The 72089-nt window shown below is 33.9% G+C and overlaps 2 protein-coding genes and 2 pseudogenes across 2 annotated transcripts; 2 read left to right on the top strand and 2 right to left on the bottom strand.

The window, feature by feature from the left end:
* Positions 1-20892: 20892 nt before the first annotated feature.
* Positions 20893-21916, top strand: LOC114420508 (annotated as a pseudogene).
* Positions 21917-24802: 2886 nt separating this feature from the next.
* Positions 24803-28046, bottom strand: LOC114419159 (splicing factor U2af small subunit B-like). The gene is made up of 3 exons (XM_028384805.1): positions 26585-28046; positions 25237-25334; positions 24803-25096 (listed from the first exon to the last, which is right to left on the bottom strand). The coding sequence occupies exon 1, from the start codon at positions 27766-27768 to the stop codon at positions 26953-26955; it is 816 nt and encodes a 271-aa protein (XP_028240606.1). The 5' UTR covers positions 27769-28046; the 3' UTR covers positions 24803-25096; positions 25237-25334; positions 26585-26952.
* A 1162-nt stretch (positions 28047-29208) lies between these two features.
* Positions 29209-41776, top strand: LOC114419158 (annotated as a pseudogene).
* Positions 41777-50068: 8292 nt separating this feature from the next.
* Positions 50069-54587, bottom strand: LOC114419157 (mitotic spindle checkpoint protein BUBR1-like). The gene is made up of 11 exons (XM_028384804.1): positions 54280-54587; positions 54056-54115; positions 53270-53414; positions 53031-53188; positions 52541-52622; positions 52388-52451; positions 52254-52308; positions 51661-51820; positions 51440-51522; positions 50606-50683; positions 50069-50520 (listed from the first exon to the last, which is right to left on the bottom strand). The coding sequence occupies exons 1-11, from the start codon at positions 54483-54485 to the stop codon at positions 50457-50459; spliced, it is 1155 nt and encodes a 384-aa protein (XP_028240605.1). The 5' UTR covers positions 54486-54587; the 3' UTR covers positions 50069-50456.
* Positions 54588-72089: the final 17502 nt, after the last annotated feature.

The raw sequence follows: 72089 nt of genomic DNA, 5'->3' as shown, positions 1-72089 counted from the left end.
TCACCCTGTGAACTCCCCCAAATTTGGGGCAAATTTGCTTTGAACCATAATATCCTTTTATTAATGATGCTCTCCTACAACCTAAGACAAGGCAGAAGGAGATAAATTGTACAAGCTCAAGGTTCAATCAAACGATCATACTTCCAGTTCAAAATGGGAGCAAAGGATATGTCATTCATTCACAAGGTAAGCTTTTTAGATAAGTGGCTCATTCAATCAAAACATGCCCTTCATCCTCTTCAAACTCATGCATTCATTCCATATTTAGAGATTCATGCAAAAACCATTACTTAATGCTAGTCGTTCTCCCACAATTAAAGATCACACTCTCACCAGGTTATGGCTAATGAGTACATTCACAATCAAACTGTCAAACTGACTAACATTTTTAGTCATGATCCTAATCCATATTCTTTCTCTTCTAATCACTGCACACTCATTCAAAACATATGATTTACGCATTCCAATTCACTCAAATCACGCAATTGATCACTTCAAACCAATCAGCAAACACTGAATTTCAAAACCAAGCATCAAACCACTGGATAATATAAGTGCATTGTTCAATCAAGCTCTATACAAGCTATCAACCAAAATAAAAACTATAAAGTGAAATTTAAAGACTGAAACATAAACATAAATCTAAATTATAAAATGTACTAAACACGAGATAATATTAAAATTGTTCAAAAAGCAGGGAAATAAAAATCCTATCAGTGATCCTGGTCCTGTGGTAGTGGTGGGTCCTGATCCATGGCCTCCTCGTTCAAGTCCAGTGCAGGAGTGCCAACTGGAGATTCTTGTTGAGTACCCTCTGTGGTCACTGGATCATCCTCAAAAATAAATGGCTCAGGTGGAATGGGAGTGGCTTCAGAAGAGTCATCCTCCTGGTCTGGTTGAGGTTCCTGGGCTGTGGAGGCCTCACCCCCTCCCAAAGGAGAAGGTTGGGCTCCTAGCTAGGCAACCTTCTGCAGAAACTCCTCCACGCTCATAACTGGTCACTGCTGGACCACATCCTGCAAGCTCTGCATAATCCGGAGTTGGCCTTGGTGCAGACTCTACAACATAGACATGAAAGGCTCTGAGCTCTGAGCGGAGAGACCTGGAAGAACTGGGGCTACTAGAGCTTAAGGGAGAATAGAAGTAGGGGAAGCAGGGGCAGCTGAAGGAGATAGGGCCTCAGATCTTCTAGCCCTGTATTTTTGGGTCCTTGGAAAAGTGACCGAAGTGTCATCCAGGTTCCAGCAATTCTTCTTAATATAAGCCAAATTAATGGCTGAGCTGAGTGACCGGCTGAGTGACTCATAAGTGAGAGAATCTGAGGTGACTCCTTGGGCCTTGCACAAGGCAGTGATGAGGGCTGGGAATCCAAGCCTCAAGGAGTTGGACTGAGCAATGAGTGAGATCTGTTTATATATAAGTGCTTCTATGTTCATGTCCATCTTCATTACTAGCCCATAAACTAACCTAGCCCTGTCAAGATTAAGATCAGAGGTATGTGAAGTCGGGGCTAGGTTAGAATAAGATAAAACACTCTAGGTCTGTGCCAGAGTTGTAAGATCCTTCCTCAAGAAGAAGCTCACCACCATAGGAAGCCATGGATAAGATCTTGGAGGTAGGAGAAGAACAATGGAGGGAGAAGGAGAGAGGGAGCACGAATTTTGTGCCTCCAAAGAGGTCTAAACTTTGAAGTGTAATTCTCAAATGATCAAAGTTGAAAAAAATGCACACACATGACCTCTATTTATAGCCTAAGTGTCACACAAAATTGGAGGGAAATTTGAATTTCTATTCAAATTTCACTTGGATTTGAAATTGAATTTGTGGAGCCAAAATTTCACTAATTATGATTAGTGAATTTTAGTTATGGTTCAGCCCACTAATCCAAGACCAAGTCCAAGATTCTCCACTAAGTGTGCTTAGGTGTCATGAGGCATGTAAAGCATGAAGGACATGTACAAAGTGTGACTATATGATGTGACAATGGGGTGTAGCAAGCAAATGCTCACCTCCACCTCTAAAATTTAATTGGATTGGGCTTCTCCCAATTCAATTAAATTTATTTTCCAACACACATCAAATATTCACTTAATGCATGTGAAATTACAAAACTATCCCTAATACAAAAAAACTAGTCTAGGTGCCCTAAAATACAAGGGTTGAAAAATCCTACATTTCTAGGGTACCCTACCTACATTATGGAGCCCTAAATACAAGGCCCAAAAATAATGAAACCTTAATCTAATATGTACAAAGATAAGTGGGCTCATACTTAGCCCATGGGTTCGAAATCTACCCTAAGGCTCATGAGAACCTTAAGGCTTTCTCTTGCATCTCTGGCCCAATCTATTTGGAATCTTCTATCCAATGTCCTTGCGGGGTAGGATTGCATCATTCCCTCCCCCTTGAAAAGGATTTGACCTCAAATCCCATTATTCTTGAAACTCTGGGCTTTTTTCCTCAACACCAGTAAAAGAACAAAAACATATATATTAGTGGTGTTTGGTATGTTGAAGTAAGGTAAGGTCTGAAAATCCATTTCCTGGGCATCTTCCCATGAAGGAACATGGTTCCTCACCAACTCAATGAGTGGTGCTACAAGTATAGAAAAATATGGGACTAACCTTTTGTAAAAGTTTGTTAAGTCATGGAAGCCCCTAATTTTCCTTATACTTGGTGGAGTGGGCCACTCAGGAATGACCTTTATTCTCTTAGGGTTCATGGGAACCCCTTGATCACTGTTTAAAAAATTAAGAAAAGTAGTGCAATAAAACATACATTTTCTGTATTTTCATGTTGATTATTCCTACCAAAAAGTATAACAAACCTAAGGTGTCCCATATGAGTACCTAAGTTTGTATTGAAACTAAAAATAAGAACAATCCTACCTAATGAGTCCCTATGTACACAAATCATGAAGATGTTGAGTGCACGAGTGATTTTACAAAAGAGGGTTGTACCACTCAAAACATTCATCATGCCACCTATTTTAGGGATTTGGTGCCTAATAATACCTATTTTTTGGCACCAACAAAGCACAAGGATTTAAGCTCTTGCGAACCAAACCCTGATCCAACAACTCCTTTACTTAAGGAATAAACTCAAGCCCAAGAGGTGTGGCAATGCTAACAAGTGTCTTTTTACAAAGGAGAAAATATGGAGGTTGTCTAAGAGGGGAAATTTCTTTAATATTTGTCTTTATTTCAAAATGTCTTTCCTTCTAAGCTAACCTCTTGGAGGAGACACTTACCTCCTTACATTCCTCCTTAACCATTAAATGTTATCCTTCTTCTTGGGGGTAGATTTCTTCACTAGATTCTTCCCCTTTTGCTTCTTCACTTTCACTAGAGGAAGGTGAAGTAGTAGCCTTATCTTGGCTACTATAAATGTCTCGGCTCCTCATTATCATGGTTTTCTTGGTGGGGCATTGAGAAGTAATGTGTCCCCTTCAAGACATTTAAAGCACTTTATAGAGCTAGTCTTTTCTTGCATACTAGCCTTAGGGGGTTGCTTTTCTATTGTCTTCCCCTTATCATCTTTGGGCTTAGAAGGTGCTGCCCGTAAGATGCCTAGACCTTGGTCTTTCTTTGGATAAGAATGAGAGCCATAAGATTTTAAAGTAGACTTTCTTTTAAGTTTTTGCTCTACCCTTATTTTCCAATCTAAGTAAGCCTTTACATTGTCCTTCCCATGGAAGTATGGGAGGTTAATGTTATCCTCTTGAGTCTTTCTTTCATTTTCTCTCCTATGGGAGTGAAGTCTAAGATGTGACCTATGCCTTCCTTCATAATAGTCATGAAGTTCTTCACTTAGGCTCTTTCAAGAGTTATGACTACTATAGGAGGCATGTTTTTCTCTTTTCATTTCTTTCATTATATTTCTTCTTTCTTCCTCTCTTATTTTCTCTCTTTCATCTTGACTTATTTCTTCCACTCTTTTTTTTCCTTTTTCTTTTCTCTCTTGTTTTTCTTTCCACAACTTAAGGGATCTCAACTCATCTAATATCTTATACAAGGGATCCTTAGGAATAGAACCCTCACCATTAACACTAAATGAAGAATGAAGACTCATGTTGGTTCCTAAGTTGTGGTTCTTTCTTGTTATGGGTTTGAAAACAAAAGGTAAGAGAAACTATGGTTGAAACTAGCCAAAATTAACACTAAAAAAGGTGTGAAAGATAAGGTATAAACTAATTGGTAAAAGGCAAGCTATCTAGGCGGTTTGACAATGGATGGTAAAGGAAAAAAGCTATGAAAGTAAGCAAGAAATTAAAGTGCAAGAAATGCAAAGTAGACGGATCCTAAGAGTGTTTGGATGATCTCATTTAAGGTTCCCAACAAAACACTCACTATCCTAAGGGAAAATTGCCTAAAATTATTACACACAAATGAAAGTAGGGTGACCTATTGGAGGCTCCCAACTTACTTCCAATGAAAGGTCTTTTTGTTACAAAATTTGAAAGCAAAGCAAATTGCCAATTACAAAATTATGAAAAAGAAAGTCCTCAATTGTGGTGGCTATTCTCTCTTTGGTGTTTCACTCAATTTGGAGTGCTTCTTAGTCCAATAGCTCTTAAGGTGGTTGGCCCCTTGCTTCTTGACTCAAATTCTTCAAGGGATGACACCAATCCTCCTTTCCAATTCCCTATATGGCAACTCACAAATAAGGAAACAAGGAGACAAGCAATAACCAAAGACCAAAAAATAAAATGAAATCTAAACCAATAGGGTTTTAACAAGACAAATTTTCAAGGATTATTCAACAATTAAAGAAATGAAAAGCACATAAAAGCAAGCTAGGACTCAAAGACAAACTTAGAATGGCTCTAAAGTAGATTTAAAAAAACTAAAAAAAGACTCAAGAAACCTCTAGTTTTGGCACTTGTTTTCACAATAATTTTCAATTGAAATTTCAGAACCAAGATTGGTATAAAATAGGCACCAATTATAGAACATATTTCAAGCCAAAACAACAAACACACTCTCCTTTCACTTTTTTTTTCATGGACACTGATTTTTCTTCCAACTTGTGAGATTTTTATTATTTTTTCCATTTATCCAAATAACTTGGTTATTTTTTTATAATTTTGGTCCAGATGTCTAGAAAATTTAGTAAACATTTCAGCTCAAAATTCTTAGCAACCAATTCTCAGTAATTTTTACAAGTTCGTATGTTCAAGCTGCCAGCACGAGCAATTTCAACCTAGAAATTAAGAGTAGTGTTTATGTTGCTTAAGGCTTGGATAATTACAATTTGTGTTTGCTTATGCTCAAATGTCTTGAATAACACAATTCAAGAGAGCTTAAGACTTATTTAATTCACAAATCCAGCCAAAACTCAGCACCACAACTCAACTTCATCATAGGTATCATGTAGGAAACTTAGAACACAAAATAAAAGTTCAACAACAAAACTACTTCTAGGAATTGATTTAGAACATGTTATGAACTAAATAGCATGCATGAATTAGACTCAAAATTCAAAAGATAGGCTAAGAATTACAAGAATACATGAACAAATGTATCCAGAATTCAATCAATAAAATAAAAATTCACCACAAACTTATAACATAATGTGACAATTATTATGACTAAACATAACTCTAAGACAACATGGATTAAGTGATTTACACTTAGATTTTTGTGTTTTTTTTTCTAATCAATATTTTGGAAGAAATTTTAGATCTAAAGGCTCAGCACAAGAAGATTATGACTGAAAAATGATAGAATCTAAAATCAACACAAAAACATGATTCAAGAGTAGATCTATAAAATTTGAACCATAGAAATGCAAGAACAAGTGTAGATCTAAGATTTAATTTGTTTATTTTTTTTAATCTACTCTAAACAGCACCAAACAACAAGACAATGGAGGATATACATGGAGAATAAGATGAAGAACAAGGAATTAAAGTGAATTGACCAAAAAGATAGAGGAAGCAAAAGAACATCACCTAGATGAAGATGCTCTGATACCACATGATGTAGCTCAATTGGAGCTTGTAGGCCTTGGATATTCTTCATCAGTGGAGTCCTTTGCTTCATAAATTTTAATGGCAGTGGAATGGAGAAGAAGAAGAGTTGAGAGGAGATGCAACTTCAAGGAGAAGATGAGTCAAGAAGAAGCTCACCACCATAGGAAGCCATGGATAAGAGCTTGGAGGTAGGAGAAGAAGAATGGAGGGAGAAGGAGAGAGGGAGCACGAAATTTCTGCCTTCAAAGAGGTCTGAACCTTGAAGTTTAATTCTCAAATGATAAAAGTTGAAAAAAATGCACACACATGACCTCTATTTATAGCCTAAGTGTCACACAAAATTGGAGGGAAATTTGAATTTCTATTCAAATTTCACTTGAATTTGAAATTGAATTTGTGGAGCCAAAATTTCACTAATTATGATTAGTGAATTTTGGTTATGGTTTAGCCCACTAATCCAAGACCAAGTCCAAGATTCTCCACTAAGTGTGCTTAGGTGTCATGAGGCATGTAAAGCATGAAGGACATGTACAAAGTGTGACTATATGATGTGACAATGGGGTGTAGCAAGCAAATGCTCACCTCCCCCTCTAAAATTTAATTGGATTGGGCTTCTTCCAATTCAATTAAATTTATTTTCCAACACACATCAAATATTCACTTAATTCATGTGAAATTACAAAACTACCCCTAATACAAAAAACTAGTCTAGGTGCCCTAAAATACAAGGGCTGAAAAATCCTACATTTCTAGGGTACCCTACCTACATTATGGAGCCCTAAATACAAGGCCCAAAAATAATGAAACCTTAATCTAATATGTACAAAGATAAGTGGGCTCATACTTAGCCCATGGGTCTGAAATCTACCCTAAGGCTCATGAGAACCCTAGGGCCTTCACTTGCATCTCTGGTCCAATCTACTTGGAGTTTTCTATCCAATGCCCTTGCGGGGTAGGATTGCATCACCAAGCATCCCTTGATACAAATCTAGATGAGTCATAACTGGCCTGGGACAATGAAGTTGTGGCTTTTGTCTTACGGGGATCCATCTGCAACACAAAAGAATCAAAACACAAGATTAGACAGGAAATTATTCAATGTGAAAAGCAGAAAATAAAACTAAAAATTAGTCTGGGCGCTTAGCGCAAGAGACTCTCTTAGCACCCCTTAGGAAAAACTACTAATGCGCTAAGCACAATAGCCACGCGCTTAGCACGGCAAGGCGTGACTACTCTACTGAACAACACTCCAATTCCAACAAATAGAAAAAACAGTGAGATAATTCCGCTTAGTGTGACAGGGCATGCTTAATGCACAACAAAACACAAAAATTTCTAAGTGTCTAAGAACACATTACTCGCTTAGCACATAGACGCGCTTAGCGAGTTCATAAGCAATTGAACTTTCAACCAAAGAAGATGAATGTGCTTAGCGGGATAGAGCCTTGCTTAGCTAGTTCATCTGGAAATCCAAATGTTCAACAAAAACGATGAACTCGCTTAGCGCAGCAGTGCGCTTAGCGCGCTCATCGCGATTTCCAGAAAAACAGGGGTTTTCTTAACTCCTTAATTAGGCCCTTATTAGGCCATCTAACCCTAATCAAAACAAGCACATTGTATCCACAAGAAAACCCTAACTCTACTCTAACTAACAACTAAGCTAAAAGCATTAATCAACACAACAATCTAAACCTAAACAGTAACTAAGTCAACTAACCTAAAATTTAAAACTTTTAAGAAAATAAAGACAAGGTTGAAACACTTACTTGAATTGCTGAGATTGAGTGTGCAAAGGAAGCAAAAACTGCAGGCAATTTGGAAATGAAAGCAAGGTGTGTTGGATCAAGTGGCCTCAGAATAATTAAGAAGGGGGGTTGAATTAATTATTCCTAAACCTTTACTAATTAAAAATTTACTCTTCTAAGGCTTTTACTTATTTTGTTAAGAGAATAAGGAGTAGAAGAGAAACTTAACCAAAAGTAAAAGCGGAAATTAAAATGCACAGCAGAAAGTAAAAGAGTAGGGAAGAAGGAGACAAACACACAAGAGTTTTTATACTGGTTCGACAACAACCTGTGCCTACATCCAGTCCCCAAGCGACCTGCGGTCCTTGAGATTTCTTTCAACCTTGTAAAAATCCTTTTACAAGCAAAGATCCACAAGGGATGTACCCTCCCTTGTTCTCTTTGAACCTAGTGGATGTACCCTCCACTAGAACTGATCCACTAGAGATGTACCCTCTCTTGTTCTCAGTCAAAACCAAGTAGATGTACCCTATACTTGTACCACAAAGGATGTACCCTCCAATGTGTTAAGACAAAGATCTCAGGCGGTTAAACCTTTGATACTTTGTGAATGGGGATACAAAAGAATTCTCAGGTGGTTAGTCCTTTGAACACTTTTGTATAAGGGAAAGGGAAGAATCAAAAGAATTCTCAGACTGTGTCGTTTTGAATTCTTTGACAAGGAAGAAGGGAGACACAAAAAGAATTCAGGCGGTTAGACCTTGGCAAATTCTTTTTGGCAAAGGGAGAAGAGATGAAAAGAATGAATAGCACAAGTTTTCAAGGTTTAGAAAACCAGAAAACTTTGGAAAGCTTTTGGCACAAAGAAGAAGAAGAAGTTCAAAGAGATTCAAGGCTTGTAAAGGATTGTAATAGATTGATTGGATTGTTAGAAAGATTGATTGAAAATGCAAAACAAAGCCTTGCTTTTATAGACTCTTCATGTCTGGTCAAGAGAACCATTTAGAAGAGTTATGACTTTTAGAAAAACTTAAAACCAATTTGAAAAAGTCAAAAACCATTTGAAGAGTTACATCTTTTGATTTATTCAGAAACAATCACTGGTAATCGATTACCAAATCAGTGTAATTGATTACACAAAGCTTTTATGTGAAAGGATGTGACTCTTCACATTTAAATTTGAATTTCAACGTTCAAAGGCACTGGTAATCGATTACCAAAACATTATAATCGATTACAACTTTTTGAAATCAATTGGAGCGTTGTAAATTCATTTGAAAACTTTTTCAAAAACATTTTGCTACTGGTAATCGATTACAACAATCTGGTAATCGATTACCAGAGAGTAAAAACTCTTTGGTAAACATGTTTTGTGAAAAATCCATGTGCTACTCAATTTATGAAAAATCCTTTTCATACTTATCTTGATTAAGTCTTCTCTTGATTCTTGAATCTTGAGTCTTGAATCTTGATCTTGATTCTTGGAAGCTTGAACCTTGAATCTTGATTCTTGATTCTTGAAATCAACTTTCCTCTTGAATCTTGAAGTGTTCTTCACCTTTCCTCTTGAATCTTGAAGTATTGTTCTTGATTCTATCTTAAACATCTTGAACTTATTCTTTGATTGACCTTTGAGCTTTTTGTCATCACCTTTGTCATCATCTTTGTTATCATCTTTGTTATCATCAAAACATCTTTGAATCAATCTTGATTCATCATGAAGCTTTGCTTCTACAAGGTGCAGAAAAATGTAGGGAAAGAGGAGATGCTGAAGAGAGTGGGGTGGTAACTGCCAAAGGCAGTTACACCTCTTTACATTCTGCAAATTTCGATCCTCTCGCTTATCGTGTAGACTCGTTAAGCGAGCCCAAAGTGACGTTTGAGTTTTTAAACATGCGCGCTTAGCGAATCTGCTCGCTAAGCCCAATTCAAAAATTGAAATTCCGGAGAAGTTTTTGGGCTTAACGCGAAGATACGCGCTTAGTGGGTTCTGCAGATCTGATTGGCCAATAACTCGCGCTTAGTGAATAAATTGCTTCTTAAATGCAGAGAGTGGGTCTCGCTAAGCGAGGTGTCTCGCTTAGTGCAATTCTCATAAATGCAATTCCATAAAGGTTTGCGCGCTTAGCGTGCAGCTGCGCTTAGCCCAATTCGAAAGAATTGAAATCCAGAGAAGTTTTTAGGCTTAGCACGGAGCACGCACTTAGCGAGATGACTAGCACCAATGATCAGGGGTTAAGGTGCTTAGCGCAAGCACAGCTCGCTTAGCGCCTGTAGAGAATTTCGCTTAGCACAAGGGCTGCTCTTAGCGAATGGACTTCTGAAAATTTGCTAAGTTAAATTTTCAGTACATAGCTCAAGAAAGCTTTTGAAACCCCTTTTTTCAATGCAATGCATGCTGAAATATATTCCCACAATCAAAGTTAAATGTTCAACTAATGCAAATGAAAACAAGAAAAGAATAAAATAAGCTGGGTTGCCTCCCAGGAAGCGCTCTTTTAATGTCACTAGCTTGACGCAAAAGTCTTTGTCAGCCCGGATCAATCTTGGTTCTCTCCTTCAAAACCTTCTTTTCGCTCTCCTTCACCTCTAGACAAACATTCTGGTCCAGCAATGTCCTTTCTTCATCAAATAGCTCAAAGCTAATCTTTTGGTCTTCAATACCCATTTCTAGCTTCTTCTTTCCCATGTCTACTACACAACTTGCAATAGCCATAAATGGACATCCCAAAATTAAGGGAATATTTGTATCTTCCTCTATGTCCATTACCTCAAAGTCAGCAGGAAAGATAAAGTGTTTGACCCAAACCAAAACATCCTCTATTACTCCATAGGGTCTGGTGATGGAGAGATCTACCAACTGTAAAGTCATCCTAGTCGGCATTATCTCCAACTCTCCAAGACTCCGGCACATGGAAAGTGACATCAAATTAATACTGGCTCCCAAATCAATAAGAGCTTTGGCAACAGAAACTTCACCTATAGAACAAGGTATAGCGACGCTGCCTGGATCCTTATGTTTTGGTGGAAGGATGAGTTGAATTACGGCACTACAATTCCCTTCCACAACTATGGCATCACTATGGATGTACTTGTTCTTCCGAGTTAGCATATCTTTCAGAAATTTAGCATAGAGTGGCATCTGCTGTAGAGCTTCTCCAAAGGGCATGGTAATTTCTAGCTTCTTGAAAATATCCAGAAATCTAGCTAGATGTCTTTCTTTGTCCTTCCTAGAAGGTACCAAGGGATATGGTACTTTTCTCCCTTCTTTCTCTCTAGCACACTCACTCTTGCTCTTTTTCTTCTCTTCTTTTCTTTCTTTTTATTTTTCTTTTTTCTCATTTTTTTCATTTTCTTTTTCTCTCTCTCTTTCTTTTTCTTTTTCTTTTTCATTTTTATCATTTTTTTCATTTTCTTTTTCCTTCTCTTTTTCTTTTCCTTTTTCTTTTTCTTTTTCATTTTTATCATTTTCTTTTTCTTTCTCTCTTTTTCTTTTTCTTTCTTTTCCTTCTCACTTATTTCTTTTTCACTCACTATTATTGGTATCTCCTTCTGTTGATCATCTTCTACTTCCACTTCTTCCTCAGTCTCACTCAAAGGTTCTACCATTGGGTCAATTTCTGGTTTAGTCACCAGCAGTTGTTTTTTTTTTTCACCTATCCTCTTCTCACCTTCATTCATGCTCACCATTTTGCTTCTAGTTATAACAACCTTGCATTCCTCCTTCAGATTCTTCTCTGTGTTGGCTCCAAAGCTGCTTGACGGTCGGTCTGCCAGTTGCTTTGCCAATTGTCCCACTTGGACTTCTAGATTCTTGATGGCTAACTTTGTGCTCTTTTGATTGGACATGGATACTTGCATGAACTGAGCAAGAGTCTCTTCCAGTTTCGTCGTTCTGTCATAGAGACTAGGCCCTTGTTGTGGTGGCCTGTTAGATGACCCACCTTGGTCTTTATTGAACTTATTACTAGTGTGAGTTCTCCACTGTCCCTATTGCTGATTATATTGTTGGCCATGTTGAAATCTAGAATACCCACCTGCATTAAAGTTTGGTCTTGGCTGGTTCCCCATGTAGTTCACTTCATGTGTTGTATCTTCTGTGGGAATGCAACAACCAGAATCATGTCCTCCACCACATATAACACAACCTGCAACCTGCAAAGCAGAAGAGGGTGAAGCTTGTCCAGAATGTAATTGGGTTGGCAACTTACTCAATGTTTCTGTTAATGCTTCAAGTTGCTTGGATAGCAACTTGTTCTGTGCCAACAATGCATCCTATGATGTGAGCTCCAGTAAGCTTCTTTTGGTTGGGATGCGTGCTCTATCACACAAGATTGCATGGTCACTAGCAGTCATATTCTCAATTAATTCCATGGCTTCTTCAGGGGTTTTCAATTTTATTTTTCCCCCTGCAGAAGCATCTAAAAGTTGCTTGGATTATGGCCTTAACCCGTCAATGAAAATATTGAGCTAGATTGGTTCTAAAAATCCATGAGTAGGCATCTTTCTTAGTAACCCACGAAATCTTTCCAGAGCCTCACTCAAGGACTCGTCTGGAAATTGATGAAAGGATGAGATGGCAGCTTTTCCTTCAGCAGTCTTGGACTCTGGGAAGTACTTCTTCAAGAATTTTTCAACCACTTCATCCCAAGTCTTAAGACTGTTACCTTTAAATGAATGGAGTTGCCATCTTTTCGCCTCTCCAAACAAGGAAAATGAAAACAAGCTCAATCTCACAACATCCTCAGGCACACCAGCCAATCTGACAGTGTTGCAAATCTCAATATAAGTGGCTAGATGTGCATACGGGACTTCATTGGGCAGACCATGAAACAAATTGTTCTGAATCAACTGAATTAATAAATGTGGATAGGTTATATTTTGTGCTTGAACCTCCGGCCGCCCAATGCTAGTAAAGAACTGTTGCATACTTGAGCTAGAGTAATCTTCAAGGGTAACTATTCTTGGCTCATCAACCATGATATTGGCTTCAAATAATACTGTGTGAGATTCCCCTTGTTTTGGAAAACTAGAAGATGCTTCAGAAGATAGAGGTTCTTCCTGAATTGCTACTGCCTCAATGTCCTGCAAAAAATTTCTATTCCTCTTTGCGTTCCTTTTCCTGCAATTTGCGTTAATTTCCAAATCTATGGGAATCAAAACACCTACAGAAGACCTTCTTTGCATGCAAAACAAGCAAAACAATAGTTAACCACTTCCAATAAACAATGAATTATGCTGTAACTAAATGTTCACAAAATAAACAATGAATCAAAGAATAGAAAAATAAACGCCTACAATTTAAACTAAACTTTTCTAAATAAAAAGAATTTTTTAAAATTATAAAATTTTTTTGGGTAACGGTGCCAAAATACTTGTTTCACATCCTGGTAATACTTATTTTTGTGGATGTGAAATCTAACCGGCAAGTGCACCGGGTCGTCAAGTAAATAATTAAAACAGAATGAACCGAGTATCGAACTTAGGGAACTTGTTTTACTTGGAAAAGTGTCATTCAAAATGCAAGTGGTTGTAAAAAGAATTAAGTGTCATGAATTGAAAACAAAGGTATTTCCTATTCTAATCAAAGAAACAGTAAACATAAGCAATTGAGTGTGAAAACAAATAAGTAAAATGGTTGGATCCTTCTACCGAGATACTTGATGCAATTAGAGCTTTTCTCTATTTACAATTATTTTTGTGTTCTATACTGAGGACAAAGATACGAAACACCGATGTCTCGTGAGTTTGGACTAATTTAAACTAAACTTCGTTCGCAGATGTCTCTTGTTGAACTTTAGTTTAATTTAAACAACATTATAATCACAGCATAATAAAAACCAAAACCCTGCACTCTATTCCTAGCAATGTAGTTATCTAGCCCTGCTCTATCAAGTTGTAAGGAAACAATACATTTTCCAATGCTAAAGTTCCTAACAGCACACACCAATGGGTGATCAAACCACAAGTGATGCAATCCTACCCCCCAAGGGTATTGGATAGAAGACTCCAAGAGGTTTGGGCTAAAGCTACTAAAGAAGGCCCTAGGGTTCTCATGAACCTTAGGGTAGATTTTTGAGCCCATGGGTCAAGGTTGGATCCACTCTTCTTTGTAAATATTAGAATAGGTTTTTTCCTTCTTTTGGGCCTTATATTTTGGCCATTCTAGTAGTATAGGGTTTTAGCCTTGCATTTCAGGGCATTTTGAGTAGTCTTTGTAGTAGGGACTTTTTTTGTATTTTCATGTATTTTTTGCAATGGGGGTGAGCTTAGCTATTATAGGGGGTGTGTAGCTAAGCTCTAGCTTCTTTAGGAATCTTCTCAAGAAAGCTTCTCAAGGAGGTGAGCTTAGTTATTAGAGGGGTGTGTGTAGCTAAGCTCTAACTTCTCAAGGAAGTTTTCTCAAAGAAGCTTCTCAAGGAAGTTTTCCCAAGAAAGCTTCTCAAGGAAGCTACCTAGTCTATAAATAGAAGCATGTGTAACACTTGTTGTAACTTTGATGAATGAGAGTCTTGTGAGACATACTTCAAAGTTCCACTTCTCTCCCTCTTTTATTCCTTCAATTTCGTGCTCCCCCCTCTCTCTTTCTCTCCCTCTTTCTTTTCCTCCATTAAAGCATCCTTCCAAGCTTCTTATCCAAGGCTCATCTTGGTGGTGAAGCTCCTTCTTCCATGGCTTATTCCCTAGTGGATGGCGTCTCCTCTCACCTCTTCTCCTTTGTCTTTCGCTGCATCTCCATGGTGGAAAATCACCATTAAAGGACCTCATTGAAGCTCAAAGATCCAGCCTCCGTAGAAGCCCCACAAGCAAGCTTCCATCAACAAGCATGCATACAATAAGTGTAGATAGAAACATTGAACACATGAAAATAACTTCAAATAGATAATAATAATATTTACATCAAGTATTCAGCAGAGATTCCCAACAAAGGATTTTAGCCCTCCATTACAAGGGAGCAGCTTTCAAAAATAGGAGAAGGGTTTTAGAGAAAATACCAGATTACAAAGCAATGGAGATTCCTCCTCCACCTCTAAAAACCTAAGACTTACTCTTTAACCTAGAATCTACCTAAAAGTTAGGGCCTTTTCTTCCTTGCTCATCTTTTCCTCTATTCTCTGCACACAATTCACAGTCTATTCAAACCTCTTCACATTCTCTGCAAGTTAGGCTTAAAAAAGGGCTTTATGTCCGTGAAGGCGCGCTAAGCGTGAGTAAGTGAGATTTGGCTTAGCGCCAATCTCGCGCTTAGCACAGAAGAGACAACTGTCTCGCTTAGCGAACTGCATACGCGCTAGGCGTATGCTGGCGTGGAAGAACTCTCTTCATGCTTATCCTCAGTTGCTAAGCCACTGTTGTCTCGCTTAGCGGTTTGGTCTCGCTAAGCACATGGTTCAGGCTTAGCGAGAAAGCAACTTTTGCACCTTCATAATTTTCTCCTTTTTACCTGAAATTGAGGTGAAATTTACATTAAATTCATAAGGAAGGCTTCTACTGAGCACAAATGAAAACTAAACTTGAAATATTTACAATTCTACCAAAAATAACCATAAATTGGGAGATTTATATACATTTTGGAAAACTTTTCTATACAAAAGTTAGTTGTAAAAGATGACTAACAGTTCTTAATCAATTTTTTGTTGCTTGTAGCTGACAAGATACTAGTTAGTGTGCAGCTACCACACAAACCATTTGCCCCATTTTCATCTAGTTATGTCTCTAATTAAATAATAACATCACAGCTTAAAAGGAAATAAAAACTAACAATCAAGAGATAAAATATGTTATTTTTCAATTGGTGCAATGGAGGAAAAAATTTAAGTGGTCAATGACTTACTGGAACAAGAAGGCCAATCTCTACGTACTGTTGCAAACAATAACCCAAGAAAACCACCAATACAAGCAACAAAGCCCAATTTGTCAACCTTCCAAATATAGCGAGCCTCACTTAGCTCAATTAATCCTGGAAGACAAGAGAGGACGATAGAGGCAAGGATAGCCACATGGGTGTAGGACAAAAACACTGTAACAACCAAAAAATACATGTATTGAATTACTCTAGTTGGCATTTTAATTTTTGTGAAAATGCTCTGTAATACATGTATTTGAGTAAAGAACATTACGTTGTTGAATGATAATCAAATAACAATGCTCATTTATAGATTGCTGAATCAAGCCATACGTTTATTTTTGTTTGTCTCTTAATTAAAAAATATCAAATTCGTGAAAAAATACACTATAGAAACTAGTTTTCATAAGAAGAAATCACAATGGGATCAGAAACATGCTTCAGAGAGAAGTGAGCACAAAGAGGAACCATGAAGACATGAAGCTTACCTCGAACCCAATAGCGATAATGGTAGCGAGACTGGCAGTGAGAACAGTGAGACTGGCAATCGTGAAAGGAAGACGTACACGGAGGGGCGGAGTTGCGATGAAGACTGGTATTAACACGGAGTTGCGGCAGAGACGTTAGTGAATTAGGGCGTGGAGCCAATAATATTTTTAAAAACTGATGTTAATACGTTAACATCAATTTTTAAAAAAAAAAAAACCGATGTTAACTTCTAATTTACCAACATCGGTTTTTTGAAAAAATCGATGTTAATGAAGTTATGTTAACATCAAATTATAGATAATTGATATTAACCTACGACGTTAACATTGGTTTTTTTAAAACTGATGTTAACAAAGTCTAATTATTTACCATTATGCCACCGGTTTTTGTTAACATCGGTTTTGTCAAAAACTGATGTAAAGGTGGCGATGTTAAATCTACATTTTATAGTAGTGAAAAGACATATTGGTTTAAAATTTTAAATAGCTATTAGATAGAAACAAGAGAGAGGATGCACCATGAGTTAGGAAAAGAGGTTTCCTATGTATATGCTATATAAAAGGTCTTAGACTGCACATTACAATACACATTTACCTCTTGTTATTCTCTCATAATAGATGCACCAAAATATTTTAAGTTTTCTTAATCTTTGTTCCGCTTATCAAAAAGTTGAAAACAAAGGTTAGTATTAGCATAGACACACGTGAAATTTTCACACTATTAAAAGAAATTTTTATGCTTCAACGGTTGATCAACAGATACGCATCTACTTGTCTTATTTGTTTTAATATAATTTATATACATAATAGATCATTTTTTATTCCTCTATATATTATGAACACTCATATTTATGAAAGACAATTAAAAAAGATAAAATATTTAAATTAAAGTGGTTAGATGGGTGATAAAAGAAAAAAAAACTAAAATTAAAAATTTATGAAATCCCAATTTTACCCCAACCCTGGAAAATAAAATAGTTGTCAAAAAGTTTTCTTAAAAAAGATAAATTCTTGTTTTGTTTGCATTATAATTGGACGCTCAATTCTCTAATGCAATTGGAAAATGAAATGGAAGTATCCATTAATTACTTCCTGGTCGAAGAGCTATATACAAAACAATGGAAATTTCAAAATGATGCAATGATAAAATTAAATAGAAGTATCCATTAATTACATTAAGCAGGTAGAAGGCACACGGTTTGAAATAACCAAAAAACTTGGCTCATGAGTCTAGTTGTTACACGAGACTCACGAAGTAGTCTTACGAATGGCAGAACGGTCAAATACTTGTTGCCTCACTTTTTAGTGTTTATTATATTGGTAAATAACCATTTTCATTCATAAATGTCCTCGAAAGATAAAAATTTAAATTTCAGTTTCTAAAGTGAAAAAAATACGGTAAATTCATCCATTTGATAACTTTTCTCCGTTACCGTTAAAAGAGCCTAGTGACACGGAGAGACGAAAATGTCACAAAAATGATTATCAATATGGTTGTTGAATAGATTAGATCAAAATGTAAGTAAGTTTCTATTCTATTATACCAAAACGTCAGTAAGTTTTCATTGGAGACGAAAATGTCACAAAAATGATTGTCAATATGGTTGTCGAATAGATTAGACCAAAATATCAGTAAGTTTCTATTAGACCAAAACGTCAGTAAGTTTTCATTGAACTAATTTGTCAATAAGTTTCTATTGGATTAATTTGTCAAACCCCAAATTTCGTTTCATTTAATGATAAAATATAATTTAATTTTCATCTTCCTCATTTTTTATCGCTGTAGGAATAACATTACAATAAACACTTAAAAAAATAGAAAAACAAGCATAAGTTAGAACAAATATAATAACAAACATAATATTGATTAATAAGCACTTACAATTTTGGTCTAACTTATAAAAAAATGAGAAATTAAGTTAATCCTTACAAAAAATGAAACCTAACATTATATTTATTAATCAATATTATGTTTATTATTATGTTTGTTTTAACTTATGTTTACTTTCATATTTTTTAAGTGTTTATTGTAATGTTATGTTTGCAACAATAAAAAAAAAGGAGGAAAGATGAAGGTTAAATTATATTTTACCCTTAAATGAAACAAAATTTGAGGTTTGACAAATTAGTCCAATGGAAACTTACTCATATTTTGGTCTAATGGAAACTTACTGACATTTTGGTCCAATTTATTCAACAGTCATGTTGTCAATCATTTTTGTGAAATTTTCGTTCATCTATGCCACGTAGGCTCTTTCATTAACAGTAACGGACGAAAGTTAACAGATGGATGGATTTGTCGCACTTTTTTCACTTTTGTGGACTAAACTTTGAATTTTTATCTTTTAGGGATGAATTTGCCAGCGGTCTACACATTCAGAGACAAAAATGACTATTTACTCTTATTATATTCTTCTTTTATCTCATTTTTAAGGTGAAAGTATATTAAGTGGGACTCACAACAAATCACCCACTCTAAGCACAATTTCATATGTTCCAAACAAGCTGACCACACCACTTTCATCTCTTTTCAATGCATTTCCACTTTCACCTCTTGACTTTCATACGTTATAAACCGATGGTAAAGTTGTATTTAACTTTTGGGTTTGGAACGTATGAAAGTCAGGTTAAGGCTATAGGGGATCACTTAATAGATTATCTATTATGTTCCATAATTTTTAATTATTGGATGAGTTTATTATTATAGGTTTTTTCACACTAGATCATTAACCCTTTATATTTCGATCACTGTTCTCCACTATTAGAGATGATTTTCGATGGCGGAGTTTCATTTTTAATTTTCTTTCTCACTCTCCACTACCTATGATCCAACGACGACCAGACCTTTCATCAATGGCTACAATCTGAAAAGTGTGTGAAGAATCATCACCATGAAGCAACACAGCACGAAAGGCTTAAGGCTCTCACTGGAAGCACCGCGCATATCACCTACACAAAGGAAGTGTTTCAGGATCTCACCCATGACCACACTGACAATAGAATTTGGTCCTCAGATACTGGTGATTCTATTTCCAGATCTAAACAACGGATGCTAGATCTGAAACAAAGACTAAGGGTGTGGAGTGCATGAGTGACGAGGTTTCCATAGGCATCGTTGTGGAGGTAGATTAGGTACACAATCTTGTTTTCATTGGAAACCTCAATGACATTTTCATCGTTTTTGTCATCCTGGCAGATTTGGACGATCCAAGCTTGAAAGAAATGATAATTCTTCGAACAGTCCTAAATGGTAAACCTAGCTTCCACTCAGTTCTACTTGACTTATCTATCAAATAGCACATTTAGAGAGGAAGATTTTTCAAATTACTTAAGGTTATTACTCCAGAAAGTGTTTAGGTTTGATTGCAAATGGGTAAGTAATTCAGGATGCATAGTTTGGCACAAATATTATTTTGGTTTTTAATTCTATTATTGAAGAATTTATGGTTCAATCCAAGACGGGAAGGTCCCGTACCACACTGACAATCTTGTTTTGAATGTGCTTGTGTCTCTTGTGAATTGCAGAAAGCGGTATCAACAATCAACAAGTAGAATGATGAGTTTCATACGAGCATGTGGATCCAATGGTGGAGGAGGATAAGAAGAACAAGATTAGAAGGAGGAAAAATAATCTAATGTATAAGATGTATGGTATAAATGTGTGGACCGAATAAATCCTACCATTAATAAAAAAAATGGTTCATAATAAACCACTTCTTAAGTGGTCCACCGCGGTCTTTGCCTTGTTTTCTATCTAGTTATGGATTTTATAGTGGTGGATCATTAGATTTTTGTTTTATTTTGAAAATGTTTACATAATTATTACAAAACTTTTCAAACAAATCCTCAATTAAAAAAACACTTTAAAAATAAAGAGACTCATTACCAAAACAAATGGGTCAATGTTTAGGTTTATGATGCTAGTATTTTCATATGCAACATTATTTGTAAAGAGTTAGGTTATGTTTGATTCAACTAATTCAAAGCTAAAATATAATTCCATTATTCCATTCTCTTTGTTTAAGTCCATCCAAAATTTTAGTCTTTATATTTTAAAATTGAGACTTTTAGTCCCTCTAATTTATAAAATTAGTGATTTTGGTTCAACGGTACAAATCAAGGAATTGACCATCCAATAATTAACGCTAACTTCTATGACTTTTCTTAAAAATTGAAATGTATTTAAATTAATTAAAAATAAATAAAAAAATTAATTTTTTAACGGTGATGAAACCCTTATCGCTTCCTTCGCAATAGTGAAGCCTCTAGTTGGAGCGTTGGGGTAAGACAACGACAAGGAAGGAGGATGCCACACGTGTGTTGCTTTGTTTCTTGTATAAAGAGGAAACTAAGGTGACGATTGAGAGGACATGTCAATTCTATTTCTTGTGAATCTTCTATAAGGTGGAGGATTGTGCAGGAAGAATGACATGACGACAATTGTACACAAGGTTTATGAAGTCATTGGTTACAATAACAAGGACACACCCATAGGCATTTCACAGTAGTTGTGCACATGGACACAACGCAATGGTAGGGATAATTATGGAGGTCAAAGGTGGTGAGAGGGACGAGAGAAATGAAAGAGAAACTATCTTATTGAGTGAATAGGCATTTTGGTCTCTGTCTTTGTACTCATTTTACAAATTAGTCCCTATCTTTTTTAAATGTAAAAAATAGTCTCTATCTTTGCATAAGTTTTGCAAAATAGTCATTGCCATTAAATTTTAAAGTAACGTCGTTAGTAAGGTGCATTGTTGGCAACAAAAGTAACGCCCGTGGACGTAGGAACATGTTGTCACTGCACTGTTAAGCCTCTCTCTCCACGAGGACAACAAAATGCTAATAACCAATGTCGGAGCAATTAAGTCTCTAATTTATGTTCTAAAAACCGGAACTAAAACTTCGAAGCAGAACGTGGCGTGTGCGCTCTTAAGCCTTGCATTTGTGGAAGAGAACAAGGGCTCGATCGGGGCTTTCGGTGTGATACTGTCACTGGTTTCTATGCTTCTGAATGGTTCGAGAAAAGGGAAGAAGGACGCGCTGATGACGCTTTATAAGTTGTGTTCTGTTAGGAAGAACAAGGAGAGAGCGGTGAGTGCCGACGCGGTGAAGCCACTGGTGGAGCTCGTGGCGGAACAAGGGAACGATACGGCGGAGAAGGCCATGGTGGTACTGAACAGCCTGGCGAGACTATCTCCGGTGGCCAACACTTTGATCAGGTTCAGCTATGATGAAATTCTATCTACTACTCGCAATTTCTCCAAAGGCAACTTTTCGTGTGTGCGTGCCTGTGGATATTCTGTTGATGGAATTGAATTTGATTCCTTTATATAAGATTGTGATTCTTTGTTTTGCTATGGACAGAGAGAGTGTTGGGGAGAAGTGCCTTGAGCTATGTATTTAGAGGAAGAGTTGGGATTTGGAGGACTGTTGTTGCTATTAAAAGGTTGGATAAGGAAGACAAGGAGTGTGCCAAGGCGTTTTGTAGAGAATTGATGATTGCTAGTTCTCTGAATGACACAAATGTTGTTCCTCTTGTGGGGTTTTGTATTGACTCGAAGGAGGGTTTGTTTTGGTGTACAAGTATGTGTCAGGAGGAAGCTTAGAGCATCACTTACATGGTACTCATTTTCTCTTTTTTTATTTTTCTTGATTCCTACCAGCTGGGTAGTGATTAGAATTGAGTTTAGTGATTTTCACTGATTATAGTTTGGCTTTTTTTATAGGGAGGAAGAAGGGTGTGAAGGGTAGTTCACCACTTCCATGGTCTGTGAGGTATAAAGTTGCAATTGGGATTGCAGAAGGTGTGGCTTATCTGCATAATGGTATGAAGTTTCATTTTTATTTTAACTTATCATAATTTTCAATTCAGTCCAAAGACTTGCCACATGGGTTTGCTTACATGGACAAAAACTTGCCACATAAACATATGACTAACAATGGAAATTCAATTTTAACAGTAGGAACTTATTTACATAACGGATGTAAAGATAGGAACTATTTTTTACATTTCAAAAAGATAGTGACTAATTTACAAAATGGGTATAAAGACAAGGACCAAAATGCCTACTCACTCCTATCTTATTATATTGCTTTTTAACGCAACTCCCCCTAAGATAAAACATATGAGACATGAAGTATAAGATAAATGACAATAAGACAAACATGTAAGTGTCACGAAGATGTGCATGTAAATTAAATGACATGATAATTTCAAATTTTATCAATATATAAATACTAGGGGTGTTCACGGGTTGATTTGGGTCGATTTTGGTCAAATTTAGGACTCAACCCAATCAAATTTAATCGGTTTGATTCGATTCAATTTTCATAAATTTTTTTTGAAACCCAACTCAACCTATTGATAAACGATTTGATTCAGTTCGAACCAACGGATTACCCATTCAAATTTGATTTTTTTTTCTTCTTAGAATTACTATTTTATATCATAATTCATTCAATACAATTAACACAATATTATAAAGTAGTAAAATTGATTCATTAAATACCATCAACATAATACTCTAAAATAGACCAATACAAATTAAAACAAAAATATTATTCCACAAGATTTACTATAATAGTCTAAATCACAACTATTTTTTACAAATTAATTTCTTGCAATAAGCTTTGCAGCAACCAAATATGACCTATTAATATTATAACCATGACAAAAAAAATAAGTAAGAAAAAAGGTAAAACAAATAACAATATACAATACCACCTTAAGAAGTTCCAACAATAGTAGTCTCAACACTTACAATTCCAACACTTGGAATCTCAATATTAACCATATTTAAAGTCAAACTAAACAACTCTATAAATTTTGATCAATTTTAATCAATTCGATTTGATTTTGATTGAATCTATAAGTCTAAACCTATGACCCAACACATGCATGAATAGTTTGATCTGTATGATTCAATTTTGACCCAAGTAAATAAATGATTCAACCCAAACTATTCAAATCAATTTAGATCAATTCAAATTCACAAATAACCCATACTCGTGAACATCCCTAATAAATACGAACAAGTGACTATGCATGGTAGCAACTAGGGGTTTAAATGAGTTAAACCGAGCCAAGTTCTTGATTCGAAAGAACATTACATGCAAGGTAAATCATCATTCATATAAACACATAAATGACTTTTCTGAACTTCCAACCACTATCCATCTTATAGTCTATTATTATGCCCTACTTTAGTCTTTTCAAAGCAGCTTAGAATTTGTGCAATAATATTTCCCTAGGCCCTAGCCCCTAGCCCCATATACAAATATACTGTGTGCTGTTTCTTTTTTCCTCCCAACAAAGTCCCATCTTCGAAAATATAGAAAAATAAGAGCACAGACAGCTAATTTAACACATAAACAGTCAGGTTTGATTTCATTGAAAATATACTGCACTGACATTAAGAACAAATTATTAATCATATTCCTCGATAATTTCATTGTTCACAAATTTGATTTTAAATTTCATCCACATCCATGAATGCTTATAAAATTTACATTTATACCAACAGACAACACACTACCAAAAAGGATGAAATAAGACGCTTAAATAGGAACAAGACCAGTTGTTTTTCTCTGAATTATAGATTATTCCTTTTCTTCTGAATGCACCCTTTGGAAAAATCTGAAGTAAAGGGCCAGAAAACCAGTTGTTTTGTTGGTTTATTCCCATAGCTCTCCTTCAAACTGTCTTAGAAACATAATAGTTCAGTTTCCCCTCTTGCAACTTCACAAAACCACTGCAGTAAGACCTTAAATTCTACTGATCAATATGCCTAGAACTCAATCAACTGCAGTGGATTTTGTTGGATGATAATCATATTATACAGATTTGATACTAATGGTATATTTGGAAGGAAGAAAAACAAATAGAAAGAAAAGAAAACATAAATGACAATTTATTTTGAGAGAAAATCAAGAAAAAAAAATACTGTTTCTAAAGACAATTCAGAAAGAGAGGGAAAAAAAATTCACTCTTCAATTCAAACTTTATGTCAAACAGACTATAAGAAGAAAAAATAGTGAGAGAAAAGTGTGAAAATAGAAGGAAAAGTGAAAGAAAGAAAAATTTTGAAATTTTTGTTTTCTGAAGTCAACTTGATTCTGCCTTTTCCTTCCACTTTTGTTGTAACCAAACAGAAAAGAAAAAAATATCATTATCTATATTTTCCTTTTTCTCTATGTCCTTTCCACTCAACCAAACATACAATAAAAGCTCAGTCAATGGACCCTCCTCCTTAAAAGTTCAGTCAATGTCCTTTCAACTCAACCAAAAATGGGAACATACTGTTCTGGACATCTTACCAGTATTATCTTGGGTTTCAGGAATCTAAACTGCTGCACTGTATATTATATCAGATGATGATAATCCTTGTTCCTTCCTAACTGATAGTACGTGAAGAACTGCTTTTTCTTAAAATGGGAACTTTTATTGGACAATCCCATAAAAAACCTGTGAGTCACGCTGCCAAGTGGTGCCTAGCTAAAAAGTCCTCTCGGAGTTGAGAGTTTTGAATGAGAAAAGTGGAGAGGGCATATATATATATAGGTTAAGTTTATAACTTTATATATAATTTATATAAAAGATTATTAGGTTAAGTTTATACTAATCTATCATTTTATTTTATTTATAAAAAAATTATCAAATTACAAATAAAAATTTTGCCCTCCCTTCCCTTCCCTTCCCTTCCAAATCCAAACTCCTAAACATACCCCAAAGGCTAAAGCAATTGGATTAAGCATAAATTGATGGCTTGGTTCAAACTTAAATTTAGAGAAATAATAGCCTCCCAAGAAGCCAAAAGACATTAGCGATCATTTCTCCTAAATAAATAAAACCAAACACCGACTAAGCAATGATATCAACCTATGTTTAGCGATCTCAAATACCACCATTGCCCAAGAGGGAAAAATCCCACGATAACAAACCAGAAGTTGCCCATCTTAGTTGTCTCATATTTGTTCAGAATTAAGCACTTGGATTCATCAAAAACATTTCTCCGAAACATGCTTTTATATACCTATAGTGCTGTAAAGACAAGAAAGAAAGCACGTTATAAAATTCACAGGTGGACCAGCCAAAATGGCATCTGAAGAAAAAGGATTCCAATCTCACATGCAAACGTTTAAATAAAGATAATAACTAATAATATAAACGTGCAGTCTTACTAGAGGCAATTCAAACCCCAACTTCGTTAATCTTTGAATTGCAATTCCTACATTCCAAGAATATCAGCTGCACTACCAATCCCCCTATAGCACCTAGCCTACAGGTGAAAAACATGCATGTAAACATCTTGATATCATTTTCAGCTGAAAAGAAAGAAATAAAATACAGACAACAGAAAAAGAACATGCAAGACAATAACTATTAAAGATAGGTTTGGCTAAAAGCACCAAAGGCACTTTTTAAAGAATAAAAAATTTAAAAATTAAATCAACACCAGTCATTTATAATTTCCAAATATATTACATATTTGATGTTTTTAAATGTTGATGTCTTAACAACTATCCTTAGAGCATTTGTTAACACAATATATAACATACAGCTATACCACAAGCACACTTAGTAGCAATTCATTGCTGGCTTGCAGGGCTATAGCCATGTGCAGCTATTTTAAACATATAGTATATATTATTTAAATAAATATGATTATTGAAATACTATTCAAAATTAAAACAGTACTCATATTAAAGAATGGGGAAAAAAACACCAGAAAATCAAAAGTATTGTTACAGATACAGGAAAGAATAAACTGGAGAACTGAGGAGGAGGAAGGTAGAGACAAAGGAAGAAGAGAGCATGGACAAGGACAACAAGAAATGAACAACATAAAAAAGACAATGTAGGTACAGCAGCAACTCAACACTCAAAATTTATAAATCAGGGCCGAAACCCTTTGATCCATAACTCAACAGAAATAGACCAGACAAGTAAAAATTAATCCATAGAAGCCTTTAACAAAAGCTCTGATTCAGTTCGAGTTTATCAAAATTAATTACCCAATCAAAGAGTTGACTTTACAAGCACACCTTCAATTAGCAAAGAAACACCCAAAACCTTTTTAATGAGCTAGAAAAAAAAATGCCGATTGCAATATCAAGTATGAAATTGCCACAGAAGAAAAGAACTAACTAGCTCACAAGTGACTGAAAATGAAAATTTGTGGCACAATAAATACGAATTTCAACTTTAAGGCTCCTACTCCACCTCTCTCTCCATACTTAGTATTAACTCCACTCCCTCCCCCCAACATCAAAGGAGCAATCGTTGAAGTTAAAACAAGCCCATACCATTCAGCAGAAACACGCACAAGCTAGCATATTCAATATAGTTAAAGCCCAATTCATCACATATCCAAAAGCTGAACCAGCACAATAAAATACAGTACAGAACAGCCCCAAACTAAATTATTCTGCAATCTCAGGAAACAAAACACAATAACAAAAGCTCCTACAAAGTTCCATTCCATTTTTTGTCGACCAAAACACCACAAGAGAAAGAGAAATCGATTACCGTAAGTACAACACAGCAGTGAGAGGGTTTCATTATTAGCGCTGCCACCATTCACCATGCAAAGTAAACCACCAATTCCATCCTTACACTATTACACCCTCTTCCCTAAACTAATAAAAAAAAACTAAACTATTTAAGTAGTCCTAAAAGTCCAATAAAGCATGCCAAGTAATCTTCCAAATATTAACATAACCTTCTAAATTAGAGTACAGTGACGGACATTCAGCCCTCCATACATTCCTTAAACACTAATTTCATTCATTACTTTAAGGACTACTAAGGAGAGACACAGGGTAATAATAGTTTGAGGACTTAATTGATGGTTTATTCATTCTTCGCAAGCAAATGAACACAGAATCATTGCGAAATCATTGTTTCTCTTCCCTCTCCCGATTCCACTGCTCGATCCTCGCACGGCGCTCCTCGCTCCCTTCCCTGGCCGGACTCCCATGCCTCCTCCGTCCGCCACCGTCCCTCTCTCTATACTCCCTCTCCCTGCTCCTCCTCCCACGAGAATCCCTCTCGTGTCTCTCCCGGCGGTGCCTCGGGCTGCCACTCCTGCTCCGGCTCCTGCTCCGGCTCCGGCTCACGCGGTGATACGTCCCACTGCCTCCGCGGTGGTGGCGGCCGAATAGGCGCCTCCGTAGATCCCTCCCGATGAGCTTCACATGCATGAAGTTACAATACCCGCCGCGGTTGCAACTATTCTCCTCGAACTGCCGACACGTGGCCTCACGGAAGTCGGTGACGGGGGAGAAATCGGCAATAATGGGACGCGCGTTGTAGAATCTCCCATGGAGTGCGTGGAGGGCTTTTGCAGCCTGGTCCTCCTCGCGGAACTGAACATAGACGTTGCCGATCATGTGGTCGGCGAGGTTGTCGCAGACGTTGAGGCTCTCGATGTCGCCGAATTTGGCGAGTTCGGTGAAGATGTCCTCGTAGAAGTCCTCGAAGTGCTGCTGGATCTTGCGGGGGTCGAGGGGCTGGCCCTGCGGGTCGACGCCGGGAGTGATCATGTCGGGGCGCTGGTACATGTTGGAGAGGAGGAGGGTCGGGGAGATGCTGGGACGGTTGTGGAGGCGCGAGCAGCGGTCGCCGTGGCGGCACGCGCCGATCTTGAAGTAGAACGGGCAGTTCACGCGGTCCTTCTCCGTGCCGAAGATCGATGCAAGGTGCTCCGCCATGACGTGGTGGTGCTGCTGAGAGCTGAATCGGAGTGTTGATTTGATGAATTTGGTGAGTCAGTGAGTGATTAATTGATTTGAATCTGCGTTTGCTCAATGTGTAGTGTAGGGTTTTGGAAACCCTAATTGTAAGCGGGGTGGGGAACAATTAACGGATCGGTGATGGTCCTCGAGTTCGATCTGTAGGTTGCTAGCTACTAACTACTTTGATTTTTCAAATTTAATTTAGATTAAAATATGTTTTTCTTCGTCTGAAGATCAGGATCAAAGATCGGCAATGTTTGAATTTCTTTCTGCAAAATATTTTAGTATATTTTTTATTCTAAAATTAAAATGTGACGTTTAAAACTAAATTTGAATTTGAAAGCTACTATTATGCATAATCAAGATAAATATAATATCTTCTATGTCACATAAATGTAATATATAAAAAATTATACACATAAATTGAGATATTCAAACTTTATATTATTAACTAAAAATTAGATATTTTATTTTAGGAACATAAAAAATATATTACAATTTTAGGAGATCCAGCAAAATTTCTAATTGTGCCAGAAGGAATGACATAATTTAGCCTTAAATTTATGTCTTGAACATGTCATTTTGCTTTGCACTACGCTACCGTCGTTACGTTCTCATCTCTCTCTTCGCCTGCCCAATTAATTAATTTGTCCTTATTAAATTCATAGAAGTAGTAGATTTATTTATTATCTTAACATAAAATACTTGAGTTGGATTTGATCATATATTATTGTAGTAGTTATAAAGAGTTTATGTCTGATGGTGATATTTAATTACAAATCATGATTCTTAAAATAAAAATGAGCAGAATATTTAAAATTTGGGCGAATAATTTTGAGGGAAAATAATTTTTCCATGTGCATTACTTTACAGGATCTTTCAAATTGATTGTTGATAGAAAGCTAATGATGGAAATACAATTTCCTTTTCTCTTAATTATAAACTTTCAATTTCGATAAAATATGTATTCAAAACATCCCATAATATTTAAAAAAATGTAGCGTAATATTTATGAACATAATTATTCATTGATTGAAATCAATTATTTATTATTTTATATTTATTAATTGTACATAAATAATAATTAAAATATATTTATTATTTCTTTTAAATAAATTGGAAATCGTAATTGTTTAATGGATTTGAAATACAAAAGTGTGATCTTTAAACATTTGATTAAAAAAACATTAGACAAACATTTTTGGGAGAAAAAAATTTCGGGGATATATTGTTTTAAGTAATAATAATATAAAACTATTTTATATTATAATCAATCATATATTATTATATTATTAATATAATTTTTAAAATAATTATTATAAAAATTAATAAATTTATTATATAATTGAAAGATAAGGTAAAAGATTTTGCACTGAGACTCCATACCTTATTTTCTCACAAAAGATTTCTCAAATAATTTTCAGGATGTCCAGTGCACCACGGGCACTCTTTCTACTTTAATTAAAAAAAGTTATCTTATCCCGAATGTAGAAAGAACAAGCAACAAACAGCAACCAAAATCCCAATTCTACTTGTTCAGCATCAACCATCTTCATCTGCTTCTGGAACCAACCTTACTAGCAGTATTCACATCATATTTCACCATGGATTCTCAAATACTTAACTCATTAGCCCTTATCTTACCATTTCTCCTCTTCATGATTTTGGCACTGAAAATAGGGAGGAATCTCAAGAAAACCGAGTCAACTCCAAACATACCTCCAGGACCATGGAAGCTACCCATTATAGGAAATGTACCCCATCTTGTTACATCTGCACCACACCGAAAACTAAAAGACTTGGCCAAGTCTATGGACCCTTGATGCATCTTCAACTTGGAGAGGTCTTCACAGTCATTGTTTCCTCAGCAGAGTATGCTAAGGAGATAATGAAAACCCATGATGTCATCTTTGCAACAAGGCCTCACATTCTAGCTGCAGATATATTCTCCTACGGCTCCACAAACACTATTGGAGCACCCTATGGAAATTATTGGAGACAGCTGCGAAAAATATGCACAGTGGAGCTTCTCACCCAAAAACGTGTCAATTCATTCAAGCCAATAAGAGAAGAAGAGCTCACCAATCTGATCAAAATGATTGATTCTCATAAAGGGTCTCCAATCAACCTCACTGAGGAAGTACTTGTATCAATTTATAATATCATTTCAAGAGCTGCGTTTGGCATGAAATGCAAAGACCAAGAAGAATTCATATCAGCGGTGAAAGAAGGAGTAACAGTTGCAGGAGGTTTTAACGTAGCAGATCTGTTTCCTTCTGCTAAATGGCTTCAACCTGTTACTGGTTTGAGGCCTAAGATCGAGAGGCTGCATCGACAAATTGATCGGATACTATTAGACATCATCAATGAACATAAAGACGCAAAGGCAAAAGCCAAAGAGGACCAAGGTGAAGCAGAGGAAGATTTGGTGGATGTTCTTCTAAAATTCCCGGATGGTCATGATAGCAAGCAGGATATTTGCTTAACTATTAACAATATCAAGGCTATCATCTTGGTAAGGGTAAAAGGTCTTAGATTCTTAATACTTACCCTAGAATATCTCACATAATATGTGCTCTTTGAAGTTTTACAGTATTTGACATGTATTATTTGGACATCATCTGCTAATCACTTTTGGATTTGCTCGTGAGAGATAAAATTTAGAGGATAAAGTGTAAAATTGTAATCATTTATTGAAAAATCAATGGTTGAGATTTTAACAACTTAATAGTTAGTTATACATGTGCTTGTAATCTCAAATTTTGATTTTTCAGCCAAGAGTCAGAAGATCCTCAAAAGTGAACCCTCACTTTGAAAGGGTCAGAAGATCCTTAACTATTTCTTTGGATATCTTTGCATTAGCTTAACCTTGTCAATAATTACTATTCAGGACATATTTGGTGCTGGAGGTGAGACAGCAGCAACTGCCATAAATTGGGCAATGGCAGAGATGATTAGGGATCCGAGAGTATTGAAGAAAGCACAAGCTGAAGTGAGAGCAGTATACAATATGAAAGGAATGGTTGATGAAATTTTCATTGATGAACTCCAGTATTTGAAATTAGTTGTCAAAGAAACCCTAAGGCTACACCCTCCTGTTCCTCTTCTAGTTCCAAGAGTATGTGGAGAATCATGTGGGATTGGTGGGTATCATATACCAGTCAAAAGTATGGTCATAGTGAATGCTTGGGCAATTGGAAGAGATCCAAACTATTGGACCCAACCAGAGAGATTTTATCCAGAGAGATTCATTGATAGCTCTATTGAGTACAAAGGGACTAATTTTGAGTATATTCCATTTGGTGCTGGAAGAAGACTATGCCCGGGCATTACATTTGGTTTGAAAAATGTTGAGCTGGCTCTTGCATTTTTGTTGTTTCACTTTGATTGGAAGCTTCCAAATGGAATGAAAAATGAGGACCTGGACATGACCCAGCAATTTGGAGTGACTGTTAGAAGAAAAGCTGACCTATTCTTGATACCTATTACTTCCCGTCCTATCCTGGTAAGAAAACTACCTTAAAAGCAAAGACTATAATATCCTTTGAATTTGTTACTATCCATTTACAACTAAAATAATGCTTGGTTCATCTTTCTTGATTTTCAACTGAAGATTTTATGACACATCCATAGTCATCAGTGTAAATTATGTTAAGAACCTCCATGGTAACAAGGGAAATTTAGTTGCAACAAATTGCCATGGCGCATTGTGTGCTTAAATGAGGAACCAACTGTAAAGTAATGTGCCCTGCCAAAGGAAAAATAATATTTTTGTGAGGGTTGAGAGAAGGTTGTGTTGGTGTCTGTGAATGACTCTTCTTATTCCTGAGTATTCTTTTCTCCTCTCTTCTCTGGTGTATCCTCTTCATATCTCATTAGTCTCTTATTATATTAGTCTTCGCAGCTAGTTTACGGGTTCTGGTTCATAATATTCATATTAAAAAAAGAAAAACTGCACCGTTCCGTGCGTTGCTACTTCTGTTTCTCTAATTCCCCTTGAATTGTTGCCATTACAAAATGATAGTGGAAAAATTTGAGAATTAGTCCCTTGTTTGAAATATTCAAATTATTTTTTGTGTGCTTAACTTCAACTTTATCCTTCAAAGTTCTTCTGTTTGAAATGTCAACCCAATCCCATCCATCATCTGATTCACCTGCAAATCTGCAATCATTGGCAGAGGCCAATTATCTAGCCTGTTCACCGAATTCATGTTTGAAGAATTATCATCCCCAGTAAAGTTTTCATCATTGTCACCATATTTGTCTTAATTGTCTCTGTGATCATTCACAATCTTGCACATCATAATTGTTTAACATTGTACTGCTTTCAAATTCAAGGGGAAGTGGATGATCATCCAATTGTAACACAAAACATACGTAAACAAGGAAATTTTTTTAAAATTTGTCTTTATCAGCATATGTCTTACCTCCAAATGTTTGGAAGACATTAACAAGGATCTCTTCCAGACAGAGGATGTTGCTGTTGGAAGAAGAAGAAGATTTTATTTCATTTGCCACACCAAATACAAGAGTATGATCCCCTATTTATACTAAAATAGAGTGACCACTCACATAATTTACTTATTCAATAATACTAAATGCTCACATAATTGCTTATTCAAGACTTTGTAACTCACAACCTTATAACTTTCATCTTCCACAATTTAAGGCTCATAAAACTTGTTATTATTATTTTTCTAATTAATATCTAACATCCTCCCTTAATTGGAAAATTCTTTTGCACACCAAGTCTTGCTCGCAATCTTCGAAAATCTTCAAATTTGAGAGGCTTGGTGAAAATATCCGCAACTTGATCTTGAGTTTTCACATGAGTCAATTCTACTTCTTTCTTGGCAATGCACTCTCTAATGAAATGATACCTTGTATCTATATGCTTACTTCGTTCATGGAACACCGGATTCTTGGCAAGCTCTTGTGCAGATCTATTATCAACATAGATCTTTGTGCTTTCCTTTTGCAACAACTGAAGTTCCTCCAACAATCTTCTTAGCCAAATGGCATGACATGTGCAAGAAGTTGCAGCTACATACTCGGCTTCACAAGTAGAAAGTGTCACAATGCCTTGCTTCTTAGAACTCCATGTAAAAACACAATCACCCATAAAAAATACAAATCCGGTAGTACTTTTTCTATCATCAACATCTCCGGCAAAATCACTATCACAAAATCCCACAAGCTTATAGTTATTGGAGGGAGAATAAAACAATCCAAAATCAATTGTACCTTTCAAGTAACGAAGAATTCTTTTTGCGGCTTTTAGATGAGGAGAGGTAGGAGCCTCCATAAAGCGACACACAACTCCCACCGCATATAGAATATCGGGCCTTGTATTGGTTAGATACCTTAAACTCCCCACAAGACTCTTGAAGATCGTGGAGTCTACCTTCTCTCCTTCATCAAACTTTGATAACTTCAAGCCACCTTCCATAGGTGTGTTCACGGGATTGCAATCAAGCATATTAAATTTCTTCAACACTTCTTTTGTGTACCTTTCTTGTGAGACAAAGATACCATTCTCCGTTTGCTTCACTTCCATTCCCAAGTAATATGACATGAGTCCCATATCTGTCATATCAAATTCACGAGACATGGACTCCTTGAAGTCTTCAAACAAATTTGGGTTATTGCCGGTAAAGATAAGGTCATCCACATAAAGACAAATAAATAAGACATCACCATTATTAAAAGTTTTAACATAAAGAGCATACTCATTTTGACAACGAACAAACCCATTGTCTTGGAAGTACTTGTCAATGCGAGTATTCCATGCCCTCGGTGCTTGCTTTAGACCATACAACGCCTTGTTCAATTTCAAGACTTTTCCTTCTTGACCTTCGATGACAAAACCCATTGGTTGTTCAACATAGACATTTTCTTCAAGATAGCCATTTAGAAATGTCGATTTTACATCAAGCTGAAAAATTCTCCACTTCATTTGAGCTGCCAAGGAAATAAGAAGACGAATGGTTTCCATGCGGGCAACCGATGCAAACACTTCATCATAATCAACTCCATATTGTTGCTTATAACCTTTAGCTACAAGTCTTGCTTTGTGTCTCTCAACCTCTCCTTTTGCATTCTTCTTGATTTTGAACACCCATTTGACTCCAATTGCTTCATGACCTTTGGGAAGGCTTGATAACTCCCAAGTGTTGTTCTTCTCAATGGCTTTGATTTCTTCTTCCATGGCTTGTCTCCACCTTTTGTCTTTCATTGCTTCATCAAAGTTTAAGGGTTCACTGTCAACAAAAAGACAAAACAAATCATTTATAACTTCAGTTTCATCATATAATTCTTGAATATTTCTCATTCTTCTTGGCCTTTCACTTGAACTCCCTTCGGAAGATGATGAGGCTTCATTGGTTGAAGGAGTTGGTGAAAGTGCTGGAGTTGAATCATTTGGAGTCAAGGCTTCTTCATCTATTTCTTCAAAGTACGGGAAAAAATCATAAGTGTCTTCTTTCTCCTCCCAATTCCATGTGCCTTCTTCATAGAACTCGACATCTCGGCTCACAATTGTCTTTCCATTGTTTGGATTGTACAATTTGTAGCCTTTTGAGCTTGCATCATAGCCAATGAACACATGTTTCTCACTCCGATCATCAAGCTTGAATCTTCCTTGGTCGGGTACATGAGCATATGCAATGCTCCCAAATACTCTCAAGTGATCAACTCTTGGCTTCACTCCACTCCATGCTTCTTGTGGTGTTTGATCTTTGACATTCTTTGTTGGGGAGCGATTGAACAAATAAACGGCACATGCAACAGCTTCGGCCCAAAATTCTTTTGGCATATTTTTAGCCTTCAACATACATCTAGTCATATTAAGAATAGTTCTATTTTTTCTCTCCGCTACCCCATTTTGTTGTGGAGATCTAGGAACCGTTAGAGGGCGACGAATCCCATATTTTTCACAAAATTCATTAAATTCTTTTGATGTGAATTCGCCACCTCTATCGGATCTTAGAGCTTTGATTACATAACCACTCTCCTTTTCCACAAGAGCTTTAAAATTTTTAAAAGCTACAAATGCCTCAGATTTTTGCTTTAGAAAATAAACCCAAGTTTTTCTACTATAATCATCAATAAAAAGCAAGAAATATTTATTGTTACCACATGAAGGAGGATTGATTGGGCCACACACATCGGTGTAAACAAGTTGGAGAGGCTCCTTTGCTCTTGAATTAGCTTCTTTTGGAAAACTCCTTCTTGCATGCTTTCCAAGGAGACATGCTTCACACAATTGATTAGGATGGTTGATTTGAGGCATCCCTTTCACCATCTTCTCCTCTCCTAAGGATTTTAGTGCTCCAAAATTCAAGTGCCCAAATCTCATATGCCAACACCATGATTCATCTTTTATGCTAGCCTTCAAACATTTTGCTTCATTGGTTTTAATGTTCAAAGTGAACATTCTATTTCTTGACATAAACACCTTGGCAATCAAATTAGAATTTTTATCTCGAAGCCATAAACAACAATCTTTCATATGAATTTCATACCCCTTTTCAACAAGTTGTCCCAAACTCAAAATATTGCTTTTTAGTTTAGGAACATAGTAAACATCCGTGATTAATTTGTGAGCACCATCTTTTAAAGAAATTAAAATGGTACCTTTTCCTTGGATTTGCACCTTGGAAGAATCTCCAAAAGAAACATTTCCTTTCACCTTCTCATCAAGTTCCACAAATTTCTCTTTGCATCCACACATGTGATTGCTTGCTCCATTGTCAAGATACCATAAGCATTTGTCTTCCTTCTCACCATTATTAAGTGATAGTAGTAGTGTTGACTCTTCAACTTCTTCTTTATCATCAACAAGATTGACCTTCTCTTCAACATTTTTTCTACACTCCCAAGAGTAATGGCCATATTTATGACAATTAAAACATTCAACATTAGATTTATCATACCTCCTTTCATATGCTTTTTCATAATTGTTTCTACCTCTTCCTCTTCCTCTTCCATGACTTCTAGTGGATTGATGGCTCCTCCATTCATTATTGTCAAAATTATCACGATCTCCTCTTCCTCCTCTTCCTTGGCCATGACCACGTCCACGACCACGTCCTCTTCCACGTCCACGTGCTTTTTGACTACTTTCTCCTCCATTTTCTTTCAAAGAAGCTTTGGCTTTGAGGACTTGCTCCAATGGCTCATCATGTCTTCTATTGAACCTTTCTTCATAGGCTTGAAGAGAACCCATCAATTGGTCTACGGTCATTGAGTCTAAATCCTTAGACTCTTCAATAGCACAAACCACATAATCAAATTTAGCGATTAAGGAGCGAAGGATCTTTTCCACCACACGAACATCTTCCATATTTTCTCCATAACGCTTCATTTGGTTCACAATAGCCAACACCTTGTTGCCAAAATCTGAGATAGATTCAGATTCCTTCATATGAAATGATTCAAACTCTCTACGTAGAGTTTGTAGGCGCACCTTTTTTACCTTATCAACACCTTCAAGGGAGGTTTTCAAAATCTCCCATGCTTCTTTGGATGTGGTTGCATTTGACACCAACTCGAACATAGCTTCATCCAAACCTTGATGGATGAAAGTAAGTGCTTGTTGATCCTTCTTCTTCGACTTCAACAAAGTCTCCTTCTCATTTGGTGACAAAATAGCCTCATTTTGAGGTTGGGCATAACCTTTCTCTACAATCTCCCATGCATCTTGAGAACCTAACAAGGCTTTCATGCGACGACACCAATTATCATAATTCTCTTTGGTAAGACGAGGGAATTGAAACATACTCAAGCCATTGCTTGCCATCTCTCAACTCACAAAGTATTTCTCTCTCAACTCACAAAGTGTTTCTCTCTCAACACTCTAGAACTCAAGCTCTGATGCCACTTTGTTGGAAGAAGAAGAAGATTTTATTTCATTTGCCACACCAAATACAAGAGTATGATCCCCTATTTATACTAAAATAGAGTGACCACTCACATAATTTACTTATTCAATAATACTAAATGCTCACATAATTGCTTATTCAAGACTTTGTAACTCACAACCTTATAACTTTCATCTTCCACAATTTAAGGCTCATAAAACTTGTTATTATTATTTTTCTAATTAATATCTAACAGTTGCAGGATAGACACGCGATCGGTGCATCAAGATGCTTCCATATACAAATGATAACCCGCTGCATAGTTCCATAAGCTGAATTTTGACTCGAAATTATTGTTATTCATAATGAAATAATGACATTGCTGAATGATGGATTCAATTAAGAAGAAAAGTCAGTAATATGTGCATCCAATGATACATTGTAGTATAAAGCTAGCTAGGGTTCTCTCATTATGTGTAGATATATATACAGTTCCAAATTTAAACCAACTTTGAAATCTTTTTTAATTTGCCGTTACTACTCACTACAGGCTGCTTCAAGATATAATTTATGGCTGGTTAACTTGGCTTGCCTACTTGTTTGGCTGTTTCGTTATGTTGTTTATATACGCATATTTATGTATATAACTATCTATTGTTTTTTCCTCCACTGAAGCACAAAGGAGAGTCAGGGAGAGAATTCTATCAAGCTAACATCAGTTCAGTTGATTGGCATAGCTAAGAGTGTACAATACAACTTGTTATAGGTGTTATCATTTTGTAAAGTGAAGTCCTATAAATATGTATTTGTAATGAGGGCTGGTTCTGGTATTTTATGGGTCTTGCGCGCGAAAGAACAAAATAAGGCTCATATATATATATATATATATTCTAAAATATAAAAACATATTTTCTCTCATTATTATACAACTATATATTTTTAGTTGTGAAGAGTTACATCTTTTAATTGGTTGTTATTTTTATTCGTGCGTAAAATGAGAAATATAAAAATTACATTAAAAATGTAGTCCACCATGAAGTATTTAACAAAAGTCATTTTTTTTATTGGTATTTCATTATGCAGTATAGTGAGTAGCGACACTCAATAGCACAAGTAGACCATGAAATCATTGGGCAAATTGTCCTAATTGGGGTCTTTTTACAAACTTTTTTTGCACAATGGGGCTGTTTTTAAAGATTTTCCACCATGGGTTTGTTTTTGCACGTAGGGTACGTTGCATGCAAGTAAACTCGCCATGCGGTTGGCGAGTTAAAGGTGGGACGGGCACGTGGCATGTCGCCACTGCCACTGGCGACTTAGCCAGTGGTTATCGCCAATACCACTAGCGATTTGAAGGTGGTTTAGCCAGTCAAACTGGCGAGTCCCATACAGCGTCACCCTAGGCCTGTAGCAGCAGCAAGAAGGCTTGCAAAGGAGCAGGGGCAGCTAATGGTGTCGCCAGTCATGCTGGTGATTTGCTTTTCAAAGGGCATATCACCACTCCTCCTAGCGAGTTGGTTTGGAGTTGGTTTGCAACTATATAAAGAACCTTGGACATGCATGATCAGAGGAAACCTTTGCTCCCCTTCTGCCTTCCTTGCTTCGTCTGTCGCCTTCCTTGCTTAGTCCTTCCCTTTTGGTGGTTTTTTAACTTCTTTCTTCTTGCTTTACTCCTTTCCTAGTAATTTATTTTTTAACTTTCATACTTCAAATATTAATATTATTTGGATTATATATATGTTACCTTATAATTAGTATGTTAGGATTATTTAGATTATGTTTTTTAAGTATATATGCTACTTAGTTTAAGTTGAATTGTTAATATTATCTTGTTTAGGTTTTTTAGATTTATATGTTAATATTTGTGTTATATATATACTACGTTAGTTTTAGTTGGTATATTATTAGTATTTGATTTAGGTTTTTAGCGGTTATTTGTGTTATACATATATTATGTTATAGTTTTAGTTGGTATTTTATATTACTTGGTTTAGTTATTTTAAGTTATTATTTAAATATATGATACGTTAGTTATTATTTTGTTTGCAAATAATTTTTTTTTTGTATTTAAATTTTTTTGTAGAATATATTTTTATTAATTTAATTATTGTTAATTGAAAAATATTTTCTGTTATTAATTTAAATTTATGTATGTATTTTAAATTATTTGGAAAAAAATATTTAAATGTTGTTATTTGTATAATATATTTTTTTATTCAAATATATATTTTTATTTATTTATTTTAATTTTTGTTTCCATATATTTTAATTTATTTGGAGTGTATATTTAAATTTTAGTATTTATATAAAATATTTTGTTATTCAAATATATATTTTTTTATTTATTTGAATTTGTGTTTGTATATATTTTAATTTATTTGGAGTGTATATTTAAATTTTAGTATTTATATAAAATATTTTGTTATTCAAATATATATTTTTTGTTTTTTATTTGAAATTGTGTTTGCATATATTTTAATTTATTTGGAGTGTATATCTAAATTTTAGTATTTATATAAAATATTTTGTTATTCAAATATATATATTTTGTTATATATTTGAAATTGTGTTTGCATATATTTTAATTTATTTGGAGTGTATATTTAAATTTTAGTATTTTTAGAATATATTTTGTTATTCAAATATAAAAATTCAAATATATATATTAAGTTAGTTATTCAAATTTTTATTATTTGATATATATATCTAATGAATTTTTTGTAAGTGTACTTAATTGTTTTAATGTACAAATAATAATGTATAATTTTTTTTTGTCAATTTAATGTATTATATTTTATTTTGCAGTATCAATGGCGTCTTCGTCGTCATGTTCACCAAATATACAAATTAAGTCTGGTCCAATTGATGGTGACATTTAATGGATGCAAGCAAAATATGTTTTAGAACATATTTGGAATGGGGAAGAAGACAGAATTATACATCAGACGAGCTGTCTCCACGTATCAAGGTCAAGAAGAAATATCAGAAGAAATTATTCCTTTACTTCGACAATCCGATTTTTATTGGATAATGAAGATGGGATACCTAAAAATAAATGTGGTATTAATTAGTGCCCTAATTGAAAGATGGAGGTCCGAAACACATACGTTTCACATGAGATGCGAAGAGTGTACTATTACTCTTCAAGATGTCTTATTAGGTCCATTAATTGGTCCAACAAATCTTGATTGGACTGATTTATGTGAAGAATTATTAGGAGTCAAACCACAAGAAGGTGAACTTCAAGGTAGTGTGGTTAAATTAAGTTGGTTGGCTCACCATTTTCCACAATTAAATAACCATGACGGTAGCGCACAACAACTAGAAAGGTTTACCCATGCATGGATCCTTAGATTCATAGGAGGTGTCCTATTTGTTGACAAAGGCAGTAGCAAAGTTTCCCTCAGGTACCTACAATTTTTACGTGACTTTCGGATCTGCAGCACGTATGCATGGGGACCTGTCATGCTTGCTTATTTATATAGAGAGATGTGCAGCGCCACCGATTACAAAGTTAAATCAATCAAAGGTATGTGCATCTTAATCCAAATATGGGCATGGAAACGATGCAAAACTTTGGCTCCGAAGAGGAGGACTCATCCCGTAATAGAAAATAAACCACTTGGACACAGGTTAGTCGTTTAAATAATTAGATTTCATTTAAAAATAATTAATAATGTAACGTATCGACAATGATAATTTCATAATTTTTTGTAGGTGTTTGCGACGTGGAAATCAGCATATTGGAAATGATGATCTGATAGTTTTTCGTCGCAAATTGGATATCATGAAACGACATGAGGTAAAAAGATGGTAATATATTGATTAAATAATAAATAATATGTCATGTTTCAGTGAAAATTAACAACTGTGTTTTTTTGTGCAGTTTCTGTGGGAGCCTTACACAGCAACTGTTATGTCAGTAGTGCCTCCAATTTGTTTGGTTGGAAGTGTAGCGTGGGGCGCAGCGGTGCCACTCATTTGTTTTCAAGTTGTTGAGTGACACCAACCCGATAGAGTTTTAGGATAATTTGGAATGCAACAACCTATTTTTGGGTGTCCTTCGCAACCCCAGAATATCCATGGCATAACGTTGAAAGGCAAACAAGATGAAAATTGGAGACAACTGTTCGCCCCAATGATCAGTCAATGGAACAATCAAGTTGAGTTTAGGGTCGGTCTATTGAGTTTTAACTCCAACTACATGGTCTGGTATAGGCGAAAAATGAAAATGTTTGTTGACTCGAACAATGCAAACATAGCTACATTGGTATTTATTTGTTTTTGAATATTTAATTTCAAATTATTTTTTAAAGCATCAACATTAATTTACTCACCCTAATAATTGTAGGCTGAAGTTGCGGAGACATTACAGTATATGGTGTCACCACAACGGAGGAACACATGGACAGTTGATGATCTCGTGCCTTATGTGGAGAAGATAACGATTTTATCCGAAGAGCAAGAGAGAGTTACTGAGCCTGTGTCACATGGTCCAGCATCAGAGCGTCAATTTCCAGCACAAGAGTTTCACATTCTTCAGTCAAGTGTTGAAACTCAAGGCATAGGCAGACGAAGGGAGGTTGTTGAAGCGGAAGAATATTCCCAACAAATGGTGGACCGTGGCCATGGAATGTATTACATGCCACCAACATTTTCTCAGTATCCTTTCGAAGGTCATCACACTGATACTTCTGCAAGCGAACATTCGTTTGGTGGTGTTGTGGAAACACATCCTCATTTTTCATAGCCGACTATGACCCCTTCACAACAACACGATGCCCCAATTGCAACACCTAACGCCCCATTAGGCACGCAGTGGAATGTACCCGGAGCAATACCTGATATGGGTGACTTATTAGGTGTTGATTTGCGTCACCAATTTTCTACTGAGGCTGACCAAGTAGAAGCGGGGAGACATCGGGGCAGAAGAAATCCAAATCGTCAAGCGCGAAGATGGGATCGACCATGTGGCACATCCTCACGTCATCACGGACATCATAATGAATAATTTTCATGTCTCTGTGAAAATTTGTTGTTGTATGTTTCTCATTTGAATTTGATACTTAATCTATGTAATTTTATTTCATTAGATGCATATGAGTCTGGACTTTTTCCACCTTCCTGTTTTCTCAAATTATAAGGTTTTGTTTTCTCAAATTATAAGGTTCTTCATCAGAAGCTTATTTTAAGGTCCATCTTATGCAGACGTAAAAAATCAAACAAAACATGATACCCATGTCACTCTATCTCCACAGCTGCCTGCTTGACTTCAAGGGTTAGGGATTAGGGTTTAAGGTTTAGGGCTAAGGGTTTGGGGCTTAGGGTTTGGTGCTTATGGTTATGGATTAAGGTTTAGGGTTTACGATTTATGATTAGGGTTTAGTGGTTAGGGTTTAGTTGTTAGGGGTTAGGGTTTAGTGTTTAGGGTTGTGGGTTTAGTGTTTAGGTTTAGAAATTAGGGTTTAGTGGTGGGTCTAGTGCTTAGGGTTTAGGGGGTTTAGGGTTTAAGGTTTAGGGTGTAGTGGTTAGGGTTTATGGTTTATTGGTTAGGGTTAGGACTTTATGATTTATGATTTAGGGTTGGGGCTTTAGGGTTTAGGGTTTATGGTCTAGGGTTTAGGGCTGGGCTTAGGGCTTAGGGGTTAGGGTGAAGGGCTTAGGGATTAGGGCTTAGGGGTTAGGGTGTAGGCCTCAGGATTTAGTGTTTAGAGTTTATAGAGAACAGCTAATTGGTATCTCATCCCTATATGTCGCAAGCCATTAAGGGATTGCTACATTCCAAAAGAATTAATGTTAAAAAAAAGCTAAACTACACAAACCAAAATAAGCAATTTTACTAACTAACGATTTCATTTAAGACCACAAACTAAATACATTCAAGAGAAGTTAAATCAACACATGTCACTCGTCTGACATACATAAATCAATTAAATGAACAATTCCCACAGTCGGATTGCATTGGACATCGACGCCCGTTGTGCGTTTCTGTTCCACATCTATTACATTTTTGTCGGTGCTCAGATGGTTCGAGCCAATCCATCTCATTCCTTATCCTTGTTGATTTTGGTCGACCTTTCGCACGAATTGTAGTTGGGTCATGGATAAGTGTCCATGCGTCATCAGAAGAAGGAATTGTCGCTTCATTCCCAAGAGGCCACCATTGTGCGGAGTAAGCTTTTAAGATGTGTTCATTTGTGTGAATAACATCTATATAATGGTAGTAGTTCATGCTCACGTAACCATAAGCTGCAATAATGTGTGAACATGGATAGTGAAGCGCAGAATACTTTCCGCATTGACAATAATGGTCATTCAAGTTAACTGCCCACTTTTGTTCGCCACGTTGCGTTATAGGATTGAAGGTCTCCTCTACTTTAAACCTTGTCGAGTGGATATCATACACGCGAACGATGTGTGAACAAGCTTGTTCTTGATTTTTTCTAAGTTCTTTAACAAGCTTAGAACAATATACTTGTCCTTTATTTAACTGTCTTTGGGCTTGGCAGCCATGATCAACAAAGTACTTTTGACACCTACTATATGTTGATTTGACCAACGATGTTATCGGTATGTTGCGACAATCCTTCAAAACCTTATTTATACATTCTGAGAGGTTGGTTGTCATGTGGCCATATCGACGTCCTTCTCTATCATAAGCCATGGTCCATTTTTCCTTTGAAATGCGATCAATCCATGTTGCTATGACTGGACTCCGTTGACAGAATTTTTCTAAATTTTGATCAAAAATATGCTTGCAAGGAGTGTAGCCTACATGAAATTAGTTAGCAACAACAATTTTAAGTATATATGAGACTTAAATTAACATGACCATGATAAATGAAATCTTACCCAATTTCTTCAACATTTCTTTTTGTTTGGCATTATTGAATTTGCGATTGAAATTGTTTGTTATGTGTCGGACGCAGTAAACATGATAACCGTGGGGAGGTTGCCAACCAAGTGCTTCGTTAGCCATAACAGACTTTAAACTCGTGTGACGATCAGATATGAGACAAATACCATTTTTATCTGTGACGTGTTCACGCAAGTGTGCCAAAAACCATGACCACACTATTAATGTCTCACCTTCGACCACGACGAATGCTAGAGGAAGGACACCACCATTTCCATCTTGTGATGTGGCCATTAAGAGGATCCCATGGTATTTGCCGTACAAATGTGTGTCGTCAACTTGTATGATTGGCTTACAATACTTGAAAGCCTCTTTACATTGACCAAAAGTCCAAAACACTCTATGAAACTAACGGTGTTCGCGACTAACCGTATTCCCAACGATAAAATCGTCATGTAGTATTTGAAAATATAATTCAGGAGAATGATTTTGCATGTGTGCTAGCCAAGACGAAAGTTTCGCATATGACTCTTCTCAATCGCCATATTCAATAGCAATGGCTTTTTGTTTCGCCAACCAAGCTTTTTTGTACGACACCTTGTAGGCAAATTCACTGTTAATCCTCTCTTGAATCAAAGAAACTTTTATTGATGGATCTTCTCTAATCATACATGTCAATAAAATAACAAAATTTAAATGACAATTAACGCAAAAGTAGCATAATATGAACATAAAATACATACCTACTACACACGTGGCAATTAAATCTGAATCAAGCTTCTCGTGATCTTGTGTCATGGTCATATTGAGACATGTGTGTGGTCCACCCCATTGTGTGACTTTCTATGAATCAATTTTTTTAGATAAAATTGCCCTCATATAGAAAGGGCAAGGATACTCTGTGCTTTTATTCAAGCAACAAACGACATACGTGTTCGATTTACTTTCAACAACTTTGAAACTTTGATGCACCTTCATAACATATTGTTTGACTGCATTTTTTACCACATCTTTACTATCAAAATCCATGCCCAACATTAAAACTCGATGGTATCTCCAAACCGCAAATGTCCTCCTCATCAGGATGACTCCAGTTGATATTGTTATAACGCAAAACATCATTCCAAAATGGATTTTGAATTCCTTCTACACCTAATAGTTAAAAAAAATTCAGGTCAATCTCACAATCATACTTATTTACCATTAAATATAATTGTCATAAAATGATAAATGTATTCAGTTATTTTTTTATTTAATAAATTATACCTTCTGCTGGGTGAACAATTCTTACTGGTTGAATCATGTCGGTGACTTCATCGTCTGTATCAGATATACCGTAAACACTATCATCTTTGTCTAAAGACTCTTCAACGTATGAGTTAGACACAAGATAATCATCATCTTCATCACCATGTAAATTGCTCACATTTCTTGGCGGTTGCGCCTTATTATTAGATAAATTATTTCCACATGATGTAAGAGAATTTGCAGAATGAAACATAGAACCATCAACCACATCTTTTTCTATGTACAATTCTAGAACTGACATTTGATCTTGTTGTTGAAAACTTTCGAGCATGGTTTCAACATCTTTGTCATCACAAATTTGCAAAGCAACATATTTTCCAGAAACTAAAAATCTACAACTAATAGCAGAAATAATTTTATTAGTTTCTAACTTTACCTTATCTCCAATTTTTTTTCAAAGCATTGAAACTAATTTCACGTTTAATCTGAATCGCTTTTTTACTGCCTTCAAATATTACACCATCATTCTCTTCATATACCCTTCCATTGAAATACAACACTGTTATAACCGAATTCATGATATACCTACAAAAATAATATTTTAAATAATTATTCATAATAATAATAAATTCAAAATAAAAAATATAATCACAAAAAACCTCTTTACTTAAACTTCAAATAAAAAACAACATTGTAACAAAAAATTAATTACTTCAAATAAATATCATGCCACAAACTTAAAAAACTTGTACGCTCACAAAGTAAAAATTTTAAAGGCACGTCAAACCATTAACGAAGTTGCTATTATAGATAATTAATCTTAAAAATAATAACTTCAAAATAAATAATTCTAATTCAAAAAATACTACACTCAAACGGAAAAATTAAACATTAAAAATACCACACTTCATATTAAAAATTTATTCTAACAAAAAATTAATCATATGATGTACAAACTTAAAAAACTTTAACGCTTTCAAAGTAAAAAATTTAAAGGCCGAACGAAACCTTCCAAAGTATACATTTTAAAGGCAAAACAATTCATTACTAACTTCCTATTATAAATAATTAATGCTAACATTAATAACTCCAAAAAAAAATATTTAATTACAAAAAATACTCGAAACTCAAATTTTATTTCAGACTAAAAATAATTACTTAAAATAAATTAAAACAATGTCATAGAAATTAATAAATAAAAATGATGTCTGTCGAAACTTCAAATTTATTCCGAACTCAAAATAATTATTTCAACTAAATAAAAACGATCCCTCATAAATTAATAAATAAAAATGATGCAACAAAACAGAAATTACTCATTAAGACAAACTTTAAAAACATTTAGAAGACTTACAAATATTTATAGAGGTACCAACATAAAAGCATTCACAGACTCAACAATTTTTTTTTAGAGGCACAAACCATGAAGCATACAGGAAAGCATATTCTATACTCAAAATAATTATTTCAAATTGTCGCAACATGCCCTTTTGCGGGCGAGCGAGGCGAGGCTCACGGGTGCACTTTCCAAAGGAGGAAAAGATGCGTGGAGTCGCCACCAACGTTTATTTGTGGAAAACGTCGGGAAAATCGAAGGAAACTGGTCAAAATAAAAATTCTAAGTTCGGGAGTTGTATTTACGTTTGAGGAAGGTATTAGCACCTCTCACGTTTGTCTCAAAGGACAACAGCCTATTTTTTAGAATTGTAGAAATTGTATTACCTTAACTTTTATTTCTTTTTATTTTTTGAGGTCGACAAAAGCGGGGCTTTTGCTCCTACGTACCCTCCTTTGGAGAGGAAATCAGACCTACGTAGTTCTTTCTTAAGAGTGAATCAAGCGATTCTTTTTACTTGAATTTGTGATCATTTTTAAGGCGTTGGACCTTAAAAATGATCCTTTTTACTTGGTAAGAAATTGAAATGATAAACTTTCAAACCCTATTTTTTGTGGACGAGCTTGACTAGGCGAGTTGATTTTAGCCTTAGTTTCACTTTAGTTATTAGTCAATCCAATTAAGAATGAGAAATCCCAAAGAGAAAACGTCCGATTGATTTTTTCGCTTCATTTGACTAAAAGATATTTTTTATTATTATATTATTATTTTACCTCTTTTTTTATTTCCAACGTGGTTACGACACGACCGAATGGTCGGAATTCATTTTAACCGAAATTAACGGATGATACAATTCAAATGATCGGTGGAAATTTATTTTATTTTTAGATTAGACGAGAAATGACTTAAATAAATGACTGAAGCACGTCAAAAGGGGGTATAGAAAGCGAATGAAAACGAGAATAAAAATACATGAAACAAAATGTGGACCACCACGGGTACATAGAATGAATTGAAAAGCTCGGTTTGGGGTACTTACCAGTTGAAGACTGAAGAAAACGAAGAACGAACGATGAATGTTGAAGAACGGTCGAGAATCTTCGCGTAATTACTCACGGAAACGTTACGAAAGCGCCTCGGCTTGGATTTTCTTCACGGAAACAATTTTCCTCAGCAATTTCGAGAGAATAAGAAGTGCCAAGAAGGTTGAACCCCTTCTCTCTTCACTCCTCCCCCTATTTATAGCAAAATAGGGGAGGAGCTTGCCACCCAGCTCGCCCAGGAGAGCAAGGTTGCTTTCTCCAGAAGCAACAGCCTTCTGGAGGAAGAATCTAGAAGGCCCAAGTGGGCCTGATTGCTATTTGTACCCCCTTTTTTACTAAATGCACCCCTTTACCTTTTTTGGTAATTCTTTTTCTGTAACGTTACGAAACTTTACGAATTTCGTAACGATACTTATTTTCCTTCCGCAAGGTTACGAATCCTTACGGATTATGTATTTACTCTTTTTTAGCTTTCGAAGAAGTTACGAAAACTCACGGATTGCGAAAAACACCTCCTTTCAATTTCCGTCACATTACGGAATTTTCACGGATCGCGTAAGCCTGCTTCCTTTTGATTTTCGGCACGTCTCGGGACTTCACATATTGTGCAACAAAGGGTGCCAAGTATCTCGAAACGGCCAATCAAACGTTGTATATCATCAAATAATAATCCCCGAACGAAATTAGGGTATGACACAAATAAATAAAAACAATCCCACATATATTAATAAATAAAAATGATAGAGAAATTAATGATTAACAGAAATTTAAAAACACTTACAACACTAAAAAAATTTTAGAGGCACCAACACAAAACCATTCACAGACTCGGAATTTTTTAGACCCACGAACACAAAGCATTCACAGGCTCAACAATTTTCTTTAGAGGCACAAACCATGGAGGATAAAGCATCACATGAATTTTCAATTTAAAGGCACAGCAAACATACTTCAAATAAATAAAAACGATACTACATAAATTAATAAATAAATTAATACAACATAAAAGAGAAATTACTGGAGAGAAATTTAAAAACACTTAGAAGACTGAGAAATTCTTTACAGACACCAAGAGCATTCACACAGGTTCAGCCGTTTTTATAAGGCACAAAGCATTCCATAGATTTTCTATTTAAAAGCACAACAGCCACATATCGCCAATACAAGTGGCGATTTAGGCTCCACACAAATCGCCATCCCTGGTTGCGACACCAGCATAGCCTGTGACCCCCTAGCCTGCACCCTCTGCACAAAGCATGTGTCATCTACACGCCAAAGACAAATCGCCAGGCATAGTGGCGACAAAGGGGTGCCAAATCGCCAGCCCCCCTGGCGGATCCCGTGCAGGCTTGTCTCGCCATGCATGCTGGCGATATGCATGCATGGATGGCTGGTTTCACATGCAAAACAGACCCATGATGAAAAATCTTTAGAGACAACCCCATTCTGAGAAATAGTTTCTAAAAAGACCCCATTTAGGGCAATTTGCCAAATCATTGCAATAAACTTCAAGGGGCCTTGGTATAGGAGAAAATTTTTAGTTTCCTTGAAACTTTTAGTTGTATGAAACTAGCCTCTTCTTCCTGTAGACCTAACCCCATTAGTTCCCATGTTTAGTTTGATTGTTTAAAAAATATACTAAATTGTAATTTTGATCTTCATATAATTTTTAATTTATGATTTTTGTTTCTTCACTGACATGGAACTTATATGACAAGGAGTTAAATAAAGTAAAAAATAAAAAAGATCTTGATAATAGTTGAACTCATGATTATTTATTTAAAAATAAGAATAAAACATCAAAACACTTGTTTTCATTAGTTAATTTTATAAACACTATTTTTTATGAATCATTAGTCAAGAGTTATTCATTATTTTTGAATTATCAAAATTTATAAATTAAAAAATATTTCATATTTAATTTTAGATGTATTTATTTTTATTATAAAATTTTATTTTAATATAAATTAGTAAATTATTCTATATAAAAGTTTGTTCTTATTTTATTATAATATATTGATTATATCAGAAAAATGATTTTATGTAATTTATACATATTATGTAAATTTAAAAGAATATTTAAATAATCTAAAAAAATGAAATATTTATTACGTATTATAATTAAAATAAAAATTTGTATTATTTATATATAAAAATAAATTTTATAAATTACATAAAATGATTTACATATTAATTTATGTAATTTTCTTTATTTATATAATTGATATTAAAAAACTTATTTACTAAATAATTTTTTATAGTTAAAACAAAAATATTAACACTAAGTTTTCTAAAAAAATAAATATTAAATTTTTATTGATTTATATAATTAGAATAAAAATAATTTGCATATTAAAATAAATTTATTTAGTTTTGGAATTTACGTATTGATTGAAGTAATTATATTGATTTATGTAATTTGAGTAAAATAATTTGTTTATTAAAATTAATTTACAAAATAATTTATGTAAATAATTTATATATTAATTTATGAAAATTAATTATAAAATGATATAAAATAAAATTAAAAATATTATATTAAATACTTTTATAATTTATAAAAAATTTAATTCAAAAAAATTAATAATTCTTAATTAATGATTCGTACAAAACAGTATTTATAAAATTAATTAAAAAATAAAACAAGTATCTCAATAATTTATTATTTTATTTTTGAATATAAAATCATAAGTTCCACTCTTATCAAGATTGAGAACCAAAATCATAGAACTAAAATTATAATTTAACCTAAAAAATAATATGCTCATAAAATAATGTTTCCTACAATATTTATAATCAAACAAATTTATTCATTCATAATTTACAGAATTCATGATTCACATGAAAGTATTTTCCTTATACGAACACGCCAGTTTATTTTGGAAAAAATAGACTACCAATTTTACAATATTAGTTTTGCAAATGAACAGAATTGAATTGAGGTAATGACATGTAGCCTCACATTACAAATTTCTTAAATTCTCTGTCCAAATATTACTCGTACATTGTTTTCAACCATATTACTCGTACATTGTTTTCAACCAATTAAACAAACCCGAATTGAATTGAGGTAATGACATGTAGCCTCACATTACAAATTTCTTAAATTCTCTGTCCAAATATTACTCGTACATTATTTTCAACCATATTACTCGTACATTGTTTTCAACCAATTAAACAAACCCGAAATTCCAGTACCAACTAGAAAGCACATGTTAAATGTGGTCAAGCTTTCCAGGGGAAAGCTGAGCGGCAAACTGTTGAAGAAATTATGGCACAACACTGCTGCAATCCATGGCTTCCATCAAAGGTTCAATGAATTATCTAGGGAGGCTGTTTTGAGGAAAGTTGCGTAATGGATTCTTCCTCAGTAGCTCTGTTTCCCTGAAAGGAACAATTATACAGATAGGTGTCAATTCATGAGGACCCCTTTTCAGAAATTGTCACGTGAATCAGATTAATTAATTACCTTTTCAGTTCCTTGTCGTCCTCTTGCCTAATCTTCAAATTTGACGACTTGCAACCCTCTGCTTTCTTACTCTGTGAACTGTTACAACATGTAAGTAGTTCAGGACTATAATCTACAAAAGAAATCCAACCATAGACCAGAAGCACATAAACCTTCATTCCATAGCATCCTACCGAGTCATTCTTAACATTATTCTTTTCGAACAAGAAAAGGTTAAACTTTTCTCTTGCAAGGTAAAATGTGTTCAAGTCCCTTAAGTTTTAGTCAAAATTGATTTTAGTCCCTACATTATAAAGATAATGTCCTTGTAATTTTTGAAATGATAACTCAAGGGACAACCTGTGTAGTCTAAAAATTCGTAGGAATAAAATTTCAGGATTAAAATGATACATTTTTAAAATGTAAGGACTTAAAAACCAATTTTGATCAAATCTCGTTTCCAATGGTAGCTCCAAAGGACAAGTTGTGCACTCTAAAAATTGATAGGAATAAAAATTCCAGGATTGATTCTCCCCCCAACCGATGAAAAATCCAGGATTGATTTTAGTTCTTATATTTTAAAATCACTTTTTTAAAACTACTAAAACCAATCTTGATGGAATCTCATTTCCCGTAATAACTCAAAAGGACAAGTTGTGTACTCTAAAATATTGATAGGAATAAAATATTTCAGGATTACATAGATATGAAAAATTATAAGAATGATATATTTTTCACCCCATTTTTAAGGAAAACTAAGTTTGAAAGAACAAAATTGAGTTGGTTGCCATTTCGGAAACATCTTTATGTAAACCTGACAGCCAAAAACTGACAAGGGAAAGTGATTCCACTTACTCTTGACATTCTTCATCAACAAACACTGGGATAAAGGCACTTGCAGTAGCCCCTCCAGTTCTAGTCCCAGGTCGCTGTGGAATCTGAAATCATTCCGTAACTTGGGCATTAAATGAATATAGAACACACATACCAAAAGAAAGTACAGTTTGGTAATATGTTATATTATGATTTATGAACAATCATGAAAAGGCAAGCAAAAAAGATGTGAAAATTAGCACCTTATAGGACTTCCACTTGCCAGGAATTGCATTGTTTTCCTTATTTCTGTCAGCTCGAGCTCCAAGTGTGTGCCAAGAGTGCGACAGGTCTGGCTTATGAGGATCAGTATCACCAGTGTCAGCTGAATCTTTATAAATGGAAAGTGGAGCTGCTCGGGTCCTACATGAAGAGAGAACAATATGATGGACATTCATCAAGAATTCTGAATAAAAAATTTTCATAGGAGATGCGAAACCCTTCACATTCAAAATGACTAAGGAGCAAAGTTGCATGAGTTTGGAGTTAACAATTCATATACTTCTCTACAATACAATACTGTGTAGTGTGCAATTTGAAAAATAAGCATTTTATGATAATAAAAAAATATTAAATAAAGGAAATGAAAGGAAGAACCACCACATAGCCAACTCCAACTAATAAAGCCAATAAACAACCCTATTACCTATCATTCTCAGTAGATGGATGGACAGGGTGCAATTTGAAAAATAAGTATTTTACAATGCAAAAATACAAGAACAAAAGGAAATGAAAGGAAGAACCACCAGATAACCAACTCCAACAACTAAAAAAGCCAAAGAAACAACCCTATTACCTATCATTCTTAGCACAAGGATCACGGTTCGAGTTCAAAATGGACAGCGGTGCACCTGCAACCACAGGGAAGATGTTCAGAATTCGTATTCAGGAATTTGAGGCAACAGATATTGCACAAAATAAAGGACTCACGATTTTCTCCCTTGGCAAGAACAGTTCCAAAGCTACGCGTGGGTGCCAGTTTTTCTACTGCATCCTAGACAGCAGAAGAATAGTAGATAGATCAATAGATCATACTATAATTATAACAGTTTCAAAGAGGTACTCAATTGGAACACCACATACATCTATAGCTATAGGCCTTGCCATTGAGCGTGCAAAAAATTGTCTATAAGCAGCCTTCAATTTATCAACCGGTTGAGCATTCCTGCAAAAATGCACCAATCAAATGAGGAATATCATTTGCAAGTTTGCAACACATGAAGGTCATAATGAAAAGTACAACATCAAAGTAGTACATGATAGCATACCACCAGAATATGATTATGAACACACACACAAACACTTTTGAACCACACTCCAAAACCAAATCCAAGCCAAGGTAACAAAATGGAGGGGAAATGTAGCAGCATTTCCAAATTTGTTTGAAATGAAATTACATGAAAAGCACTTTGGAGTAGCCAATCGGAGAAAATGGAGTTATTCAACTGTTCTTATATTATATTATATTTTATATATATATATATATATATATATATATATAATATAAGAACTAACATAAATCACACAAGAAAAGATTTCCTTCTCACAGGCTCCGAGAGATTAGGGTCACTACCTAGATATGCCAAGCTCCATCATCTGATTGGCAGCTTTAAACTTGTTCTTAGATTCCAAATGCAAAGCATATGAAATGTAGAAAATGGAATGAGTTTTTCCAATTCCATTTGCATCCAGAAAAGCATAGATGACGTCTGCATCAAAGCAATTATCTGCCTGCAACATTGCTTAAACTGTCACAAATAATTGAAGTAACCACATTATAATGCATTCAAGAGTGTGATAAAGGATACCGACATATTCAAGCCACACTTTGAGGTAGCGAAGATCATCCTTATAGAGCTCTGAGTGCCAAAAGGCACGCACACACTGCTCATAAATCACCACCAGCCCCGAGCTGTCTCCGCCAGGAGGAAACGCCTCCTGAACCCACTTGATACACCTTCAACATCAATAAAGTTAATTTAGATAAATAAATAGTAAAACAGTAAGCTCTTAGTTGCTTAATGACTAAACAATAACAGAGCACATGTCACATATCATACGAAAAAATATATCATATGTAAAACACGTCAAATGAAACATTCTTAATACTATTTTATTTTATGTTTGCATTTGATTATGAGAAAATGGGGGAAAATAACTTTAAAAAACGAAATTTCAAAATCTCCTGGGTTGAAATTTCCAAATATTTTCTCCTCTTATTTTCTCTCGATACAAACAAATAGATTGTTGATGTATATACTTATTATTAGAACATTAAAAAACTTCAGAAAAACATCTTTCTCATCTCTTTAGTCACTGTTCTCAAACTAATGCAAAAATTGCTCAGTAGATCATATTAGTTACGGGATGGTAAAAATTATGTCCAAGGTTCGAAACGCCAACTTTTGTTAAATTTAAGTGATTTGACCTATTCAACACATATTTTTAGGGTTTGCCTAGGGCAATTTATTTATGACATGTGGGAAGATTAAATATTTTGTGTATAATGGGGAAAATGAGATTTCAACCTAAAATTGCATACAAACTACCCAAAGAAAAGTGAATATTGGGGATGGAAAGAGATATATTTATACTCACTGTATCCAGGGAAGAAGAGGGTCATCACCTTGGTATTCTTCGATGGCTTCAATCAGCTTCCTGTTTCAGGGAAACACAGAAATGAGACAAAATCACAAAAGAGATTAATTAATTAATTAATAGTTATTTTTTATCGATAAATATTAGTTGTTAGTTTTTGTCTGAGTGAGACAGATTCGAACACGCGGCCTCTCCCTCCATGAAGAGTGGGAATAAAAACGAACCTTCGTTGTTCCATGAGGGATTTCTTGAGTTCGTTATCGGTGTGGGAGTTGAGGGCGTGGTTCAAGAGGTTGACGTTGCGGCCTCTCTTGAGCGGCCTCACGTTCTCCTTGAAGGTCTCCCACTCGTTCCCGTTCCTTATCTTCGACGCCAGAAACTCCGTCTCTGGGTCTATTGTCGTTATCTTCTCGATCTCGGTCTCCGCCATTGTTGCTGCTGCAGTGAAAATAGTGTGCTCTCCGTTCTACGAAAGAAAGAAAGAGAAAAAGAAAGGACGAATCTGAGGGTAAGTGGGAGCGGTATCGGGTTTTGTGATTCAAATTTTCAAAATTTAATTGTTATTTTATTTCATTTTGTAGGGTAAGCCAACTAGCCGTTACATCTCATTTCATTTTTTTAATTCAATTTTTCATACATAAAAAATAGATTATTTTATCTGTGTTGACTTAAGTGACAAGAAAGAGCCGAGAGGAATGATGTATGTGGCAATAAGATGACCTGATAAATTAGAATGATGTAACACTTTGTTTGGGAAGGAGATTGATAACACATAATAGGGTGGAACATAGAAAATTTTCAGATAATTATTTGACATAAAAATTAAATTTTTAGACAATAATATGAAAATAATTTATTATGAAAAGCATATTTAATTCAATCTGAAAAAATATTTTTTTAGTTAATAAATGATAAGGAGGAGTTTTATCAAAATAAATAATTTAATTTTGGATAACATGATAAATGATATTTTTATTATTTTATTAAAAATAAAAAATGATAATAGTAAATTTAAGTTTTGTTTAAAAGCAAATTTTATAAGTCAATAAGAAAAAAATGTTTCTCAAACACTTTTATTTGATCAAATAAATTTGTAAACTTGTCAAAAAAATAAAAATTAATTAAAATAACTTGATGAACATATATGTAATTTACTTTTATATAGACTTAAGAAATTTTATCCTATTTATTTTTTTAAGATAATTCTTCCTTCAAAATAAGAAATACTTTAAATTAATAAAACATTTTTTATTGGTATGAATAAAAAAAATACTATTTGAAATTTACAATAACTCACTATCAATTTATCATGTCTAACCAACTGAGTTAGATTAATAAGATATTATTAAAAGTGAAATTAAAGAGTTAAGATATATACATTTAATATTTTTGGACAAAGCTAGAAGAGAACCAATGGTAGGATATATATTTTGGGTCCAGAGAATAGTGAAGAAAATGTGAGGGAAGGCATATGTTGCATGTGTGCATTGATAATAGACAACAAAATATTAATTTATATGATTTAAATAAGTTTTCATACTTAGAAAATAGCTCATTTTCATATTAGTACCTAACATTCATTTTTTTTTCAACCAAGTACCTGAAAAAAAATTTATGTTTCAATTTACTACATGTCATTAGTCTCTTTTCCTTAAGTGATGACATGACAGGCGAAGTGTCATGTCATTACACCCAAGGTTATCAAAATTGAGAGTCTACTCAAACTTGTGAGAGCTCCGTAAACTCGGCTAGTAAGAGTTTACTTCGTAAAAAAAATACCTATGAATAATAAGTAAATATATTCAAAATGCACCATTTTGCAAACAAATGACAATAAGTTCATAGTTCATATTATTAGTCTATTACAAAACATAAGTTCTCAAAATTAGATTGTCCAATTTGATTACGGGTAAAGGAAGGGAGCATGTCCAAGTTGGTTAAAATGGTTTTGCAGCCTCTTCCAGCATCTTCTTTGTTGGATCAAGTGACCTCGGAATAATTAAGAAGGGGGGAATTGAATTAATTATTAATGAACCTTTACTAATTAAAAAACTTATCCTTCTTAATGTTACTAGATTCAATTAGGCTTTTACTACAAAGTTAAGAAAGTAAAGAACATAAATAGAAACTTAACCAAAAGTAAAAGCGAAAATTAAGGTGCACAGCGGAAATTAAAAGTGTAGGGAAGAAGAAGACAAACACAAGAATTTTATACTGGTTCGGTAACAACCTGTGCCTACATCTAGTCCCCAAGCAACCTGCGGTCCTTGAAATTTATTTCAACCTTGTAAAAACCTTTACAAGCAAAGATCCACAAGGGATGTACCCTCCCTTATTCTCTTTGAACAACCAAGTGGATGTACCCTCCACTTGAACTGATCCACAAGAGATGTACCCTCTCTTATTCTCAGTTACAACAACCCAAGTAGATGTACCCTCTACTTGTACCACAAAGGATGTACCCTCCAATGTATTAAGACAAAGTTCTCAGGCAGTTAGTCCTTTGAAACTTTGTAAAGGGGAAACAAAAGATATCTCAGGCGGTTAGTCCTTTGAAATCTTTTGCTTAAGGGAAAGGGAAGAATCAAAAGAATTCTCAGGCGGTTAGTCATTTGTTCTTTTGGAAAAGGGAGAAGAGAGATACAAAAAGAATTCAGGCGATTCGTCTTTGTTGAATTCTTTTTGGCAAAGGGAGAATAGAATGAAAAAGATAAATAGCACAAGTTTTTGAACAAAGAACTTTTCTTGGAAGAGAAAATTTTGAACAAAAACTTTTAGAAAGATGAAGAGAAGATGAATCAGAAACAATTTGTTGAAAGAGATGAAAGAAACTATTGAAAGATTGATTGAAAGAGATGATTAAGATCAATGAATAATGTTTCATGCCAAGGTCACATATTTATAATTTCTTGATGACTCAAGTCAAAACTTGTAACTCTTGGCAATTCCTTTAAAACTAATTACTTAAAAAGTTAGGACTTTTGAAAGAATCTTCAAAAACAAGTCACTTGAAGAATTGTGACTTTTGGAAATGAATTTTTCGAAAACAGTCACGGGTAATCGATTACCATTAAGGTGTAATCGATTACACATCAGTAGATGTGACTCTTCATTTTGAATTTAGAAAATCTTAACATTTTAAAACACTGGTAATCGATTACATGTTTATGGTAATCGATTACAACTTTGTAAATCAGTTTGAAAAACAATGCTGGTTATCGATAATCGATTACTACCTTTTGGTAATCGATTACCAGAGAGTAAAACTCTTTGGTAAAAGATTTTGTGAAAACTTCTTGTGCTACTCAATATTTTGAAAATCTTTTTAATACTTATCTTGACTGAGTCTTCTTCTTGATTCTTGAATCTTGAGTCTTGAATCTTGATATTGATTATTCTTGAATCTTTGCTTGAAACTTTGCTTAACTCTTGGTTCTTTGGCATCATCAAAATAACCTTGGAAGACATTGCTTCCACATTCTTTACTCTTGTCAACATCTCAATTTCCCTAAGAGTTTGAAATTAGTTAAGAATAACAATTGATAAGAATAAGGCTACTAGCCTCTACACAGTCAGAAAAAAATTTAGTAAAAACTTGTCAAGATTCAATAAGAACAATTGTATAAGTCAAAATGGTTAGGAACTAGGAATCAATCAACTATCCATAGTAAAAAATAATGCTTTACTCATTATACCAAAATTTAAGCTCATCTAATACTTCCTAACAAGAAACAGTTAGCATGACATGCTTCAAATTGCTTGCATAAAAATTATAAGTCATGTTGTCTCTTGTAATTTCATCTAAGTTATCACAACCCAGTCGAGAAACTACTTCTGCAAAAAGAAAGAAGCCTTTAGGACTTGAGACAAACATTTTAAACAACCTCAACCTCCCATTACTTAACAAAAACTATAAACAAAAAACTAGGGAGCGTTGTGTACTTTGAACTGAAATAATAGCATCAGTTGTAGCATATCCAACTTTGTATTTATCGTACAGAGCACCTAGTTCATCCTGTACCTAACAATCTAACATCATTTATCAATTATCATAGACATTAGGAATTTAGATTTACGGAAAGAAGTTTATAAACTTGTGCCACTACACTTTTCACAGTAGGGAATAAACCTCTGGGTATGATCCTGAAATAGATATTTCAGATGGAGCAAACACCTCGTGGGTCGTGGTCGTGGCTCATGGTACTCGCGGCTTCTAAGCTTCTCTCGAGCTCGTCATTGACACAAGCTACCAAGCTTCTCTTGAGCTCGTTGTGTTCGTGGGTGGGACTCGCAGCTTCCAACAGAATCAGGCAACCACCGCACCACGTCGCTTGTCGCATGTCGTCTGGTCTCACACTCTCACGTCGCGCCGCTGCTGAACAACTCTAACTCGTCGTGAATGAAGAATAGGGACAAACACAAAATGAAAGAAGCAAAATCCCTAAACCAGAGTGGAGCAGTGGGCACAAAACGACACTGTATCGCAGAAAAAAAATATTCCAACTGAACTTGTGTGACTCGGGCCAGACTCGCGAGTTTACACGAGTCTACCGCGAGTCCACCGAGTCTGCTCTGAGTCTGCACAAAAACGAGTTTGCTTCCGAGTTGACTCGCAGGGACCAAGTAAACTCTTAAACTCGTAAGAGTTTACAAGTTGACTCTAGAGTTTGACAACCATGATCACACCTAATAATTGACAAGTCATTGCCACATCATTGAAGGTGATGATGTGGCAATGAGGTGTTAGTGATAAGGCATGATGACGTGATACTCGGTTTGCCACGTCATCACTTAACGAGACTAACGACACCTAATAAGTTGAAACATAAAATTTTTTTAGATACCTGGTTGGAAAAAAATGAATGTTAGATAGTAATCTAAAAATGACCTTTTTTAGGTATGAAAAACTTATTTAAGTCTTTTTTTAATGAATCATCTCACTCTAGTTGAACAAAGAAGGCAAGAAATAAAATAAAATGCAAAATATATATATATATATATATATATATATATATATATATATATATATATATAAAAGTAGGTATTATTTGGATTAGTTTAAATAGGAAAAAGTGAAAAAAAAATTGTATAAGAAAATATTATAATAGTAAATTAATTTAACAAAAAATTTAAACTTTTTTCAAATTTCATTTACATAATAGGAGGTTTGATAAGTAAAATTAACAACCAACAACACATAAATCAACAATCCCCTTTAGAATTCTCGTGACATCAGAGTTTGGCATCATCGCATCACTCTCTTGTTGTCTCGTGTTTTTTCTCTGTGCAAAGTGTTACCCATGGAGTAACAGGATTCATGATAGCAATATTAAAATAAAAAGGAGTTAGTATTTGTTTGGGTTTGGAAGGGTTCAAAGATTAAGGGTTCTCTAGTTTAGGTGCTTGAGGTTTTGGGTCATGGGTTATTAGTTTGTGATTTTGCTTATTCGAGTGGATTTTGCTTATCATGGGTTATTGAGTTGTGTTTTGGATCAGGGTATACAAAGTTGTTGTTTTGCATATTGGGGGAAAATTATTTTCTAATTTTTTGGCAGTTTTACATTGCTAGAAAATCTTTAACATTTTAGAACTTCTAGAAAACATCTCGAACAAGCAACATTTTACCATGTAACTACTACATCAAACTAATAGTCTGTATGAAAGTCACATGTTATCAATGAGGTTGTCGCATCATCACTTAATGGTGATAGTTTTTGGAGACTAAATATGATGATGAGCAATAGTTGAGGAACTAAGACAGGTAAAAAAATGTTAAAGACTAAAAGTAAATTTGTAAAAAGACAAGGGACTAAAATGTTGAGGACCAAAACTAGTTGAATTGTTAAGGTACTAAAAGTGAATTTCATGAAAAGATTAGGGACTAAAAATATGAATTGTCCAAAAAAATATGTGTTTGACATGTTTGACTAGTTGATAATGTGACAACTCATGGTTGTCACTATCACTTAAGGTAGTTGCTTAGTTGTGGTACCACAAAAGATCGATCAATACTTTGTTTAAGAACTAAAAGTGAAACTAAAAGAAAATTCAAGATCACAAAATATTTAACCTTATTTTTAAAATAAACAATTATTTTAAATTTTTATATTTTTATAGTATATAAAATATTATTAAACATTAAAAATATTAAATAATAAAACAATATTTTATTCAAAATCAAAACAAATATCCTTCCTCCTTTAATTACAAAAATATAGTTTTTCCCTCACTTTCCTTACGAAACTTAATTAAAATGTATTGATAATATAAATATTTTATACTATTATTTAATTATAAATTATTATATATGAAATTTTATTAATTTTTATACTAATTTTATGAGTTATAATTAAATTGATTTATTGATAGACGTAGTGTAAGATGATTTCTAATTAATTGATGTCATAAAATCTTTATATTGATAGTGAGTGAAATTTAAATTATTTCATAGCATTCATCATTACATAAAACTATACAAACTACATTATTCACAAATATCTCGAGTATGATAATTATCATTTAAAAGGACAAGATGTTTAAGACCTTTACTTGTATCCATAGTTCAATTTGTTGAAGCTTGACTCCTTTTCAAATAAAATTTTAATGACAACAAACTTTTAGTAAATTCTAAGTCTTCTAGACTTAAGCTATACTAATGATTTGTTTTGAGTATATCATTAATAAACCAGACTTTATGAGGAAACATGAAAGAAAGATTTGAAGCATCAGTCTAAATTATGTCATACCTCCAAACATAGGATATGTCGCATTAAATTAAAAGTGGAATTACAAGAAAGAGATTGACCATATGCATGAAAGATAGTTTATGCTTTCTAAAATCAAAGTGTATTAAAGACCTATGATTAGAAGTACAATTAGAAAGTATCTCAAGTCAAGGGCTATTATAAGTAGAACATCTTTTTTATTATCTAATATAAGAAAGGGAGATTCTCATTCACTACTACAAAAGCATGTTTTTATGTCGGTTCTACAGCACATTCAAAGACGATTGAAAAACCGTCTTTGTATCCAACGTCATAGAAAGTCAAAATTTTTTATGACGGTTCTTAAAAAATCATCTTAGAAAAACTACACATTTTAAAATGGTTTTCAAAAAAATAACCGTCTTAGAATGATAACATTTTAAGACGGTTTTTTAGAGAACCATCTTAAAATGTATTTTTTAAATTCTAAGACGTTTTTTTTCTTTCAAAAAACCGTCTTAGAATATAAAAAATATAGACATTCTAAGATGGTTCTATGAAGAGAATCGTCTTATAATGTTATTTTAAAAAAATTAAATCACAAACAGAATCCAAAAGAGGATTTCAAACATTTATAAAATTCTCAAACATGATAAAAAAATTACTCAAATTTCATGATAGTCACAATCAACAATAAAAAAGACATGTGCGTTAAACAAAACAAACAAGTAAATACCAATATATAATCCACAACACACCAAAATCATTCTTGTAGATAGAATAATTTACATTGAATTCCAATTGGCCTAGTATTTTATCAAGATTTTTTGTGAAGAAATGCTTATGTTTATAATAGAAACATAATCATAAATAGAACCTTAAAAAAGAAGAATATATACCCTGTAAGGTTCAACATCTCGAACAGAATGAGTGAAAAGGATCTTATAAGGTGAAAACAATGAATCATAATTCAAAGACCATCAAGGCCAGCTGTATACGAAATTAAAACCAACTGCAATTCAGAATGTCATAAATTATAATACCAAAGTCTCACCATGGGAAGGCTAAAAAAGGAACAATATGTTCATACACAACTATAAAAAGGGATAAAAGGAACATGTGTATAACTAGTAGTCTAGCATTTTTCTAGCATAGTTAGAATTAACCACATCTTTCAAATGTTTTACAAATGATAAAATTAATATTTTTTAATATTTATATTTAAATTATCTTAATATTTATATATAAATTAATCTATAATAAATTTATAGTATAATAATATAAATAATCTTAACTATAAAAAAATGGACTCTGTGAATTTCAAAAAGAATACTGGGCATTTATAGTATAATATAAATAATCTTTTCGTGTCCATTAATATTTAACAATGTCACGCGCCAACAAATATAGAAAGCTATAGAAACATGCATGTGTTAAATTTATTTATATTTTTTCATTTAGATTACCATTATTAATATTAATTCTATAATAGAACATTAATTCTAATATGTTTTTAAAGATATACAAATATATATGTTAATACTTGTGTATATAAGTATTTAAACTATATGTAAAAGATTATATATATATATATATATATATATATATACCTTGCCAAAGTCAGACAACTTGTGCACTCACTCAAATATAACTGGTATGCTTGTACCATGAGGACTTAAGTTTTCTTATGCTAAGATGAAGAGAACATAGGAATTAGCAGTGTGTACAAGATCCATGCATAAATAAGTGATCCAATAGTTGTTTAGTGACGAGAAAGGGATATTTAAAAAGCTTATGGATTGCAATATTACCCCAAAAGAAAGCATGTCCTCAGAAGTTACTTTAAGGGATGTCCCACTGGAAGCTTTCAAGGTTATGCTTAACTTTTTATATGATGGGCAATTGAATGACAAAGTTATAGATTTTGGTGCTTTGTTGCTCCAACTCCTTCTAAGTTTCTCAGCTGTGATATGACCTACTAGAATAGACATTCCTCCAAACAGCACAGTGATAACCTATGAGATTTAATGTTTCAATAAAAACACAAGTCAATATTAAAGGTTTAATTAAACTTCAAAAAATTTATCGATTACAAATCCTAGCATACTTTCTTCCAAGAGTAAAATTATAGGCTTAAAGGAGAAAAAAATGGAAATAAATAAAGTAATAAAAACTGATAAATACGTGATTTAAGAAACCCTTAGCTAACCTGAGTTGAATGATAAAGAATGTTAAAGCTAAAATTCCAAACTCCATATGCAGCACTTTGTTGCAAGCTTATGTCAACTAATTTCTCCAGCCACCACTCATACCTGTAGATACAAATGGACAAGAATGAGAAGACAACAAAATAACAGGAATGAAAATATAATAAATATGACAATTGTAATAGCATCAACACCTTCCATGTTCTTCTTCTTTTGTTTCATAAACTCACATAGTTCTAATAAGAGAGAATGTCTCTTGGGCTACCTATGAGAAAATTGTCGTCACAATGGCATTTAGGAAATATAAAATGAGTTAAAGTATAAGGCATCTTATTCTACATCATTTGCAAAAACAATGACTTCTTGGATCAACCTTACTGCCTTTTTTGGTACCTATGCAGAAATATATGACCAAATCAATACTAGTGATATAAAGGAGACAAACAAGGGATGATGTAGAAGCCTAAAAGGAAACACAAACATCAAAATTTCTTTTTTACAACAACTACAAAGCCTTATCCCACTTGGTAAGGATAAGGCAGAGATTCCTTTAGCTTTTATGGAGTGACACATTATATAGAAATGACAATTATTTAGAGTCAACTAATTGAATTAATTAAGAACAAGCTGACATGATGGGCATTGATGCATTGATGCACAAGTAGATTAATGAACCCCCCCGCCCCCTAACAACATGAGAAAACCCAATTAAAGCCTCCAACATGTGAGATGAGTTTTACTAGAATTACATCTATCATAACTAAATCAACCTAAAGAACGTTGTGCATTATCAAATTAAGATCATTTCCAATAACTCTTGACACTTGTTGGCTATCCGCTCCAAGCCTACTTGTCAAATTACCTACTGTTTCATTGTCAAAAAATGATATATTCTACAATAAGGGCACTGCAAAATGAGTTAAATCATACACCAAACAAAGGAAATAAATGAATGCAGCAAGAGAGATCAGTTATTAAGTGCAACCAAACCTGCAGAAGAAGAGAAGAGTATAGTGTTTCTCTCATTCTCTTAACCTGCACATATTTCCAAAGTTTGAAAATTCATATACACCAAAGAGTTGAAGAAAACACAAACTCAAAGCATTAGGAATGGGGAGGCTGCAAAATGGTTATTGCTCAAGTACTTAGTCTTAATTTGATAAACTATAGCTCTTATTCCATTACACTAAAGTGTATTTTACACGTTACAAGAAGTCAAACATTAGCTTTACGATCAATCTCAATAAACAGATGTCCTTACTCCTCAGAATCTTATAAAGCAAAACACATAGTAAGATAATGCTTTTTGGATTAACGAGCAAATCCATTACGTTTTTTCATAGAAGGTTCTTTCAGCAACAACAATTAAGAACCAAAAGAAGAAAAAAAAACATTAGTATCAACAAGTAGAAGGGAGATTAGACCATACAAGGTTTTGACCTTCATATTCCCGAAGCCACGCACAACAGAACCAACAACTGCATATTCCGGTGAAAAACAACAAGGTCCATACTCTGTGCTGTGAAGATGGATGCTGTCAAGAAATGCGGTATCAAAATCTCCGTAACCTGAAAGTGAAACCCACATAACAAAAACTCACAACTTTGACCCCCACCTTCGAGAAACACAAAATGGGCGAAAAAAAAAAGAAAGAAAAGGGAACGCACTGTAGCAACAATGAGAGCAGAGAATGCATCGAAGATGACCCATCTATCACGCGCAACAAGGTCCCACATTTTCCCCTTGGTGCTAGGGTTGTGTAGAGGTCGAAGGACCTCGCACGATGGGTTAGAGAATGCGTTGTTAGGGTTCTTTCTTTGGGCACTCTTGAATGTCAAGGGACACAACCTTTATGTGGATAAGACCAGTGAGATAACGATAGTGTTTTAATAACACCCGTCGTAATCTTTATGACCAGCACATATTCTAAGACGGTTTTCAATAACCGTCTTAGAATGTGTGTCGTACAAAGCTTTTTCCGGTAAATAATTATAAAAATGTCGCCGGTTCATTTTCTAAGACGATTCTAAAAGAACCGTTGTAGAATAACTGTCGTAAAAACACTCTTTTTTAGTAGCTTATATTTAAAATTCTTATATAAGAAAGGATGATACACAAATTGAGAAATGGTCCAAATTTTCTCATAAAAAAAACTTCTTATATTTAAACTAGACGCTTGAGAAGAAGTATCAAAAGCATGGTGCTATTTGTGCATAAAAGAGTCAATAGTCATAATGTTACTATTAATCCCTTTTCTTGTGACCAATTAATTCACTACTTCACGATTCTTTATATCTTTCTCATGTCCTTTGCTTCTTTCTTTAGTCACTAAGCGAGTAAATGTCTTGGAAAACAACCTTTAGAGAACGAATTCATTTTCAATAAATTTATATCAATGTGCTTAAGTAATAATTTACAAAATTTTTATTTGACTCACAAGTATTTCAAATATTTACATGTTAGAGGAAGCCATTACAGACTCATGTGCATTCTTTCATGACATCATTTCAGAAGTTAGAAGAAAAAATTAGCTAAATATATAAATTTGCTTGATTCCAGACATCTAGCTAAGTATGAATCCAAGTAGCAAAACTACTCAAGGTGGCCTAACCTTTTTGTACATGAGTATGTGATGTCTTGTAAGTACATTAAAATTATTGATATCGGCCCAACATTCTAACAACAGATGAATATCGAATTGAATATATGTCAAAAAAATTCAAAATATAATAACTATAGTAGATTATTTGTTACCTTTGACTTTAATGGGACGAAGAAAGCAATAAAGGAGTTAAAAATAATAGAGCGATGAATATAGTAAAACCAAATGAAATGTGTTATCAAGATGAATAGGGAAAGAAATGACGATTTTTTGGTTTGTTTAGATTAATGGAAAACTAATGAAAAAATAAATAGATTATATAAAGCACTTATACCAGTAATAGAAAATTGATTTGATAAAAATAAATATTATTTTACTATAGTATTTTTTAAATAAAAATATTTTAGGTTCTTTTATATTTTTATATTATGGAAAATATATCATTAATTTTTTTTTTGGAAATAACCCAAACAATCCCCCCCTTCCTATTACTTACACTTTAATGTTTTGTTTGAATTAGAGGTGATATAGAGAAGGAAGAATAGGAAGAAAAGAAGTAGAAATGACAAAAATAAAGAAGAAATAGAATGAAAAAAAATATGTTGTTTGGATGGATAGATAAAGGAAGGAACAAGGATGTAGTGGAATTTCTTTCCGCTTGTTTGGATGAGTGAAAAAGAAAATATAAATTATATAAAATTATTCTATAATAATAAAAAATTAATTTTTAAATATGATACTTTATCTTAACATTTAATTTTTTATTACTTTTAAATCAGTGTTATTATATATTTTAAAATTAGACAAAAAAAAGAAAGAAAGAGATCACTCTCTATTTTCATTTTATTTTTTTCTTTCTTATTCTTTCCAATTCATTTCTACCAATCCAAATAAAAAAAAAATACTCCAAATATAAATAAATGTTGGATATAGATTACATATATATGCACATTCAATTTATCTAAAATTTTATATTCATGATCATCAAGATGTTAAAACATAATTTCTTAGTTGAGTTTCCAAATTTTGCATTTTATAAAAAATTATTAATAATTTTTTTAAAAAATTACTCCAAAGGTAATCCTTCCTCATATATAAAAATATGTATCTAGTGAGATAATTTTTTTAACGTAAAAATAAGAAAAATAAATATTAACTATTAGATTTATGATAAATAATCAAGATTAAAATACATTAATAATGAGTTTTACAAAAAGTCAGACATTTTTTTAAGTCATAATATAATTTTAAAATAACTTTTAGTTTTATTCATCCATAAATTTATTCAACTTACTCTAAATATGACCTATGGGCCATATGTGTGCGATTCATGTAGTTTTTGTCTTTCTGCATTTTAAAAGTAAAAAACCAAAACCAAGACAAAATCTGGCTAGAAAACGTGAAACATTTGGGGTGTTGCTAGGTGCACCCAGCAGTATTGCTGGTGAACCCAGAAATTTCCCATTTTTCCAAAATTGCCCTTTCATAAAATTTTACTGAAGAAGTTATTCCGTAAGATTGACTTTCAGGTGATTAGCATAATACTTTAACCAATTGAGCTAATGAGTCAATTATATTATAAAATAAATAATGTTGTTATACATAATACTAAAATTTCTAATATATATTTAATGCGCATGTAAATTTAAATAATAAATTTTGTGACAATTAATTTTAATATAAATCATACAAATTATTTAATCCATATATTTTTTTAAAAAATAAAAAAATATTTAATTAATATATATTAAATTTTGTAATAGAAAATATTTTTTATTTTTAAAAATATTATTGATGGATCATTAATTTTTTTACTATTACAAAATTTTACGAAAGAGATTCTTTTGTAAAAAAAACTCTTATGGAAGAATTTTTTCTGTAAAATTTTCTGGAAGGGTCATTTTGGAAAAATGGGAAATTACTGGGTGCACCAGCAATACTGCTAGGTGCACCTAGCAACCCCCAAACATTTGCAATGCCACGCGATACCAAATTCGAGAGGTCCATTTAAGTTGTGGCCCAATTTGGTCCAGCCAATTTATAGAGGGCCCATTCCTGATAGGATTTTCTGCATACCAACCTCACATGTAAGTTGTGTGTCAGTGATGTAAGATGTTATTAAGAGTATTTGACTTTTTAATTATCCAAGTCAAATAAATCTAAATGATATTAAATATATAATTAAAAATTATAAGTTTAATTTTAATATGCCATTAGAATAAAAAAAATTATCTCATCAGTTAAGTTGAAATTATTTTAAATATAATTTTTAAAGTCATTATTAATTATTATTATTATAAACAAATTGAAATAATTCATTTTTGTTACATGAAACAAATATTTTTTAAACATATTTATTATTATTAGGTTTAAATATAAATTTTATCCCTCTATTTTATTTAATATGCAATTTTGATTTATTTATTTTGAAATAGACACATTTAGTTTTCCTATTTTATAAATTTCTTAATTTTAATTTTTCTATTTCAAAATATAAAATTTTGATCCCCTATTTTAAAAGATCTACAATTTTAGCCTTATCCACCATTTTTTCTATGTTTTATTTAATTAAATCATTTTATTATGGAATTTTAAAGGAATATGTTAGGTATAGAGTTTAATTGAACAAAAATAGAAAAAATAAAATAAAGAAAAAATTAAAAATTAGGACCAAAATTATTATTTTTTAAAATGTGAAGACTAAATATCTTTAGTAAAAAATAAGAGAGAGGATTTGATCGATTTTTTAAAATAAAGATACGAAATATCTCTATTTTAAAGTAAATAAACCAAAATTATGGGTTAAGCAAAATACGCTGAGCAAAATTACATTAAGACTTATTATTATTAGTTCTGAAATTTAAGATAAATCCGTTTTTGTTCTTCAAATTGAAATAATTCATTTTAAATCCTCAAATTTCAAAATAAACGTTTTTAGTCTTCGGAGCTCAACGGCATTAATGAAAATGGTTTGGGTGACGCTGTCAAAAGTTGGTAGCATCACATCAAATACTGTTCGACTCCAGGACTAAAAACATGTATATTTTTTAAAAATTTAGGAGACTAAAATAATTTTTTATTTATAATTTTGGAAACCAAAAATAGAATTATTCCAAATTTCAAAGATTAAAATTATTATTATTATTATTTATCAATATGTGATTAAATAACCTGACAAGGACTGATAAAAAAAATAACCTCACAAGGTAGATATATACGTTTTCTTTCCCTCTGTTGATCACATGGTTCCACTTACATGACAGCCAAAAACAGAGTACAATGAGTTGTATGGGTAGCGCATGTGCACGTAGTAGTGTAGTACCATTAGGATTGAATACGACAACCCTCACATTTTGAAAGTTTTATATTTTAACATTCATGATGCTTACTTGCACCACTACGTAGTAAACCAAATCTGGATTATGTGTTGGACTATTAAGAATTCTGGTATTGGCTAAATCTATATGATTACTCATAGGCCGTGTTTGATTCTACAGATGAAAATAAGTTACAGCTGACGAAAGCAGGATGGGTGAGTTTAATTGCGATGATATTGAGGAAAATAAACCCATAACTTAGAATTTTTATCTTTTCCGTTATAGTAAAATTGATTTTAATTGCGATGGGCGAGTTTAATTGCGATGATATTGAGGAAAATAAAGGTGAACCCATAACTTAGAATTTCCATCTTTTCCGTTGTAGTAAAATTGATTTTAATTGCGATGGGTGAGTTTAATTGCGATGATATTGAGGAAAATAAAGTTATAAGTGGTGAACCCATAACTTAGAATTTTCATCTTTTCCGTTATAGTAAAATTGATTTTCAGGGGAAAATTAGTTTTTTAGACAAAAAAATTGATTTTCTTTAATACAAAAATATTATCTCTTACCTATTTCTCTTAAATCAAACAACACAACATATCTTTTTATTTTTACTTTTTCGAATTATCTTTCTTTTATTTTTATTTATCATATTTCTCTTCTCAAAATCAAACACATTCATATTGAAGTTCAGATCATTTTCACCCTTTTGAGAGCCTACGTTAGCTGGACTCTTTCTTTTATTTTTATTTATCATATTTCTCTTCTCAAAATCAAACACATTCTTATTGAAGTTCTGATCATTTTCACCCTTTTGAGAGCCTACGTTAGCTGGACTCTAGCTTTTGTTGTTGTTCCAACGAAGGCAATGGTATGTTTTGATTGAGTGCCATATGCTAGAATGATGCAAACTCTTCTCTTTCTTCAATCATGGCTTTATTGAAAGGAAACTTTCCATTCTCCATAGAGTTTTATGATTTTTATCTCTTGCCTGCAATAGATAATCGGATCATAAAGAATAACTAGTTTTGTGTTTTTTTTTCTTACACGAATATTAAATTTATATTTTATGATTTATATTAGTAATTTTTTTATTTTGAATTTTTAATATATTATTCATTATTCAGTTTAAATTTTAATAAATATATGTTAATAAATATGTCGATAAATATTTAAATATAATTTTATATACAAACATGCTTCAAAAAATGTTATCATTGGAAACATCTCTTCACTTTGGTGATGTCTTACATATTTTCTTTTAACTTTCTTTTAAAAAAAAAGTTGATTTAGTTCTTGTTGTAACAATAGTTTATGGCAAACCAAAATAATTACTGGCTGAGTCACGGACAATGTAGCTTTCTTTAAGACGTTTCGTGACATTGCCAAAAATTGTGCAAGCAAACTATCAACCACGAAGTCCCCAAGATAAAACAACCCAAATCATTGTATAAGATTTCCACTGCACTAAGGGAACCTTTTCTAGAATTACACCCTCTTGTATGACTTGAAAAGTCACTCTAAAGCCACAAAGAAATATGACTTGAAAAGTCACTCTAACAGCCAACCGAAAATATGACTTGAAAAGTCACTATAGCCAACCGAAAAGTATGACTTTAAAAGTCACTATTATAGCCAACAAAAAAATATGACTTAAAAAGTCACTCTTATTATAGCCAACCAAAAAATATGACTTAAAAAGCCACTCTTATAGCCAACCAAAAAATATGACTTAAAATATCACTCTTATAGCCAACCGAAATTTTAGAGCGACAGAAAGAAAGAGAAAGAAGTTTGCCAGAAATGCATCGGCTGAAATATGGGAGGGAGAAAGAAAAGTTGAGGAAATGCTTCTCAACTGAGGCAAAGAAAAAGAAGAAAAGAGCTCTTTATATATAGGGAGTGAAACACTATTCAAGTGTTTATCCTGAGCGATGTGGGACTTGAAGCCTTTTTTTTCTTTTTTTTTTCTCTTATGTTTTTCAAACTTTCATCCACATTCTCCTTTGTTCTAACAATCCCCCACTTGAAATTTGAAAAGAAGATTTTCGAGTATTTCATAAAATTTTGCATAAACAAAGGTGTCATACAACTTGAACCTTTGCATAGTGAGTAAGATTCAAATTTTACTAGAGTGACTCGAAGTCTTGAACTCTATCTCCGACATCAAACCACACACAACCTTTTCATAGGTGTATTCTATAAAGCTCGTGCGTTAAAGGCCATGCACGTCTATCCCGGTATAGTGAACGCTCTAGAAATTTTTGCCCAAAATTTCATATGAAGCGGCCTCCACTTCAACATTCACATAGGTGAGTCTATCAAGAGTACTCCTGTAGCCTAGGTACTCCACTCAACGTAGAGTATAGATCTCATTAAGAATTATGAATTTTTTTTTCATAACTCATCCTCTTGTTACTTCAGGAATCATGCTGCTTTCACTTATAACAGCATGTTCATCTCATATCACTTCATAACTTGTTATTACCCATTGAACCTAGTTCTTGGGATCTCCAGTCATTTGGGTCGGGTTACCATCATGAATGATCATCGCAGTAAGGGCAATAGTCTCATTCTTTTAGAAGTGTAATGGACTTTCTCTCTAGCTATTCCTTTCGTCAAAGGATCTGCTAAATTATCATCAGTGCGTACGTGATCCACTCTAACAACTCCTGTTGAGAGTAATTCTCTAACAGTGTTGTGCTTACGACGTATCTGTCATTTCTTACCATTGTAATAACGGTTCTCAATTTTTTTGCAATAGCCGCGGTACTATCGCAATGGATCAACACAGCTGGTATCGGTCTTTCCCATAACGAAATCTCTGCAAGTAAGCTTCTCAGCCAACTTGCTTCCTCACTAGCAGTTGCTAGTGCTATCATCTCAGATTCCATAATGGACTGAGCTAAAATAGTTTGTTTCTTTGAATTCCAAGAAACAGCCCCACCAGCTATGCTAAATATATAGCTGCTGGTTGCTTTGGAATCATCTGAAAGAGTGTTCCAATCTGCATCACTGTATCCTTCAAGTATAGCGGGAAACCTTTTATAATGTAATCCAAGGTTTATGGTTCTTTTAAGGTACCTCATTACCCTTTCGATAGCGTGCCAATGCTCCTTACTAGGTCTACTGGTAAACCTGCATAATAATCCCACAACATAGGCTATGTCGGGTCTAGTACAATCAGTGGCATACCTAAG

Source organism: Glycine soja, chromosome 7, assembly GCF_004193775.1.
Source record: "Glycine soja cultivar W05 chromosome 7, ASM419377v2, whole genome shotgun sequence".
Taxonomy (NCBI): domain Eukaryota; kingdom Viridiplantae; phylum Streptophyta; class Magnoliopsida; order Fabales; family Fabaceae; genus Glycine; species Glycine soja.
Note: the sequence above shows the minus strand (reverse complement) of the source record. Positions and strands in the feature narration are given on the sequence as shown.

Coding starts and splice junctions, on each gene's coding strand:
- LOC114419157 (XM_028384804.1), bottom strand. CDS start 54,485: ATGGCGGAGACCGAGATCGAGAAGATAACGACAATAGACCCAGAGACG. Junction 52,623..53,030: donor ATGGAGCTTGGCATATCTAG/GTAGTGACCCTA, acceptor GCATTTTTGCAG/GAATGCTCAACCGGTTGATA. Junction 50,521..50,605: donor GACGACAAGGAACTGAAAAG/GTAATTAATTAA, acceptor TGTTCCTTTCAG/GGAAACAGAGCTACTGAGGA.
- LOC114419159 (XM_028384805.1), bottom strand. CDS start 27,768: ATGGCGGAGCACCTTGCATCGATCTTCGGCACGGAGAAGGACCGCGTG.